The following is a 72,089-nucleotide window of genomic DNA, read 5'->3' on the forward strand; positions in this document are numbered from 1 at the left end:
GTTTCCTTTAGGAAGTTACTTTGAAAGGTTGGACCAGACTGGCTGTTGGACACATGAGCTCTTTTTTCTACTCCATCCTTTCTTTGTTTTTTTTTCTCTTTCTCAGAAACTGAGCTTCATTACCATACCTCTGGGAGCCATCATGGTGAGGGCCAGAGAGCTGGAAGGCTGTTTCTCATTCCACTGCTCACTGCAGTTTACCTCTCTGACTACATGCAGGTTTGATGTTTGCAGCTCATGTCGAAAAGAAGAAAATCATTCTGATGAAAGGTTTTGTTCTGATCAACACTGAAGAACTATCAGATGTATTATAATATCACTTAAACATTTCATTATCTGTTTCATTGACAGTGATTCCTGCAAGCAAAAATCCTCCATTCTTATTCTTATTCTCATTTATCCCATGTTATTTATGAAACTCGAATATGTAAAGTGACACAAACATATGTCTCTTTAAACAAACAGAAGAGAACTAATGATGAGGCCTGATTCATTTTGACCAGACAGTATAATCTTCATGGCATTTTACTGTCCTATTATATTTTTGAGGGCAAGTTGGAACTATTTCTCAACAGTTAGTTTATGATTTAATGCATATCGGAAAGAGAGTTATAATCTTTAAGTATCAGAACTTTTGAAAATTGTTCTGATCACTATGTTTTTTACTACATTTTAGAACAAGAAACTGGAATTTATCTGGTGTTTCAGAGAGCAGGACCAGACCATTACAACAGTGTCATGTTCTACTTATTGAAATCTATTTCTTTTATTTATTTATTTAATTTTTTTAGCTCTAATCAAATAGAGGTTAATCCAGTTCAGTTGAAAAATATTTTTGTAATCCCAAAAAGAAATGAATTGATGTATGACGACTGTAGAAGGACAGGGCAGCCTTACACCTCCATGACGTTTTAGTGGAAAACAGGAATCAGGTGTGTAAAGACACGGTTCAGTTCTTGTCTTGATCATTAATGGAGGACAACTCCTACAAAGAAGCTCTTGCTCAGCCTATAGCTTGCATCTGTAACTGGAGGTTGTATAACAAAATAAAACATGGGAGATGAGCGTTTTTGGTGAGGTAATGAACTGGATTCTAATAGAGCCACTAGGAAACTTTCTTTTGACTAATTCTGTGTGGATTCAGAGCAAACAACCATACAACCCTGTAGCAGTGGATTATCAAGCATTTCCTATTTTTGTTTCTGGTGCTTGAATTTGCTTGGCTCTCTGTAGCTGTGTTATTTATTTTATTTCTCACTCTACAATGTTTACAACTCCCTCTATGTCTTCCGCTCCCCCTGAAGTGGTGGTTGTTTTGAAGGATTGTGATTGGTGGCATGTTTAAAACAAAGCTCAGGTGAAATTCAGTAGGTTCATGAGGATGAACACTTTAACTTAAACTGATCAGGTGTGGACAACATTATTTATATGTGGATGAGGCTTAAATTAATGGCTGCAGCTCTAATAAACACCAATCACACACTGCAATGATGCTATAACACGCAGTAAAAGTGAATTAGCTGTGGTCTCACTCAACGTCCTCTTTGTTAATCTCCTCCCCCCACACATACACCACTCTTCCATTTGTCCTTTCATCTCTGTGCAAAATACGCAGATTTTATCGAAACTCCACAATCACCTCAGCAGTGTGTCACTGCTGTTTTCTGTCATTTTAGATTTTACACTGGCTATTTCATCCTCATTTTCCATCCCAGGAGTTTGGTCTTAGTAATCATGCAGCTGTCTGATAAGGCCTTGATAAGCCTGCTGCAGAAATCCCATAATAGATCAGAATTTTCTGGGCTGGTTTAGAGGTAATTACCAGATCTTACCTTTTAATTCTTCTGGCAGTTGCTGTGATCTGTGGAAATGAGGAGGAATGTACCATGAACCACTTTTAATTAGGTTTTAGATGACTTTCACATGAACTGTGAAATTGTGTTAATCAACAGAAAGGGCAGCACATAGATGGCTTCCAGACAGGGCTCTGCCTCACATTATTTCAAATATTAAGAAAACTCTTATGAATCCCTTTAAGTTTACAAATGCAAACACAAAGTTCATGGAGATCTGGTGGCTATACTAAGGAGATTTGGGATTAATAAAGTAACTTCAGGTTTTGCAGGCCACAAGGGTTGTTTGGTTCTAACAGGGCCACATTAATATTATTAAGCATATTCTGAAAAATGAAATTATGAGCAATAGCTGCCCTCTAAATGCCAATAAAGCTCACCCTGCCTCACAGTCTACAGATTATCAGATCTAAAGGTGATCATCTGTAGCAGTTTGGATTCATTTTGCTACATTTCACTACAAGTTTATTCATTTATTTACAAAAGTTATATTCAGCAGTCAGCATTTTTCTTAATTCACATGTCCTACGTTTTTATTTATTTTATTTTTATGAATATTCTCTGAATATCACTAATCACAAGTATGTGAAACAGCTGATTCTCATTTCAGTGTCTTGCAACAGACATGTGTTGCAAATCTGTTTATTAAAATGAAAGCAATAAGCAAGATTTTTTTCAGGCAAAATTATATCTAGAATTCTATTATTTAATGTGAAGCAGCTTTATTCAGTGTGTGTTTATTTTCTTTGTTTAAGAAACAAAGAAAATCTCTAAAAGCAAATAGAGCATGTTATACATTTCAATTTAAAATTATGTTTATATCTTTTAATGCACTAAAACAGGTTCAGGTTTCTGTTTTGTTTTTCCATTATTACTGTAGAAAATATGTAAACAGAATTGCATACTTTTCCAGACTGCAGGAACACATTTTCATGTCAGTGTTAAATCACTCTGAATAAATGTTTTCACACTGTTTATTACAAACAATCAAGAACTCTTTAAGCTAATGGTTTCATCATTACCAGCCTTTCTGGCATTGCTGTGCTGTGGAGAGTTTCAATTGCATTATTCTGAAGTCACTTTGTGTCATGCTACTTAAGAAAAAGCAACAACACACAGGTGTGCATGAGAACAAGAATCATCTGTATCTGATTTATTTTTTGTCTGATTACACGTGATGTGTGTTGAGTCCTCCTTGCTGCTTCATCTCACCTTCTGAAATCAGTTAGTCATTTTTCCTGTTAGCCAGGAAGATGATAGCCGCACTTGCTGTTGCGTTTTATTTAATCACATCGAAGAACCACAGAAATTAAACCTACAAAAACTGTTGCTCATAACAGTTGACAATTACTTCAGTTCTGCAACTGCTGCAACCTCAATCACAGTAAGGACTCCGATTGATTAGCATCACAGAGCTAGCCACTGAGCATGTCTGTGAAATCGGCTCCGCAGCATGCGCTGGATGCTTTGTCAATATCAGATGGTTGAAGAGCCCTGGGCCTGGCATCATAGCAGGCATCACAACTATCTCTGGCACCGCTCTTATTGAACTGTTTACCCTGAGAGGAACAACTGCTGACTGCATGGGCGTTTGATGCCCTCCATCTTTCTCTGTCATCCTGGCTTTTCCTCTGCGTCTAATCTTGCCAGGGCACCAGCTGCACCCAGAATGGCATCTCCTATGGCACACAACACTTCCTCTCAGAACTTCCCCTTTCCCCTTTGCTTCCCCACAAACACCCATCTTGCTGGGTCCCTGTGGCCTGGCTGCAGTTGTTGAAGCCAAGTTCACACGGCTGGAATGATTGCAATGACAGCTATGTTTTTCTGCTCATCTGCAGAGACTGGTTTTATCTGGTCTGCTTCACAGAGCCACTGCCAACCGCAGCGTTGACAGGTTGAAAGTCAAACAGGCTCATCAAGTGATTGACTGGATGAATCGCTGAAGGCTTATAACAAGACCTGCAGCATCAGAGGACAGCTCTAAATTTGCTCACTGAAGCCAACTGTCCCTTCAACTTGTGGTAAAATATCACAAATTACCACTCACCAAGTTATAACATCTACTTCCACCACAAAAAAGAAAAAATCTGTAGCTTTCAGTTGCAATAGATAAGACAATAAACCATCTAAAAAAAAAATGAAACCAGAATATAAGAAAGTCTAACATTTTCATTTAGGTATATGCTTTTTAATGTAAAACTTAACCTTTCATGATTGAGTTTTAGCACTGAAGCAGGCACCAATTAAACATACAGTAAGTTTGAAAGGTGCTGTATCATAGCTTTATATTTTGTCAGAATGTTATTTTTTTCATCTAAAATGGAGAGTTGCCTTCATACTTTCATGCCTGTTTGAGAAATTCTTGAATCTCCAGGCAATCATTCAGAGGTGTCTCGTGGCTTGTTCTCAGAAGACGGCGCCTATTTACCCAAAGCTCCTCCTTGGAGGTTCAGTCTAACCAAGGATCCCTCCAACCTCACCTCCCTGATTCAGCTCCTGCAAACTAGCAGCAGCAATTATCAAACACCTGCTGGAACTAAACATCTGCTGAACTCTACTCATACCAACTACAACACTCCTATCATTGAAGCAGGAGAGTTGGGAAGACTACGAGCTTTTTAAAGAGTCAGAGGCCCAATTATTTCAATGTGTCAAATTGCAAAGTCCAATTTCTTTTAGCAACTCAAGATAACATAGTTACATGATTCTACTCTAAAATGGCACAATGTGCCTGCAAATAACCTAACACTGCCTCTTTAAAATGTGTGTCTGAAGCTGGATGTTTAATAACTTATGTTACCTTTTTCCAGGTGGAAGCTGATGGAAGCTGGCTTCATGAGTGGTGGGCCTGAACACACAACTCTGGTGCTTTCATGAGAGTAGCAATGTTGTGAGAGGGAGGAGTCCAGGATGGAGAGCAGACAACCAGATCAGGGAGCAGAGCTGAAGCTAGACTTTAACCTCTCAGCGTTTTGAGGAGAGAGAAACAGGGGGGTTAGCGTCAGGACAACAGAAGGGAGAGAGGCCTGATTCAATCAGCATCACTTCTGGCATCATCTTTAGGTTGTAACAGCAGCTTGCATCCAAAACTTTGCACTCCTGCCTGTGTCATTCCTTTTCCTATACTCTCTAAATGAGTCCAGCATCTTTCAAAAGATGAAATCTTTCCTGTCTCATCAACTTGATTTAACTGAGCAACTATTTTCCATCCTCAGTTCCTCACTATCACCCATCTCTATACCAAGCGTTCTTCTCTGGTTCTCATACTTCCCACAGCAATTAAAACATGTTCTACCATAAACCAATTCTTTCTTTAAACTAGTGCCATTCAACAGGAAATCCCTCTATTTCTTGTTACATCAACTGTTTTTCACACTCACACTGTGTAACTCTACTCATTCCTCCTTTGCATGCTGCAATTCCTGCATACTTTAATTCTCCTTTCTAGAACATCAAACGTATCTCCTCTTTCTTTTATATATCTTAGCAACACATTCTTCCTGACAATTGAACCGAATCTCTGGTTTTGGTACAATCTCCCAAAAGTAAACCTTATGAAACCAAAGAAAATCTGCTTTTCTTTTGTTTCAAATTCCACCAGCACAGATTCCATTTCAGGTTTCACTTGACCTTCAGTCAGTCTTCTTGCTCCCTTAGCTTTTGAATTTCTTACCTTTAAGTTCTCAACGAGTTCTTTCATCTTTACATTTGACAGCACTCCTACACTGAGTTCTTTCTATTATTCATCTTTCTTCAACCCTTACAGATGTTTTGATCTTAAGTTTGTACACCCACAGGGTTCCACACTTTCCCATCTGATTTTATGTCAATAAGTTGATTTCCATCTCTTAGTAGCTTAAAATATTTGATTTTGTTTCACTCTGTTTCTGTGAACTTAAGTGAACTGATTTACTATACTCCATCTTCTTCTTCACTCATTCATTGATTTATTTTTTTGACATTTTCTTCCTCTTCTGTACCCTCACTTCTCTTTTTTCTCTTTCTTTCATTAGGTCCATGTGTCTCTCTAATGTCTTTGCTCACCACAGGAAAGACATTAGAGCAGGAGAAAAGATTCAGAAACTGTGTAGGTTTTGAAAGTAGATGTTCTTTATTTTCATTGTATGAAGCATAGTCAAATTGAATTCATCAATACTTCATTAATCCCAGAGAGAATATAAATAAGCCAGGTTCTTCAAACTGTTGATCAGATTTCTTTTTTTGTTTGCTCTTTTGGCTTGGCTTTAATCTCATTGTACATGTATATAGTGACACCACAGTAAGTTAACTTAATTCATTTTCATTCATTTGCCCAGAGGAGGTGATGCTTTGGAGATGTACAAATTCTAGTCATTTGTATGAAATAAATTCAACACTTTGTGCTTCCTGATGGAGAAGCTGCCAGACTGTTGAAACGTTGGAAGTGTAACTATGATTAAAATCACCAACTATTCCAAGAACCGTCCAGGCTGACATGTCTGCAGCGAAGCAGCACCTGAGCTGATGGCCTTATCTGCTGCAGCTGCTGTTGGAATGTGAGTAGTTGCAAAATAACACCGGCAAATTTATATTAAAATATGGAGAATATGTACATTTGTGATTTATGTTTCTTAATGTTTAACAAAAACACGTTTGATATAAATGAAATGTTTAAGGGATGAACTGGTCCCTTAGTCAGTATTTAATGTTAATGACAGATAAATATATTTGATTTCATTAATTTGTGTGGCAATGATAAATCAAAACTTTTTTATGAAAATAATATATAACAATAAACAATGCTGTAAAGGCCTACCCCTGCAGTGGCCTATTCTGCTGCTTGAAACCAAAACTACAGACAACTGCATGGATTTCATCTGAAAAAGAGCTGATTTTATAAAAATATATCGAAAGAATAATTCTTAATAAAATGAAAGCTGTTAGCTTGAACAGGGGTAGAAACCACACCAAACTGTTTGGAAGCATTCCAGTGACGGATGTGTGTGGTTGTCACTGGATTTACATGTGTAGCCATCTCTGACAAAATGCTCCAAAACATCAGAGTCACTGCTTTTTGTCTCTTGCTGACCAGAAGTTGTTTTTATGTCAACTTTGACTCCGAAGGATTTGATCGCTCCTGGAGCCTGTCAGAGGCTTCTCTGATCTGAACTGAGAGTTTCACAGCAAGAATCAATATTCTGCTGCCCCAGACACTAAAAGACAGGACTGAGGAAGAGGAGGAGCTTTGGAAGAGGAGGGGCATTGGAATCCTATAAAAACTGCAGCTTCATTCAATTTATTGAGAAATAGAAGAGCAGCAAAAAATAAAATAATTTAAGGTGAGAAAACAAATCGAAGACGTGTGTTGTGTGTTCTCTAAATATCTGTATTCTGAGTAAAGATGGATGCTCTTACTGTTTTAGCACAGCTAACATCTGTGAAGCATGGCCTCCTCTTTAGCTATTCTCTTCTTTGTCTCCCCTCCTTTTAAATTCCCTCTGTTATGTTTTTCTTTGTCTCTGGCTTTCCCCCTTTATCCCCACCTCTCACCACCATCTCTTCATTCCTGCTTTCAAATCGCCTACTAACATTCAGACTAAAGAAATGATGCAAACTCCTTTTCTTTCTTGAGCTTGATCCTTTGTGAAGTCAGCTTACTAGTGGCCCCAGGAAGTTTAGGAAACAGATTTGTTTTAATTACATCTGAGTCAAAACAAGAAGCCACACATTTGTTTTTTTTTTTATATCCATGTGCAAAAGCAACTCTGACAACAAGCTCAGCATACATCTCAGTTTGGAGTATTAAGTATTATTAAAGGCCTCCCATCAGCATCAGCTTCAAAGGATGTTTTTTACTTTATTGTAAAATCTAAGCAAGCTGCATTTACACTTCTGTGTTTTTGTACCTTTTCCTGTTTCTGTTATATAATCCAATATGTTTTATTGACAGAAGTGACTTTCTGGTAAGCCGTTTTAGCATTTTTTTTTTTTTTTAAAGGTAGGCCTACAGCAACAATCCATTTGTGACAATAAATGTTGAACAGAATGCAAAGGCAAAAATACTCATGATTACAGTTTGTATTATATCTAAATATCTTCATCAGAAAACCAAAACATCATAATGATTTTCAATCATTAATAAAATGCATTTGTGCTTCTTGGCCACCAGTTGGTGCTCATAGGATAATTACCAGATGTTCAAGTAAAAAGTATTTGCATCATAAAAAGTTAAACAAAAGTGTGTTTTTGATAACAAAACTTTTCTTTCTGTTTTTCTCTCACCATCCAGTGATGCATGTTAGGGAAGGGGTCACATGACTTTTAAAATGTTTCCTACATATCTAACTTCAGACTGACTGGTTCCAAACTGACCTGCATGGACAAAAGAACAATAACAGCAACGTGTCCCACAGCACTGTGGTGCCTGAAACATGAACTGTTACACTCTGTCCACATTGCAAATAAATCACACATTTGTAAAGCTGAGTAACGCTAATGATCAATGCTCGCCAGTAGCCATGGAAACCCCCTCTACTCCAAATTCCAACTAGTCACTGGGCGGGTGGTGTAACAGAGGTAGGTAGCGATGTATTTTCATATTTAAACCGGGCTGTAATGAAGTTGTATCAAGTTGTGCCGCTGAAACTGTCAAAAACAGAAAATAGTGACTCAGCTCAGTCGTTCTCTTCCAGCTACATCACACAAACTGCACGCTGTTTTCGTAGAAGAGTTTCTTTTAATTATTTCAAAATTTAAAGCATTTACTAGCTAACAGGATTTACTAGTTTAACCTCAGAAAATATTTTTTAACCATTTGAAAGAACCTTAAATATGCACTTCAGTCTTTCCCATTCTGAATTATTGTTAATGTAGGCAGGTATATGGAAAGAATAGTGTTCAAACATGTCCATTTTAAATTTTCAGAGTACATTAACTGTTGATGGCGACCATTTGAAATGAAGTTGAAAAATACTGAATGTACACAAAAACTCAGCTAACATTTTCACTGCATTTTCTTTGCTCTTTATCTTTTTGAGTCTATGATATATCTGAAATCTTATGCATAATTTTTCAAGTCTTTAGTTTTTAAACTAAATGTTTACCCACTCAGACTTAGAGACATAAACACTTGTTTGTTCTGAGAGATTTGGACAGCTGCTCAGATTCTTGACTGATGTCAACATGTTCTTCAGCTGCAAAATAAAATCAAACAATCATGGATATATAATTTTCCAGAGCATCATCTTTAATTTACCATCTGCCTACTTTGCTTGGCAGATGGTGTTACCTTTTCAAACAAACAAACAAAGAAAAACACTTTGGAGGACAGGCATCAGCTTTTATGAAAGAAACATACCTGGGTTGTTTCTGCATATAACTTTGCTGCTTGGAATTCTAAAATATAGTCATTTTTAGTGACTTTTACTTATTCTGTTAAGGCTTATTTGTTATATCCAGCATACACTTAAAAAATACTGACCTTTAAGCAGGTATTAAATGTGCTTTTATTCAAAATGCATCATTCTCAGGCACATTTTCTAGCTCCAAATTGGATGAACTTAAATGCTTAATGGATTTAATCATAGCAGGGATGTGGCCCAGGGAGGTCATCATTCTGTATAAAGGCATGCATAATTATTGGACAACTTCTTTTCCTTAAATAAGAAATTTAACTGACTCTGAAAAGTCCAAATTGACCAAAGGTCACGCAGAGCGATGCAGTATTCAAGAAACTGTTGATATTGGGGCGTGATCACAGATCCATCAAATGTTTTGATGCAAATACTCAACAGTCACAAGAAAGATTTTGAAAAAAAAAAATGACATGGAAATGCATAGTGCTCAGCTGACCTGAACCCAACTGAGAACATTAGATTTCCAATCAGAGTGGTGGCTGCTGCACAAGTTGGTCAACTGATGAAGAAACTTACAGACTCCATGGATGGAAACTGATGACTGCTGTTGGAAAGACAGGTGGCCATATTCACTGACTGAAATGTTCTTTTGAAATTTGCTGTAATTGTCATTTATTGTAATATATGTATTGTTCATTTAGTCATAATTACTGTTCTAGCTGGATGGAGCAGGCATCTAGAATGCGTCATCTAACCAGGGTGCGTTGCAGCATAACCATCATACTGATGTCCATGTGGCAATATTTTATTTGAATTTATAAAAACAGTAGTTTTACTGTGTTGTTTTTACTTTGAAATACATGTTTCTCAGTCTGTTGTTTCCACTAATCATGGATGGATTTAAGAAGCAATTGAACAAGCTATAAATTTGCTAATGAGTATATTTTTATGCAGCTTGACTCTTTGTGACATTGCGGTCAAGAAGTGGAAATGATCTTGATCTTGAATGATCTTGAAGGGTTCATCAGGGTTCAAAGCATCCTGGTGAAGGATATACACATGCTTTAGGACTTGTTGCTTAGAACAGGGGGATGTTGTGTATGTTTTCATCCAAACAGTGTGATAATGACTTCTGGTGGACTGCATGGACTACTTGCTGATTTGCTAACAGATAATATAAAGTTAAAATTGTATCAGAAAGTTGTACAATTTCTTCCTTCCATCACTCATTGCATGTTTCTCAGAAATCCACGTCTTTGCTGTCCAGCTGCTTATACTCTTCAAAGAGGATTGTTCTACAGCATAATGCACTGTGCAATGAATGTTTGAACTTCTCTGAGCCTACCACACTGTTCACGGCAGGTGTGTTGTTACAGGGCCAAGTATCTCCAGATCCACTGAAAAACTTCCAACCGTTTCATTAAGTGTCAGAGGAATCGTAGCATCTGTTTAATTACAGTGGAGGCTTGAATTGGGCTTTGAGGTTCCCAGCGCTGCTGGAGAGGTCTGTATGTCACACAGGCAGCTGTACAGGCAGACAGCACAGGCACATCCTCACCACTCCTCTGCTCTAATGGTGTAAACACCATCACTCTGATAAGAATATTTGAGTTTGTTTACATACAGGATCAAAAGCAAACTACAGCATGACCAAAACTCACAGGGGATATGACAACCTACTGGCTTCCAAGTTTGGGTGTTCAGTTTGTAGAATGTCTAGATCAGAGGTCCTCGAGCCTTTCACCACCCACCCATTTTCACAGTCAGTGTTTAATGGTAAAATTCAGAACATACAGGCCTTATTATCTGTCTGATTGGTCAAATTTCTGACACCAGTCAACACAATGTATACCTTTAAATGTTACCGGCACCTGATCTAGGGGAATCTGAGCCAGTATCAAGTGATGCACAGGCAAATGAATCCTGTGCAACCAAGATCTGTAGATCACAGAGGAAACACTTTGATACAATGTTACTCTGGCAAGAGCTCATTTATTCTGACACACATTTTCAATTAAAGAAAAACAACCAAATAAATAAATAAATAAAAATACAATCACAATGCAATTCAAACTCAGTCAACAACATGCATAGTTTCCACACATAAAATAAAACAAAATGCACATAAATGAAGAAAATCTAATCCTAAATTAACAAAACCAAACTGAACAAAACATTCAATCTACAACACACAGTAAACGCTGTTTGTCAGTTACAACTGTTTTCTTGTTGAAAAAGCCCAGTTCACGCAACACTATTAAACTTTACTCATTGATCTTTGTCAGTTATAACCGTTACGGTGATTACAAAGGAGGTCAAGCCTACAACACATAAATGCACTTTCATGAGAAATAAAAATACTACAACGCTACCAAAATACAAACACAACATTGACTAATCAAGCAATTTAAACAAATTCAAAATCCCAAGGCTTCAACAACAAAAACACAGTAGCCATGGAATCTGTTGATCTGTGAGCCATATGCTGACAGATCAACGCGAATAAAAAAACTGTGAAAATTACACATTAAAGTTATACAATAGACTACAAAACTAATCTTTATATATTTACAGAATATTTTAAATGGGCTTATAAAAGTTGCCTTTTATCCTACTTGTGGTCACAGAGGAAGCAACTTGATACAACATCTGAGCCATGCAGGGACCTAAAGACTCAACAGCCTAAAGAAGGCTGGTTCTGTTCTGGTTCTGCTCTGTACAGCTCTGTGGTTGACTGTGGAACCTCTGGAAATGACAATACAAAGAAGGATTCTTCATAAAATCAAGAAAATTATTGATAATCCTGAACATCCTCTTCATGAGACTGTGCAATGAAAGCCTGACTCTTACTCTGGATTCAAAGCCAGGTGTGTTTTCTATTCAAAATATTACTCAGATAAATGTAACTGAATGGGTAACTACTACCCATGTATGGAAGGCAACTTCACAGGCATATTGCATGACTTGGTCAGCAGGATTCAGGCAGCCCAGGTATGTCAGACTAAAACCGGTTTAACGGGAGCCTCGTCTCTCCAGTCTCAGTGCAGAAACCTGGAGGAAAAGCAAGTTCCCGATGGTGTCGGAGCCTCCATCTATCTGACCCTTATGTTGACTCTGGATAAAAACACACAACAAACACAAAACCCCTTCAGTGGCAACAGTCATGGGTGAAGGTCACATAACTGCTTTAATTCTATTGGCTCCATTTAGTAGAGCTTGGTTGGCCTGGGTTTTTTTCTGTTTGTCTATCCCAGAGGCAGACTTTCTGCTCTGTCCTTGGACCCTGTTCTCACACTTCACAGCCAGTATGAGTGGTTCAACCACACACACATCAACGCATAAGTACATTGTGTACACACACAGGTCTACAGATGGATCAGTCCTGGCCCTGGGGAGTGAGAAGTGTGAGCTAGCGGCATTTTTATCTAATAAAGCTCTAACAGCTCCTGTGTTTATTTCTGGTTGTGTTTAACACCTTCTGCTCACCCTCCATCAGCCCCCTGCCCACCGGGACACAAATGACACCAAAAACACTGAGCAAGCTCTGAAACACCTCGGCTGGCTGGTGTCACTATGAGTGAGTGTGTGTTGGTGTCCTGTCCCCCCAGGGATCAGATGAGTGTGGTTGGATTTTCTCTTTCACCAAAATTCCCCAAGTTAAGTTGGTGTTTTTCTGCCTCCACAGTGAAAGGGAGCAAAGAATGCTGCCCCACTTTCATTTTTTCAACCCAATGAGTGAGTATGGATGTGAGGTTAGCATGGTCTAGCAGAGCAAGTCCACCATTTAGTGGCCATTAGTTCTGGCATTTTTCAATAAAAATATTGGCAGGTCTTAAATCTTAGGCTACGTTCACACAACAGACAAAAGTGATTCATTTGTATCTCCTAAACTTCTTTAGAAAAAGAAGTTTAGGACTTAGGACAATAAAAAAAGATGGATAAAAATCCATCTTTTTTTATTGTAGTTATAATGGTTCAGTTCTGTTGTTTGGTACTAATTTTTCTTTCCGTCTTTGTTGTGGATATGGCCAAGTTTAACTGAAGACTTTAGTTTGAGTGCAGTTGTTAAGCCACTCAGCGCTCAGACACTTTTCTTGCTTCCTATGGGTGAATTTCATTCACAAAGTCAAGAGCACACATTTTCAATTTGAAAGAAGGATTCATTTCTTTATTCTTAAAACTTGTAATGCTTACATTCAAGAGTTTGGCTCTCTTTCAAATATTTTCTGTGCTCTCTCAAATCTTTGTGTTCAGATTTCTAATGCTTGTATCCTGCACAGACAGTCTGGGTTACTGTTTGGGTTTGGAGTTGAAGCATGTCTGTAGCCACCTCGATGGGTAAGGGTGGGTAGAGGGGGTGAAGGGTGATGTCAGGTGCTGGGTTGTTTTGGATTTAATTAATTGATTCCAGTTTCATTGTAATTCAGTTTTATTTAGTCTCTTTCTTGATTAGATCAGCTTTGTTTGTGTTTTACCCTTATTCACTTCATCTTAAGGAATATGTTTATTTCATTCTTGTGTCTAGTTATGCCATACTAATGCATAGGAAAAAAGTGTATTGGCTTGTGAAACATTAACATGACATTAGCCTTGTGCCTAAGATAAGCATTTAGCAAATTTTAGATTGTATATTCATCATACTGGATGGATTAAGTTAATTTAAACTGACATGCTGATGATATCACATGTGCTACTGATGACATTTCGCTAATATTGGGTTCATTTTGGCTAATGTTAGCATACTGAATGGAGTAATTCAAGACTTGAGACAATAATGTTTTGGGTCAGATGAGAATGCTGGACTCCAACTGACATGCACTCTTTGGCAGGCATCTTTTAAATTTCTTCTGAAAGTTCCTGGTTATTGCTTAGATTCATTTCTTAGTTTATTTTTTAACTCTATCTTGCCCGCTACTGCCACTCTCTCTCCTCAGTCTGCCTCCCTCACACCTGCAACCTACCAGCTTTTCACATGGTCTTTGGTTCCAGCATTCACCCTCACTGTATGTAAACACTTCTCCTGTCCTCACTCCTCGCCGGTTCCACTTTATACAAATATAAGTAATTAATTACTTCCTTAATTTAAGTTTTGAAATGTCTTTATATTTGTATTACATTTTCTGTTTTGCTTTCCTCACACTGTTGGTTTGTGTGACTATTCTTTTATTTATTGGTTGTTTTTTTTAATCTTTTTTTGTTTTGGTCATCATATAAAACTTTTTTTATTGTTATTCATGTATGCCTTGTCAAATTTTTTCTTTGAATTTTCAATGATGACAAAAAAAATAGATATATTTTTGTCAATTAAAACATTACAAGCAGCAATGAATTGTGGGTAATGTACTTAGCTTAATTCCACATGGATGCAAGCTCATCCACAGTGTGGATCCAGGGGCGGGGGTGACGGAGCACTGGGACAATCTAGGCACTCAGACTTTTCAGTTGAAGGACACAAGGGCAGAACAAAGGTGGACGTGTGAGTATTGGGACCAGCCATAGAATGAAAGCATTATACTAGAGTCCTGGTCTCAATACTTGTACTTCCAGCCTTGTGTCCTTCAACTGTGCGTTCATGCTGAAGGGTTTGAGTGCCAAGTGTGTTCCAGTTTTCCACCTCCATCTTTCTCCCCGCCCATTTTGGGTCATATTCATCTATTGATGCGGGCATCCATTTTCACATCAGTAAACAGCACTGCTGTGTAATCTATGTTTTCCTTCTGTGCCTGTGGGTCGCTGTGGGGTTGTAAACTGTTCTACACAAGACTGCACACCAAAAAATCCTAGACGGTAAAGCATTTGGTTGTTTAGCATTTTTTTAAATATATCGGTTCACAGATCTGAGAAAAAGAAAATTAAACTTTGAATTTGTATTGATAATTAGTCAATCCAGCATCTGAGCACTTGGATGCATCATAACAGCCGGGAAATCCCCTCTGGTCAGGAGGGACACAGCAGGACAATATTAATGTGTTGTTGCATGCATACCAAACCAACGGGACTATTCTTGATTTGTTTGGTATGAATACATCATAACACCCATAAATAACTACTTCCAAAGAGAAAAAAAGCTTGCATAGCTATGATCCCAATCAGTACCTCATTTTCTAAACCTGTTGTGAATGTAATGCTTTAGCACCTGTCTGGAATGGAAGACACACACAGGTTCAGGTTTTAAAGACAAAATATGTCCTCTGATAGTACAGGTTTCATAAGGATTCAGACTCCACTGAAAATGAGTGATAAATGACTGCTGTCCTTTTATTGTGTTTGAAACAGAAGAAAAGTGCTTTAGGAAAAGGTTGGAGCAGCTCTAAGACATGCTAAACCCAGGAATGAACAGGCTGCTTGTGGATTGACCATTCTGAGAAAATTACCTCCAGAGCCCACACACACACACACACCCTCATTGCAAATTCCTTCCACTGTGAGGCTTTAGCAAATCCAGATGTGTTTGTGGGCTGAAGACAAAGACAGGCTTTAAAAGCATTTCTTCAGTGTTCGAATTGGTTGAGTTATGACTCCTGTTGTGAGGAATATGATCAGCACTATTTTATGCAATTTTCTATAGTGACCATAAGTCCAGATGTAGATGATGAAAATATCCATATCTGTTTAAGGTGCAGCGTCAGGCAGACAACCAATCTAATGACCTTTGAAGTGATGCAAAATCAGAAAAATGAAGAAAACTTATTTCCAACAGGCCTGCAGCAGCTTCGTGAACAAAAAGCAGCACGCACAATCAGTTTGCCAAAGTGGATTTGGATTCTGCTTAGGGCTGCAGGACTTCAGCAGGACTTTTCATGTCTTCGTGGAAGGTTGTAACGACTCAGCAAAGCCAAGAGGTGGTCAGCCCTTCACTAAGTTTTGTGCTCATCAAGAACTACAGGAGGCGCGGAAAAGGGGGGAAGCTCATTGAAAGAGGGGAGAGAGGGAAAAAAATAGGTCACAGCTGTTCTCTATCTTCCCCCTCCACTCCAAACCCGCAGCCAAACGAACCCCATTCCACCTCCTCAGCAATCCAAATCGCATGTACATGCTTGGAGCAGACCTCCCGTTTCATGTTTATTTTAAATGTGCAGGGAAAAGAAAGAGGAGAAAAAAATACATTCCAGAGGAAACATGATCTGGTGGTCAGGAAGAAAAAAGATGGAAGAGAAGCAGGAGGCAGGAAGAAATCATTAGATTTTTATCAGTTCAGTCATGTCTGCAGTGCTGGGAAGGCTTTCAATTTGCTTTTGCTTTTGCTGAGTTCATGTAAAAGTTAGTCAGGTAACGAGAAAAAAAACCTCACTCATAGAAATTCTTTCTCTCTTTTATGCTAATGGACAAGTTTTATTTGATATAATGGAAAGTTTTAGACAAGACTGTTGAACTGTAGCTCACACTGTCTGAAAACCGCATGCAGCCTGAACAGTTTACTGAAGTCCTCTATAGTCACTGACCCACAGGACTAATAAAACTGCACAGAACTGCAGGTATCAGTGAAAGCCAAAATGTATTCAGTATCTCATTTTGACACTTCAATCATAACCCATCCATATATTTTTGGGTATCCAAAGTGCAGTAAATATGGATATTTTCTTCAGACAAATAAACTAAACTTCTTCAGTAAATAAGTGTAGTTTCAAGAACATTACTAATTCTCTGCTAACTCACACTCACACATTGACTTAGTATCTAGTAGCAGCAACAATAAGGCTATTTTTACAGAGGGTTCTATTTTTTTGTAGTTTTTGTTCAATATGTTTTGAAATTTTTCTTATGCTGTCACTAAATGTCCAATTCAATCCATGTAAAAAGCAGACTTTCAGATTTCTTTTTTTTTTCTGTTGCCATGGTGAATTACATTATCTAGGTTCCATCAACAAGGGCTTCTTCACGCTTACTCTTGGGTAATTTGACTTAGAATTGAGTCATAACACTTTCTGTAACTGAAAACCCTGAGTGTCGCAGAACAAGGTAAGTTCATTCAGAGTATTTGCCTTCGACTCAGAGTTTGTTAACCCTGATTTCTGAAACAGGGACCAGGTCCAGACAGTCATAAATCTAAAAAGAATGATTTCATCTTACATCGCATTTGTATTGTACATGACTTTGACACACTTGTCAACATCTCTTACATAAGAAGACAATTATTTCTATCACACCTGTCTTTCTGTTACAGCAGTCAGTTTGCTGATTAGATTGATAAAGTGATTTCAGCTGGACTCCTTCAGAGTCAAGAGCAAATCTGAAGCTTTCAGAGCTGCAATAAAATACTGACCAGCTTTAGAAAAATACACAAAAAACTTTTTGTGCTGTAAAATGAACATTTAAAACTTGTGGGAAAAAAATACATAAATCCACTTTACCATACTCAAACCAAAAAAAAATTGTTAAAAAAATGAAGATATTTTTGAGGATCTTTGCCAAGTTTCATCTTGGCTCTGGGAAACGTTCCAAGGAGCAAGGCTGATCCTAAAACGTCTCAGGTAGAAAAGGTCAAAAGAGTTATCATATCCCTGCAGCAAGCTGAGGATAGTTTCCTTAAAAAAGATAGATAGATAAAAAGTGGAGGTATGTGAGAATTATTTGCAAAATGAACTTTATTTGTTCCTCTTGTCCCCATTCCCTGCTGTCTCCTGATATGGCAAAAATGCCAAAGTACTAAATCCTCTGGTTTACATATCACATGCAAATTAACTTTAAGGATGTATTGTACTGCATTGGTTTGCACACAAGTTAGAATTGGACAAAATCCACAACATTTATATGGCCTCAAGAGGCGCCAGGGGATTGGAGGACAAGGAGAAAGAGGAGCTTAAAATTCAAATCCAGATTTATTTATCTGTGTCCCTATGGGCAATTAATGTTACAGCAAGTATAAAAACTAAAAGACAAGGTATCAAAATTAAAAAATAAAAAACAATAAAACATATCAAACTAGACATCCCATATAAATCATATAAATAATGAAAATGTATATCATCATCAAATGACAGTTGCTACAAAAGTGATGTATATAACAGAAATACATCAACAATCAAATGTGAGTCCCCCCTCCCTCATCCTGCATTAAAAAGAGAAATTGATGTAGGAACAAAAAAGAGCTTGTCTGAGCCAGAGACCAGAAGCCAGAAACTGGAACTCAGAATGTAAAGAGTGAGAGCTGTCAGCAGGAATGGCATTAGTTTTCCTCATGACCTGTTCTATAAGTGACCTCTTCTATAAAATCTTAGTAATATCCTAAGATCATCCCTCCCCATGATTACACTGGTTAGCTCCTTCAAATTAACCAACAACAATCAGCAAACATCTGGTGGAGCTGGACATCTACTGAGCTCACAGTGACATGAGAACATTGTTAAAGGGTCAATAAAGGAGCCATGTTGTGATGACTTCCTGAAGGCGTTTTTAAACAGACAGGTCCAATTTCAAGGTGTTAAGTTACAAAGTCTTATTTGGTAGACAGACAGACAGATTGATACCATAGCAATATGTCCGTATGTAAACATTCATCAGACACTGGAGACATACCAACAGTTTAACTTTGTCTAAGTTAAACTGCTGAGTCAGGGCCATCACAGTGATGGTTGTACCATCCAGCCTGGTGGACCTTCACTTTTTTTACTGCTGAACACATTTTAAACACATTTTGAAAATAAGAATTATACACTCCAGTTTCAGTACTGTTCAGATAGTTTTGATGCACAGGATGGTGTCAGCCTTCCCCTTTATATTTGTTTTTTTTTTTCCTTTATTTGGGTCTGTGCTGTGGGGATCATACACACTACTCAGTTTCTTTTCCTCCACACTAGCTATAGAACTGTAGAGTCACTCAGTTGACAGTAAGGTAACCAGGCTCTGTTACATCACTGCCTCTCCTCTCTGTGGCCTGTCACCTCATCTCATGAGGTTTTTCCCTCCTACTGCTCTGCTTGAAGGCAGCAGAAATCACTTTCTGCTGAGTCGCTAAAACCAATAGTCAGGATAGCACCAACGTCTCTACAAACTAAGCTTTCCTTCAGTGCTGTGGTGCCAAAACATGCTTGAATACACACCTGCACAAGTGCATTTCAACAGTTTTTCTAGACTTAAAATATCACTCCTGGGTTCTGGGGTTTATTTCCGGTACTGATGTCATTCTAAACCAAGAAAACAAGAAGCTGCTAACACCTTCCCTTCTGTTAAGCTTCCACTGCTAATTGAGCATATGCTTTCCCCCCACTGTACCTCATTAGAGGTAGAGAGAGGGAAGGAAGGTGGACAGAGATGCAGCAAACACAGAAGGAGGGAGAAGGGGAAGTGATTGAAAGTTGGAGAAAAATGAAGAGAAAATAACTGACAGCAGGAGATGAGAAGAGAGAGAGAGAGCTGGGATTCCCATCACGCTAAGTGTGCTCTAGTTATGAAGATAAACTTATTTTCTCTATTCCTCCTGAATGCCATGAATGTCAACAGTTTACACATGCAAACACAAACACAATGTACTAAGCCTTTCATTGAAAACAACATTTCAATAAACTTGTTTTTTTGTTGTTGTATTTCTTCAAAAAGACTGAATTTCAGTTTGACCATATCATAATTTTTTATGATAAAGCTGCATAAACTTGAATGCTAATTAAATATATCAGCTGATGTGTATTTATTTAATGAGGGAGGGCAGGGCCAAGGAAATCAACATCCTATATGGAGATGTGCATAATTATTAAGCAACTTCTTTTCCTCAGGCAAAATGGGCCAAAAAAATAAATCCAAGTGACTCTGAAAAATCCAAAATTGTAAAAAGTCTGATGCACCACTGTTGTAATTGCTAACATATTGGGTTATGATCACCGAACCATCAAATGTTTTGCAGCAAATAGTCAACAGGGTCTCAAAAAATGTGTTGAGGAAAAAAAGACGGAAATGAACTGTCAAAGATTTGAGAAGAATCTAGCAGCTGCTAGTAAACAGGTTCAGTATATTTGAGGACCCAGAGGGTTTGGGGTGTCGAGTTGTTTGTAGTGTTCATTTACATCCTGAAATGTCTGATTTTGAGAGAAGACGCTTATTGGGAGAAGGAAACAGCTTTAACTTATGTTTGGTGACCTTAGTGAAGGAAAGCCAAGAGGCTTCATGCTACATTAAGACTCTCGTCTCTGTGTTTGCATACACATAAAGACATAGGCCCTGCTTCAATTTGACTTTGTTTACAGAGCTCTCACTCTCAAAGCAACCACACAGTCAAATTGTATGGAAGCACAATTTCCCTGTTCAGAAACAGACTGCTGACTGTTCACTTAATGAATGTTTTCTGTCATTTTATGAAAAAAGAACCCTGTAGAGGCATTCTATTGGATGAAAACCTACCAGACATTTTTAATGACATTTTAAACTGAAAATCTGATGATTGTGCAAAGACATTAATCTGATAAGAAGACAACAAAAACAAATTGAAAACTGTAACTGGTGTAATTTTATGTAGCTCCACATTAAAGAAAGAAAACTTGCCTTTTTGCGTGTCAGATCTGATTTTCAGTTCTTCTGCTGTCTCATTCCTGTTTACAGACAGCTGCTTTCCATAGTTTTTGCATGTGCTCCTAATGATAACACATATTTGTTTTCCAAACAAAATGCAGGCAAATGCCAACAGAGGAGACGCCTTGTGAACTGCATGTTTTCTGCTAAGACACAGACTATTTACGAGTTATTTATCATCTTCCCAATCAAAAATGAAATGAAAAAGTTATTTATTTCAAACTTTAAATCATTCAGTATTTCTATACTAAACAACTGTTTTCAATTGTGAAAAATATTTTAGTCTTGTACAGAGGGTCCAATCAGATTGTTGGATATCTATCTATCTATCTATCTATCTATCTATCTATCTATCTATCTATCTATCTATCTATCTATCTATCTATCTATCTATCTATCTATCTATCTATCTATCTATCTATCTATCTATCTATCTATCTATCTATCTATCTATCTATCTATCTATCTATCTATCTATCTATCTATCTATCTATCTATCTATCTATCTATCTATCTATCTATCTATCTATCTATCTATCTATCTATCTATCTATCTATCTATCTATCTATCTATCTATCTATCTATCTATCTATCTATCTATCTATCTATCTATCTATCTATCTATCTATCTATCTATCTATCTATCTATCTATCTATCTATCTATCTATCTATCTATCTATCTATCTATCTATCTATCTATCTATCTATCTATCTATCTATCTATCTATCTATCTATCTATCTATCTATCTATCTATCTATCTATCTATCTATCTATCTATCTATCTATCTATCTATCTATCTATCTATCTATCTATCTATCTATCTATCTATCTATCTATCTATCTATCTATCTATCTATCTATCTATCTATCTATCTCTATCTATCTATCTATCTATCTATCTATCTATCTATCTATCTATCTATCTATCTATCTATCTATCTATCTATCTATCTATCTATCTATCTATCTATCTATCTATCTATCTATCTATCTATCTATCTATCTATCTATCTATCTATCTATCTATCTATCTATCTATCTATCTATCTATCTATCTATCTATCTATCTATCTATCTATCTATCTATCTATCTATCTATCTATCTATCTATCTATCTATCTATATCTATCTATCTATCTATCTATCTATCTATCTATCTATCTATCTATCTATCTATCTATCTATCTATCTATCTATCTATCTATCTATCTATCTATCTATCTATCTATCTATCTATCTATCTATCTATCTATCTATCTATCTATCTATCTATCTATCTATCTATCTATCTATCTATCTATCTATCTATCTATCTATCTATCTATCTATCTATCTATCTATCTATCTATCTATCTATCTATCTATCTATCTATCTATCTATCTATCTATCTATCTATCTATCTATCTATCTATCTATCTATCTATCTGATACTTTGTATTATTTTCTATTCTTTCCTGTTTGGTTTAATTTTGAGCAATTGTGATTGAATATCTTGACTCGGTCCAATCAGGATTTATCCAGTTGAAAGTACACCGAAGATTTAATGAACCTCAAAAAACTGAGCAGTGCAGCGAATTAGAATATTTGAGCTTTGCATCAACAATATCACGGCTGAATTTCTGTCAATATGTGATGTAAAACTTCTCATGATAATAGAGTAAGGACCTCGGTGTTTCAACAGGGATTCAGGTCTCATCAATTCTTTTAAAGTCCTTCTATCAAAGTGGAGCAGCATCTAAATGAGAGAAGTATGTATTGGACCTGACTGTTTTCTTTGCCGTTTGTCAGCATTGGAAGGCATTCTGCTGGTGTCTGCCGTGTCTGTCCGACAGAAGCCTGTCCCCATGGGTCTAATGAAAACCACAGGGCAGAGCTTGCAGCCAATCCAGGCTAAATGCTCCTGACAGCTCAGCGGCTCCAGGTCAACCAAGTCTCTTCCAAGAAACACATAGACACACATGTAAAGGTTCACATATATATTTACTCCCCCACACACATATATGGAGGCGTATTGCCTCAGGCCTGTCCCTGCTGTGTCAGACCTGGGATTCACCTCCCGCCATTCCTCCTGTGTTTAATCAATGTGCCTTTGGCAAGCGCTCATCTCTGGCCCTGACTATACATCCATTCTTCCTCGTCTCCGTATCCTCACTTGGCCCCAATCTGCACATCGACCCTAAAGTCATGTTCACTGTGCGCTTCTAAAACAGTTCTGTCACACTTTCATTTTTGTTTTTGCTCTCTCCTGTTTCAGTCATGTCAAAGTTATGAATGGAAGTTGATTTTTCCTGAATCAATTGTTTTTTTTGTGTGTGTTTTTTATGTTCAAAACTACAGTAATAATAATAATAATAATAATAATAATAATAATAATAATAATAATACATTTTTTTAAAAATCATCAGAAATAGATGGTGGTGGGACTGGAATGTGATGTAATAGATAGATCAAGTCAGATTTTTATTCTAATTTAATATAGAGAAATCTGATCTTACTAAATTGACATTTTTGTGACATTATCAGTTTATTTCTGTTAATATTTCTCACCAAAAAGGGGTTTTAGGAAAAAAATCTTACTTAATATATACTTAATATAAGATTTCTGTAAGTTGAATAACAAACTAAGGGTAAGTACATGTGATTTGAACATTACCTCTCCATCACTAGCTGATCCAGATTCTCAGGAAACCGATACAGATGTGAGAATAAGTCCTGCATTTTGATGCTCATGTTGCATCCATAGTTCAGAGAGTTGACTTTCTTGAGCAAAACCAATGTCATATTTGGATTTAGCTCATCAAAATTACCCTAAAATAGTCAAACAACCCAAGACAACTTTTGTCTGTTGACCAGTGTTAGTGACTTTGTCTGACTGGTGACATATTGGTGAAAGGGTAGAAAGCTTTGCAATTGACACCATGTCCTAAGACAGCAAGGGGTTATAAACAGTTTTGGTAAAATTAAGTCTAAACTGATTTTTTCTGTTTTTAGAAAGTAGGAAAGCTAGATCAAAAAAATTGGGCAAACAAATAAAAAATAAATAAATTAGCAGAAAAGAGACGTTTAGCAGTAATGTGGAAGAAAGAACAATATATTAAGTCTAAGTTGTTTTCTTTCTAAAGTATATGGAATTTATCTTCATAATCTTCAAGAACTTCTCAAACGCTTTAGAAAGCCTAGAAAGCCTGCTCTGAGTGTGTCTTGGAGAAATGCACAGCGTAATCTACTTTTTCTCTCTCCCCTCCCCCCGAAGCATAACAAAGAGCTCAGGAAGAGCATCTATGATGCTAATTTTGCAGAAATAAACATGCAACACAAAATTCAGACACTTTAAGAGAGCAGAAAAGATCAAGAAGAGTAATGATGTAAAAAGAAACGACGCTTAAGGGGCCTGCCAGAAGGGAACACAGTAATCCGTTAACAGAGTCTAAATATTCAGTGTGGAGAAGACAGGAAATTAGAACATGTTCATGCTAAAATATGAAAATAGGTTATATTAAAAGAAGAGAAGCCAATCCCATGTTTTAAAGCATTACCTGGTGATGTGGCAGGAGCTTGATCCTGCTCATCCTGTGAGAGAGAGAGATGACTTTTGTCTCGTTGGAAACATTGAAACCAGGAGAATGAGCACATCCAGAGGAATAGGTCACACTGCAAATATAAAAAAGGGTTTCAGATAGAGAGTGCAACAAACGGTAGGTGCATTTCTCAAAACAATTCATACGAACAGCAATTAGGCCTGGATTACCCACAAAAGTCAGTTCTTTTGTCAGAATTCTTAGTTCATCTCTCAAAATGAAATATGTGAGTCAATGAACTTGTCATTCCTTGTTTCATTGTGTTTGGATAAGACAGTCAAACTGATTAGTCATGTTGTCAATATAACAGTGCAGTCTGGAGGGATGTTCTGCTGTAAACCGTGGCTCAAGCTTTGATTTTAAGTATTGGAAAATGTAATTATGGGACATCAAGGGCAAGAAGCAAAATTGATCAAATTATTGTAGGTTTTTAGTACTTGAATTGCAGAATGTGACTTCACTTGTTTTTCTAAATGATTAAATAATCATTTAAATAATCATTTAAATAAATGATTCTTTTGAAGCAATTTATTTACATAGATTTAAGTAAAAACAACCTATTTTTTCTATGAGGAGCCAATTTTACAAAGTGTAATATCATTGGATGCTGATGTTAAATTTGGCTTTGCGACTTTGGTAAGGCCCAGACCCATCAGTGGATGGGAAAATTCACTAGGTCAGAACAAATGTGTTTACATCTCTCCTTTCACGCACTGACTCTTTTTCAGAAAAGCTAAAACCACTTCAGGCAAGCGAGGGTTAAAACTTCTTTGTGAAAACAAGAAAGTTATTTTGAATTTTACTGTTTCCATCAACATTTACTAATGTGATGCTTCAAAATGCATGCATGCAAAAAAAATAAAATAAAATAAAAAATCTCGATGGGAGAACGGCTACTGAATGTAACGCTCACTGAGGCTAGGCGCCTGACACAGCCAAATATAGCAATAGGCAATCAGAAGGGTTCGCCTGCGGAGCCCGTGCATGTGAACAAAACACCAACGGACAGGTTGTAATTGTATTCAAAAGCATATCCTTGCATATATTTAGGGAGGTATTCAATAATAATAATATATATTTGTATTTTCCTATGAGTATAAACAATAGTTACAACAAGAAGACAACAACAAAAATAAATCAATAATTAAATAAATAAATAAATCCCGATAACACCCAAGAGTTCTTTTTCTCATTCAAGTCCAGTACTTTACATGCAGAGTGATTAATGATCCACCAATCACAGTCCAACTAGGTCCTTTTGTTTTCCCTAGTCCATAATCCAGAGCTATAGGTCCAGAGAACTAAAGCAATTTGATCCAAGTTAGTCCTACCGCAAAGCTGCGGTGATCTGGTAGCTCACCATCCTGGGTTGAAACCGGGGGTGGAAAAAAAACCTGACCGTCGAGCAGTTGTCAGACTATACCCAATATAATCCTTCCTTAGAGCCCAATGTTTAAATATTGGGCATACAGTTCTTCACCGTCCTGCACTGTCCCAAAGGCAGAATCCAGTATATTTAGCAAAATTGCTGGTAATGTGTTGGGGCTCAAGCCTTTGACCAAGTCAGCTGCAGGTGATGACAAGCTTTCTGTAATTTTCCTGGTGATATGCAGCGCAGGAAAGCTGGGGTCAGCAAGCAGAGACTCAATCTGGGAACGCCAGGACTCAAAATCCGCTTCATTACTCGGCTTAGGAAGCCATCCAGAAAAAGTTCGAAGACGAAGTGAGGTTGAACCAGTCAAATCAGGATTTCTGACCACATGTTCAACAACAACTCGTTGTATTTGAGGTGGGTTGAGGTCATTGGTGGACAGTGTCACCCTTGAAGCTGGTTCCGGTTGCCTGCATCGGGGTCGTACTCCCTGCTCCGCAGAGGACTGAGCAGGAGGAAGTGAGGATAATGACCCTGATCTCAACCCTGTTTGCACTGGCTGTCGAGCAATGAATGTATCCTCTTCCTCTTTTACCTTTGTTCCACCCTCCTCATTGTCATCATTGTCGTCGTCATAATCATCATCATCATCATCATCATCATCATCATCTCTAATGCCAGCATCACCTCCAAAATTGTCATCGGCTCCTGCTGCATGCAAATGTTGGCCGATCTGGCTCATTACTATCTTTAATACATCTTCAAAACGATGGCCACTCTGATCAGCGATTTTATTAAGTTCAGCGACATAGTTGGGCTGATGGCTACTGCTGCTATCGATTGTGGCTGCGTACTCGAGCGCCAAAGCAGTGACACGGAACACAAGATCAGTGGTCGTTTGAGAGGAGTAAGTATAAGGCAAAAGCGGTTGCAACGCGGAAAAAGCAGTGGAATCCGCAAATTCAACGATCAGGTTTTTTAAAAAAGTGCTTGAGGAATCAGTTACCTACAGAGTGCGATTAAGCTTACCATAGCTACTCAAGCAATCAAGTATTTCTTCATCGGCCTTGGTATTAGTAGCGCCAGTAATCATCACTGACTGTGATACATTTATACCAGATTGCGCAACAAAATCCATGTTTATTTATTTTTCCTTTTCCTTCTATATTGTATATTTTACTCAAGCTTTTCTTCCTCAAAACTCAAATAAATATTCAAAATGTAACTAAGGAACCCAAAAAAATATTCACACTCACAGGCTCCTGGCTAGCTCACCAAGTGTAACGCTCACTGAGGCTAGGCGCCTGACTACAGCCAAATATAGCAATAGGCAATCAGAAGGGTTTGCCTGCGGAGTCCGTGAATGTGAATAAAACAACAACAGACAGGTTGTAAGTTTAAGTCATTGTATTCAAAAGCATATCCTTGCATATATTTAGAGAGGTATTCAATAATAATAATATATATTTGTATTTTCCTATGAGTATAAACAATAGTTACAACAAGAAGACAACAACAAAAATAAATCAATAATTAAATAAATAAATAAATCCTGATAACACCCAAGAGTTCTTTTTCTCATTCAAGTCCAGTACTTTACATGCAGAGTGATTAATGATCCACCAATCACAGTCCGACTAGGTCCTTTTGTTTTCCCTAGTCCATAATCCAGAGCTATAGGTCCAGAGAACTAAAGCAATTTGGTCCAAGTTAGTCCTACCGCAAAGCTGCGGTGATCTGGTAGCTCACCATCCTGGGTTGAAACCGGGGGTGAAAAAAAAGCCTGACCGTCGAGCAGTTGTCAGACTATACCCAATATAATCCTTCAGCTGTGTTAATTGGGCTCGATTTTGCAATATTTTTCAGCGATTTAGGAAAACGCCAACACCAGCAGCCAGCCACAGCAACAGCAGCAAAAGCAATTGAGCAGATCCGAGTCCAGTTCTGACCCCGAATTTAAAGCGTGCTGTCCGGTTTGACCCGCCAAAATAAAATACGGGTTTATTATTTTGTGCAGGTTACATGAAGGTAACCCAGGTTTCCCAGTGTATATCAGTCTGGTGGGCCATCAGGCTTTATTTGTTTGCTTATCATTGTTTCTTTATTTATGTCAGTTTTTTTTTTTTTTTTTCGGGGGTGCGGGGAGTGTTTTAATGTTTTTTTAACTGAAAGCTGCTGGATGACTGCCTGGTGCTCCTACCACTGGGGTTAGTGAGGTTCCTGGTGGAAACCCAAGGTAGTTATTTAAATTACCTGGGAGAAGCACATTTTCTGCAGATATCAAATATATGAAACTAGAGCTTTCTCACCTCAACTAATCTCTGAGATTCTGTTGATGAACACCACAAACATGAGCCAGTCCTGCTAGACTCCACAGTCCACTGGGAACCATATGGAAGTAAATATGTGCCATCAGGATTTGAATAAAAAATGCCTCTGAATTTTCAACGTAAAAAAATTCAGTGATAAAAAATTTGCTGTTAAAAATTCAACGTCTAAAAATTCGCTGTTAAAAATTCAGTCTAAAAATTCGCTGTAAAAAAAATTCAACGTCTAAAAATTCACTGTTAAAAATTCAACGTCTACAAATTCGCTGTAAAAAATTCAGCGTCTAAAAATGCGCTGTAAAAAATTCAACGTCTAAAAATTCGCTGTAAAAAATTCAACGTCTAAAAATTCGCTGTAAAAAATTCAGCGTCTAAAAATTCGCTGTCTCAAATTCAACGTCTAAAAATTCGCTGTTAAAAATGGAAAGGTTACTTCAGGTCACAGACATGCGCAATGGGCGTCAGATTCCAACACCCAGCCAATCACAAGACGCCACGTCATATAGAAGAAATACCAGCATCACGGAGGCTGGTGACTATGGAGGCGAACGCTAACCCAAAGGTGAGTTTAATGCTTTCATATTTCTGTAGTACATTTCATTCTGTAGTACATTTCATTTTGCGCCTGAGGCTTGATACATTATCTTAAAGCTCGATTTAAAACACGGGTTTGGTTTGGTCCGTTGTTAATCTTACAGCATGTAGCGCAGGCATATAACATCTCGCTACCTCCTAGCATCCAGCCCCTCCTAGCCTCCTAGCCTCCAGCCCCTCCCCCCTGTCCCTCACCCAACTTCCCCCGTTTTATTTAAAAATGAAAGAAACTTGGATCTTTAAAGAGAACTGATGAGTGGTTGTTTGTATCTTGTCTTGGATGAAACTGAGACAGGCGGTCTTAGTAAAGTCCAAATTTTTCAGGAGATGCTACCGCTCTCCACCATGGCCTAGCAAAGATACATACAGGCTTCAGATAGAAGACGCGCATCCCAGGCTGAACAGTGTCAATGAGGATAAATGAAAGCAACATTAGTTATTACATATTAACTAATGCAATAAGTTAATATGGCTGTCTTGTGTGCTTCAAGGAAGGGCTGTGAACACTTCCGACATTAACTATACCCACAACCCCATTCTGTTCAGCTACTGTACTGTTAATGTGACTTCATTTATGAATGAATTAATGAATTTATTGTCATTACGACATTATAAAAATACTAGTTACCTACCAAACTGTAGATTTACTTGTGTTTGATATAGTTTCTACAATTTTAACGGGAGAAGAGCGCAGTAAGATTGCCATCCTTTTTGTAAAGTACGGAAGGATTCACTTATGAACGAAGCAATAATTTTATTGTCATTATAACATCATCCAAAATACTGCTTTTCTTATCTGACGAGTATTGATATAGAATATTAATTGCTACAACACGTTGTCCTGTTACCTAGTAACACTATAAACAATCCCCTTTGTTTGCTCAGTTCATTTTAACTCATTTTGAAGAAAACATGCTTGTAAGTATGTCAGCTAACTAATTGTAGATTAAATATCATAATAATTGCGTCTGCTTTGTCATGTAAAACACTTTAAAATGTTTTGTATATTAAATATGCTACTGTAGCGTAGTTAATCCTGCGTTGTGTCTTTTTGAGGCAAGAAAAGCCAAACAACAGCTGAAGTGCAGATGATTTTAATGCACCTGCATTCAAATGGCAGAAAGTACAATCAGAACAGTGTACTTTTCAGTCCCGCACAGCGCCTTCTCCCACGGAATCCGAACAGAAAGAGCGCAAGTGCGTGTGACTTAAGTAAAGTAACACATTTACTTTATGAAATAAAAACAATTGCATTAATAAGTAACTGAGCCCAAACATGGGCATATTAACCTTAAACAGTACATTAATGAAAACCAAATAAAATACCATAAATAGTAATGAAACATCACATACCTGCATTCAAATGGCAGAAAATAGTATCAATCAGAACAGTGTACTTTTCAGTCCCGCACAGCGCCTGTTCAACCATGAACAATACTATCTTCAGCACATGCACATACGATTTGTTAGCAATGTTTCATGTAAAACAGCTAGCTAACTGTTAGCTACTAGCCTTAATTTAACAAAGGTTAATTTATACTACAAAAACAATACACATTATTTACAAAAAAAACTGTGATAAAACCATCACTTAATACACTAGCATACACTTATTAAACACAAAACGAAACTTCATACCTTCTCCCACGGAATCCGAACAGAAAGAGCGCGACCGAGAGTGTGGGAAAACCTTTCACAGCCTACAATGGTATGATCCACTAATTTATATTTTTAAACTCAAACTGATACTAGAAATAGTGACCCATGAACTAAATATGTTCAACAGCAACAATAATAATTCCCATTTCTATTTACAACACATGAAAGTTTAATAAAAATAATAATTTGGAGACAGGAAGTTACCCGCTGGATTACAATGGATCTGTCCTTTCAAAATAAAGCTGCCGGTGCTCAGAATTTCCCATCGGAACACCCTCCCACTTAACAATCTAGTGTAACAACATCACATCGCTACACTACACACAAAAAATGTCCCAGTCTAAGGAGAAATATTTTTGAAATTTACAGAGGAGGTGATAAAAGTGTTTGTTTTATTATATGCAATATTGTATTTGCATAAAATTTCGACAGAATTTTATTAATTGTACCTGAGTCGTCAATATTAGTCTATAGAAGACTCGGGTGCAATTAAAATTCCCACTATTGTGTATCTCCACAACATATTTTTGGTGACAAAGAATGTTTGAGCTTTGCTAAAATTTGTCATTTTTGTTGTATTAATTGGAAAATCTTTGTGTTTTCCAGGGTGTACAAATTCCAGAAATTGTATGGAAGGACAGCGGGTTTCCTCTTCACGAGTCAAAAACACACAGTACCAAACTCTAATTTGCAACTGACTGATGAACAAATGACAGCCTAAAGAAATGCAGTAAACCCAAAAGCCACATCATCTTCTGAATGTGACATTTTATGCTGCAGTTCAGTTTTGTGAGCAGTTTTTACTATGTGAAAGTTGTCTTCAAAATAAGACTTCCGCTTTTCAAAATGAATCATGCTTTGAATTTAATTATTTTTCACGTTACCTTTTTGTAATTATGTTAAATCAAGTTAAATTCTGTGTATAATTGTATAAATTGTGCTTAACATCTGACTGTATATAGGTAACTAATCATAATCAGGATTTTGTCTGTGATTAAATTCAAAGCATGACTTATTTTGAAGAGCGGAAATCTTCACATTTATAAAATGTAAAGGAAAATGCTGATTATGTTACCATAAATGTGAATTTTAGTGCTTTTATGGAAGTTGTTACAGAACTAAAGTGTTTGATTTGATTGTTTTTTTTCTTACCTCAAAAGGAAGCTGATAGGTACATTTGTCCATTGTTGTAGTACTTTAAATTTCTGGCATCATAAGAATCAGAAAGTTAGTCTTAGGTAATTTATTTTGTAATACTTCAAGCATAGATGAACTCATGTAAGTACATTCAATAAAATTTTGCATAAAAACAATTTCAGTTTCATATTTAAAACTGCCTGTACAAACAGTACGGACTCGGACAAATGAAGTATCTACTCTGAACATTGTTATTCTAATTCCTCTAGTTTTGTCAAAATCAGATATATGATTTTGACAATAATTGTATAATGCACCTGCATTCAAATGGCACCTGCATTCACATTTTATAAATGTGAAGATTTCCGCTCTTCAAAATAAGTCATGCTTTGAATTAAATCACAGACAAAATCCTGATTATGATTAGTTACCTATATACAGTCAGATGTTAAGCACAATTTATACAATTATACACAAGCCGCTCCTGGGTGAGGAGCGGCTTGTCAAAATCAGATATATGATTTTGACAAAACTAGAGGATTTGAGAGTACAAATAATATACATGATTATATGAGTATGCAGAGCCATGTCTTTTTCTATCTCTTAAGTCCATCTTCAACAGCCAGGGGTTCTCCGTTGCAGGTTTTTGGAGGAGATGGTCTGGACAGCGAGAAATGGCCTTTGAAGCATCGCATATGTTATACCAGTCTAAGAGAAAAAAACAAGTTCATGTAGTTACAGGAAAAAGTTCAAATTTCATATGGTAATTGTGCATCAAAAACAAATACCAAAGTAAATACCAAAGTAAGGTCAGGGCAAAAAAATAATTTTTAAAAAACGTGTTTAATACAAAGTAAGCGTTAAAACATGCCAAATTCCTTTGGAAGACAATTTCTGTGTAGCTGAAGTCAATGCTTAATGACTATCACTATTTGTATCCTAAATGGACATACATAAGCCTGGGGTGTCAAAGTCCAGTCCTGGAGGGCCGCTGCCCTGCAACTTTTAGATGAGCCTCTGCTGCACCACACCTGGATAAGGCTCTGGAGACCTGATCTACACAAGGAGGAGGTGATTAAACCATTTCATTCCAGCATTTTGTAGTGTGGCACATCTAAAAACTGCAAGACAGCGGCCCTGGAGGACTGGAGTTTGATTGTGACATTAGCACCAGCTATCAACCACTCACCATCACTGCCTGAAGAATATAATGTAAATGGCCCAAGCACTGTTTCAGACACTTCTTAGTTTTCACCCAAGACAAGATACAAACAACCCAGAAAGTCGCCACCCATCAGTTCTCTTTAAAGATCCAAGTTTCTTTCTTTTTTAAATAAAACAGGGGGAAGTTGGGTGAGGGACAGCGGGGAGGGGCTGGAGGCTAGGAGCGGCTCGATGCTAGGAGGTAGCGAGACGTTATATGCCTGCGCTACATGCTGTAAGATTAACAACGGACCAAACCAAACCCGTGCTTTAAATCGAGCTTTAAGATAATGTATCAAACCTCAGGCGCAAAATGAAATGTACTACAGAAATATGAAAGCATTAAACTCACCTTTGGGTTAGCGTTCGTCTCCATAGTCGCCAGTCTCCGTGATGCTGGTATTTCTTCTATATGACGTGGCGTCTTGTGATTGGCTGGGTGTTGGAATCTGACGTCCATTGCGCATGTCTGTGACCTGAAGTAACCTTTCCATTTTTTACAGCGAATTTTTAGACGTTGAATTTTTTACAGCGAATTTTTAGACGCTGAATTTTTTACAGCGAATTTTTAGACGTTGAATTTTTTACAGCGAATTTTTAGACGTTGAATTTTTTACAGCGAATTTTTAGACGCTGAATTTTTTACAGCGAATTTTTAGACGTTGAATTTTTTACAGCGAATTTTTAGACGCTGAATTTTTACAGCGAATTTTTAGACGTTGAATTTTTAACAGCGAATTTTTAGACGTTGAATTTTTTACAGCAAATTTTTAGACGCTGAATTTTTTACAGCGAATTTTTAGACGTTGAATTTTTTCAGCGAATTTTTAGACGTTGAATTTTTTACAGCGAATTTTTAGACGTTGAATTTTTAACAGCGAATTTTTAGACGTTGAATTTTTAACAGCGAATTTTTAGACGTTGAATTTTTTTTACAGTGAATTTTTAGACGTTGAATTTTTTTTACAGCAAATTTTTAGACGTTGAATTTTTAACAGCAAATTTTTTATCACTGAATCTTTTTACGTTGAAAATTCAGAGGCATTTTTTATTCAAATCCTGATGGCACATATTTACTTCCATAGAACCAGATCATCTATGTGCTGAGAATGCAGAGCTCCTGCTTTGGTAACATATGGACTGGATTCAGACCAACCTTGTTGTTAAAAAATCCTGTTAAACCTCAATCAACACACTGTTCTAGTGCAACCATGGCTCTTTTTTTCTGAGAAAGCCAAAAATGACAAATAGGTTCTAACTGGGTTGCAAGGGTTGATGAGATTTTAACCTGATTTGAATAACCCAGATCTGAGATGATATACTGCAGAGCACAGGGAAGTGATAGCCCAATCCGTCACTGAAGGGAAGGGAAGGGGGGTTAAAGAGGAGAGAATAGGGCAAGAGATGAAAGGAGGAAAAGGGATCAGGATGAGGAGGGCGGGGAGTCTGCAGAGGTGAGTGGCAAGGATGGAAAGCGAAGATGAAGAGAGAGGGAGGTGGAAGAAGGCCATAGTGGCTCAATCACTGAGAAGATTAAAGCCTCCTCCATACAGCGTTGGCCCCATTAATGTTTAACAAAATGTCTGAGCTTGGAAAAGATCATCTCCCTTTCCTCTGATCTCTTTCAACCTCACTCAGGGCCACACAAGGCAACACAGCAAAAAGACTCCCCAAATAAAATATTTACAAAAGGCAATCATTTGTTTATATGCCTGACATGAATAATTGGGTTTTATATTTTATTCATGCCATATTGTTTATTGCCTTCAATCTGAGGAGAACAGGCAAAGTTTTGAGCATCTACTGCGACAGCCAATTACCTAAGTGTGAACCTCTTTGCGCCGCAGTGTGTATGGGAGTGAGCCTTTTGTGGCTTGTCTCTCAAAGAAAACAAGGAGCTCTTGTTTCTCCTGCTGAAGGGGGAGCGGTGTCACCATTTGTCGTAATTGACACTGAGCCTCCATGAGAGATGGGGAGCGCCGCAGAGAGGAGGTGGAGAGGAGTGAGATTGAGGCGGGGGAGACAGGCCCAAAGACACGCAAGTGGAGGTAAAAACAGTGTGTAAAGCATGTTTACTGAGGTGTGTTGATCACAAGTGACTTCCAATTCCCAGACAGCACTGCTACACAGCAAGCATGAATATTTATGCAGCAGAGACGAGCTGCTGTTTACCCGACTGGGAGAGAAATCGAAAACTTACTCGTTCAGCAGTAATTACACATATAAATCCTCAACATAAACAGAGCAATGGAACATCTGCTTCCTATAAATCAATAATCAATGGGTTGTTATTTGGCAAGTCACTTGTAGCATTTATTTTGCTTTATTCCTTAGTCAATTTATGAATACAAATTGTTGTCATTTGGGATAAATACAATGTATATTGCAGTTATTAAAAAAATATTTTAAAGATTTGTACAAATAAAAACTGTAATTCTGAAATACACATTTCAATTACTTAGGGATAAAGTTATCCAAACCAACCTGTCTTTATGTAAAAAAGTCATTTGTAACTTTAACCTTTCAGCTGGTTTTGCCATCAATGATTTGCAATAATTGGCAGTGAGTCATCAGCCTCACTGTGGACCATTTTTGGCCTTCTTTAAAAAAAACTGATCATACTGAATATTAGAGTGGTTTTTAGTGAGAACAGACCTTGATTTGTCTTTAGTTTTTCCATCCAAAAGTGGATTTGCTTTACTCTAAAGCTGACTAGTCACTGCTGTCAGTTCAGAATAGGGAACCTGGCAACACACAGACTCATAAAACTCTGCAACATAAGAACAAAATACCACCTGGTCTGGTGAATGTTGATTTCACCAGACCAGGTGAAATCAACATGGTAGTTTATGGGATACAACTACCATAAATAGAACTCCATCATGACTTGGTGAGAACAACAAGAATACATAGATCCATTCTGCCTTCTATCAACAGTCCAGGATGCTGGAGGGAAGAAACACACAGATTTTGAAGGCAACAGCAGGCCCAAACTAAACCTAACGTAATACCAGCTAAATCATGTCCAGTATGTCCAGTTTAGAACTAAATGACATTTTTATTTTCTGACATTTGAGCTGTAGTTTCTCCCTGTGACTGGGAACTAACCACATCATCACTTTATCTCAGCTATCTCCTTCAATAGCGAACAGAAATGGTCTTCCACAAAGAGCATTTATCGACCAGTTCTAAGCTAACTCCTCATCTCATCATTAGGAGGCTGCATTGAATCTCTCCTACATTACACCTCACTGCACTCATTTAGAAGTTGCTTGATGACCTCTGGTTTGGTCTGTCTCGTGCCAGTCAGCCTTAACAGGCGTAAAGTTGATTAAGGTCAGGGGCTAGGTAGTTGTCTGCCATAGCCTTACAGTAAATATGCCTGATGGTAAATATAATGCCTCTGGCTGGCCTTTCATTCTGCTTCAGGCGCTGATGTGCTTTGTATTGATTGAACTTGCAGTAAGCAGAGAGCCTCTGTAAATCAAGTCTTGCATTTGACTGCTAACCAAATGCTGCCAAACCATGTTTGACACAGTAACACCTCTGTACCCTAATTGTATAAATGAAGTACATCATCATGTAGTACCTTGCTGGCAGTGTCCAGGCACTTAAGGAAGAACTTACAGTTAGGGCCAGAAATATTTGGACAGTAACACAATTTTTGTGAGTTGGGCTCTGCATGCCACCGCATTGGATTTGAAATGAAACCTCTACAACAGAATTCAAGTGCAGATTGTAACGTTTAATTTAAAGGGTTGAACAAAAATATCTGATAGAAAATGTAGGAATTGTACACATTTGTTTACAAACACTCCACATCTTAGGAGCTCAAAAGTAATTGGACATATAAACATAACCCAAACAAAAAAGTTTTTTGTCAGTATTTTGTTGCGAATCATTTGGAGGCAATCACTGCCTTAAGTCTGGAACCCATGGACATCACCAAACGCTGGGTTTCCTCCTTCTTAATGCTTTCCCAGGCCTTTACAGCCGCAGCCTTCAGGTCTTGCTTGTTAGTAGGTCTTTCCGTCTGAAGTCTGGATTTGAGCAAGTGAAATGCATGCTCAATTGGGTTAAGATCTGGTGATTGACTTGGCCATTGCAGAATATTCCACCTTTTTGCTCTCATGAACTCCTGGATAGCTTTGGCTGTATGCTTGGGGTCATTGTCCATCTGTACTGTGAAGCGCCGTCCGATCAACTTTGCAGCATTTGGCTGAATCTGGGCTGACAGTATATCCCGGTACACTTCAGAATTCATCCGGCTACTCTTGTCTGCTGTTATGTCATCAATAAACACAAGTGACCCAGTGCCATTGAAAGCCATGCATGCCCATGCCATCACGTTGCCTCCACCATGTTTTACAGAGGATGTGGTGTGCCTTGGATCATGTGCTGTTCCCTATCTTCTCCAAACTTTTTTCTTCCCATCATTCTGGTACAGGTTGATCTTTGTCTCATCTGTCCATAGAATACTTTTCCAGAACTGGGCTGGCTTCTTGAGGTGTTTTTGGGCAAATTTAACTCTGGCCTGTCTATTTTTGGAATTGATGAATGGTTTGCATCTACATGTGAACCCTTTGTATTTGCTTTCATGGAGTCTTCTCTTTACTGTTGACTTAGAGACAGATACACCTACTTCTCTGAGAGTGTTCTGGACCTCAGTTGATGTTGTGAACGGGTTCTTCTTCACCAAAGAAAGTGTGCGACGATCATCCACCACCGTTGTCTTCCGTGGACGCCCAGGCCTTTTTGAGTTCTCAAGCTCACCAGTCAATTCCTTTTTCCTCAGAATGTACCCGACTGTTGATTTTGCTACTCCAAGCATGTCTGCTATCTCTGTGATGGATTTTTCTTTTTTTTCAGGCTCAGGATGTTCTGCTTCACCTCAATTGAGAGCTCCTTTGACCGCATGTTGTCTGGTCACAGCAACAGCTTCCAAATGCAAAACCACACACCTGGAAACAACCCCAGACCTTTTAACTACTTACTTGATTACAGGTTAACGAGGGAAAGGCCTTTTGAGTTACTTGCAGCCTTTAGAGTCCATTGTCCAATTACTTTTGGTCCCTTGAAAAAGAGGAGGCTCTGCATTACAGAGCTATGATTCCTAAACCCTTTCTCCGATTTGGATGTGGAAACTCTCATATTGCAGCTGGGAGTGTGTACTTTCAGCCCATACTATATATAACTTGTATTTCTGAACATATTTTTGTCAACAGCTAAAATAACAAAACCTGTGTCACTGTCCAAATATTTCTGGCCCTAACTGTACCTTTATATTAGAGTGAAATCCTTGGGGTGTCTATGATCAAATATGGCAAGGGGTTTTCTGAACATTATTAAGTAAAATGTTCATGCAGCACCTTGCACAACAATCCATTTCTCTTCATCTGGGAAGAATCACAAACCTTGATGTATTTTGTCAAGATTTAACAAGAGAGACCAGCAGGAAGCAGTGAAAATGGAAAGAAAATGTGATATTGTCTATTCTTTTTATTTTATTTTATTTTTTTTTTGCTGATAAAAATTAAAAACATGTTTTCTCACCAGACAGGTCAGGGATAAAGTTATGGAGAAATTAGAATCTGTTTTCCAAGCTTTGAACATCTTACACAGCTTTTCTTATTTCATTGTCTGACATCAGAAGAGCATGACACATCCTCAAGCCTTTAACAGATCAATCTCCACCTAAACGGGCAGGGATAGCATTAATCAGAAAAGCAGCCAAAAGGCCCTAATTCTGGAGGAGCTGCAGAGATCTACAGCTCAGGCATAAAAAAACAAACATTGATCACAAATCTGAGTTTCATGGAACAGTGGCATCAGGAAAACCACTAGTGAGGCAAAGCTAAAAAAATATTGTGTTTGCAGTTTGCCATAAGTTAGAGGGGACAGAGCAGAAACATTGAAGAATGTGCTCTAGACAGAAGGGACTAAAAATAACTATTTATGGGACACAACTACCATAAATAGAACTCCAAAATTCAACAAACTGTCCCTGCTCCCAAACACGGTGGACTTCCATTCACCACAGACAGGGAGGTTACTCTGATTCGGCGGGAAGATGGGTAGAGGTAAATATGAGATAAAACTGCAAAGAAACCTGTTAGAGACAGCAGCAGGGTGCAGACTGGGGTGGAAGTTCACCGTCCAACCGTTCACCGTCCAACCCAGGACAACCACCCAAACATACAGCCAGAGCTACAATGGAATACTTTGGCTTATAGATTATGAATTGGCATAGTTAAAGTTTAGATATATAACCAAATTAAACAGATGTTTTCCATATAATGTGTTTAACTTTGGGCAATTTTGAAAAGAAGAAGTTGTTAAAACGATTTTATTTAGATGTGGAAAGCTGGAGAGACTCATCCCAGTAGACATAAAGACTTAAAGTGCCACAAATGACTTAGGAGCGTTTGATAAGGCATGCTTTCAATACTTTCCAGATTTAAAAAATCTAAACCGAGTGTGTGTCTTCCTTTTGCACAGATTTGTTTGGTCTATCACAAAATAGGGCAACATATGGATAGTTGAAGGAGTGTGAATAATTACGCAAGACTAAGTAAAATGTCAGTTCAGGATTAAAAGCTCTGTATTGCACACAGTGATATCCAACAGATGGCTTGACTTGCCAAAATTATGATTTTTGTCCATAAACTGGGCAAATTCTCCAAAACTGTTCAGTTAGTGGAGAAGTCAGCTTTAGAATGAGGTGGGAACTCAAGAGAAGAGAAAACCAGAGCAAATACCTGGAGTTTACCCTGCTGTTAATGGAGTGCGTAGGTTGACAGTGGCGAGGAATATGCTGTCTTAATCCCAGCACTGTGAAAAGGAGTGGGCGTAAGATGATCCTGCATGATAACAGAACGCCAAATTAAAAAAGACACGCAGTGTTACGCTCAGAGGGACTCCGCATCTCCTCCAGAACAAAAAGAAAACACTTAGGAGCTTGATCAAAGTAGGTTAATTGAAAATGTTCTGTCTTCCAGCCACCACTACCTCCGGATGAATCACCATGGTGCTCAAAGATGATATAGATGTTAAATATAGATGGAGACAAACAGCCTGTTGGCAGTGAATCCTCATCTAAACAGGCTGTAAAAAATAATCTTCAAATCATGTTGTTAGTGTGACTATCTGAGTGTTTGAACACACTGAAACTATTCTACGTCTGTTCAATACCCCCAGCTGTTCCCTCTGATGTATGGTTTAAAAGTGGCACAAGTCACACACAGACTAGTAGTGCCTGTTCAAACTATCACTTAAAACTTTACTGAATAATATTATACAAACCATTGGGATTAGAGATCTGTCAGTAAAAGTTCCTCTGAGAAGTTCTTATCATGTCTTTACTATTTCAAAAGGAAATAATATGATAGTGTAAAAATAACCTGCCTGCATCAAACTTGAAAATAACACAGATAGCAACAGCAGATGAGTCGGCAGAGGAAGTTTTCTTGAACTGCAAAGTGGAACAGATGCTCGCACCACTGCCTTGCAAGAAGGTTCTAGATTTCAGTACTGCGTGGAACACCAGGCTGTTTGGCTTCTTTACACAGAATTGGTAATTGGTGAAGCTAAGGATGATTTTAGGGAGGATTCAGATCTAGGGACTAAAATCACAACATTTGTTCCATTTTGAGTTGGTGGAGTTTATTTTCACACCTCACTGTATGGAACAGTGTAGTGTGAACCTGTTCCCCTCCTCCCCTGTGATGGCATTGCACCAAGAGCCACTAAATGAAACAACCCAAAACCTCTGAAGAAGACACAGAGCGCAATTTAATTCTTCTTGAAATGTAAACGACAATAAGTCAGATTTTAGCAGTTGGAAGTTTTCTCTTTTCTCCTTGGTAAAAGACCATGAGTCATTTCTCCTGCTAGGACCGGACACACATATTTATTTTGTCTGCATTTACCCAGAAAACTCAGAGGTGTAGTCTGCTTCTGGTTGTTGGAGTTTCTGGTCTGCTCGCCATTCACATATGGATTCAAACCACTTCAGAATGCACCTCAACCAAACCGAGACTGAGGGTTTCAAGCAGACCAGAGTTCACTTTTTCACTTCATCAGAGTTTGATTACACATTCACACCTCCAGAAACCAACCGGACCTCCCAAACAGTTTACTTTGATTAAAGTAAACTAAATAGAGCTGGTGTGAATGCACTTGAAATGACACCTGGGGCTGGAGAAGGACACCAGCAACCCTGAAAGGATAAAGTAGGTATAGAAAATGGAAGAAAGTAAATTTCCATAGATATCATTATGTGTGTTGTGACAAACATGAGTCATAAACATGACTGATTGATTATAGCATGGTAGTTTTTATATGAGAAAATAAAACTCAGAAATTTTGGCATACACTTTCAGTCACCCACTTTTACTCTAACACACATGACTAAATTATGGTGGGATCAATTTAAATTACTCTGCATTTCTGTGAGTTTTATACCAATGTACACTAGTCCCTGACCTAACTGTGCAATTTCAGTTTTATAATGCAGTCTAAAGATGGTTTGGAAGATTAGAGTGATCTGTGGCATCGCTTTATGGCAGAGAAGTGATTGGTTACATTAAAAATGGTTTCTATAATCACTATTTGATTTGGCAGAAGGAGATAGGAGGGTTGGTGACTAGAAAAAGGGACATCATGTAATCTGCTTGGAACAGGAGCAGATCCTTCGATGGGCCACTATAAAACACACACACGTAAGTTCACACAAATACAAATGCTCATAAATGATTCATGACGAGAGGAATTACCGCTCAGTTCTCCTTCTGTTTTCCCATAACCAACTGCTCTCTCGTGTTCTCTAATAACAACTACACACAAACACATACGCAGGGCCAGATGCAGGGAAAAGGTTCACTGCGCACAGATGCAGCCATATACATACACACACACGCATGCACACACACACACACACATTCCTCACAGCCATCTCTCACAGTTCATTTCATTCCAAGATAATTAAACACAGAGTCTGCTGTGTATGTGTGTGTTTGCTCGCTCTGCTCCGGCTTTCAGAGGAAAATGAGCCTCAGAGTTCTGCAGCTCCTTAATCCTAACTTTCCCTTGTTTTATGGTGTTTCATCAGCTCCCTGTTACAACACACATACTGACATAACATGATGAAATACCAAAATGCTCAAATTTTCCAAATTTTGCAATTAGGACACCGTTCAGCGTATTTCTGTTTTGGAGTTAACTACGGTTATTACCTTCCACTGAACACATTGCACCATGTGTTTAATGTGGTAGAACATGGTCGACATCTGCAGAGCAAAAAAGACAAATAATGGAGAACAGTTCAATTTCTGTCCAAAACACCACTGAGGATCATTTGGTAAATATTTAAGTTTTCTATCATGTGTGTGACATTCTCAGTTCTGTAAACCATGATTGTTTGAGGTTAACATGCTTCATTTTTGGAGTTTTGAAAATTGGAAATTTTATACATAAAATGTAGATTTTGCCTTTATTTTGTTTTTTAGATAATTTAGGTCCACAATCTTTGATTCTGTTTGAAGCAAAAGTTGTCAGTGGTTGCCTTGCCCAAAAATTAAACATCGAATATTAGATTTCATGTTGTTAATTTATGTCCAATTCAATCCAATCCAAAAATTCAAACATGACTAACATTTCCCTCAAATTTAGCACATTTCACTTTCACCCTCTTTTAGTTACATAATTTAAGAATTGTTGCATTAATACATCAGTTAGAAATTGAATAAATGTTGGAACTTCAGTCTTATTCAGCAAATAATAAGACTGTATTAAGACCTGGCCCAAAACAAATTCAGTAGATTGCTCCTACAGTCGGTAACCACAGTCCTGTGAAAAAATATTTTTCCTTTACACACTATTGTGTACAAGTGTAATCTGACAGTGTAATCTGACATTACACTGTCAGATTAAAACCATTTGCAGGTATTAAAAATACATTTCCTTAAAATCACATTTTTGCTTTTAGAAAAAAAAGTGATTTAATGTTATTGGCCGGAAGTAATGTTCTCATTTTACATGTCATGTTTTCATCAGAATTAATACCAATAAAACATACATCTGTGTTTTACTTGGTGATACAAATTCTGAAATAAATGTGATTTTAATAATCAATTGCAGGAGCAATATATGAATGTTTTGTAAGTTGATGCAAAATGTTATTTTGTGTTTATGTGAATTTTATTTTTTACTCTTCTATTTGAAAGGGATAAGCATCTGTAATTGTATTGTACTTAAGCTTATCACATGGTGCCTTTTGATTGGTTGTTGATTAATTAGTTTTGCTCATTGTAGAAGTCTGGCAACTTGAGAGTAACACAGTCTTTTGACCGTCACTTTCTATTTGTTTTGAATTTTTATTTCCTTTTTAGCTCAGTAAAGTCTGAGCGATGTCCGTCGGATTCAAGACCTCATTTTTTTAGAAGAAATGTGTTGCATACGAAAAAGCTTTAAGGGGCTAGACTAGTGAGAGCTTCACGCACTTACATCAATGTTGCAGTTGCTGTTAATCAAGGCCAGCACTAATAGGAAAGTTTTTAGTCTTGATTTAAAGGAACTCAGTGTTTGAGTGTCTTTGAAAGCTGAAATTCTGCTGTAAATGCAGAGCCGAACCAGATCCAGAATACCTGAGAGGGCTGGAAGGTTGAAACAACAGCAGATTTTTAACACATTAACGATTATTAAGTATCGGTACCAACGATCTTGAGTATTTTGGTGCTAAACTGTTCAGTGATTTATAAGTTTATTGTGCAAAGAAGGATTCTTCATAACGCAAAAAAAACATTATGGACAACCCTGAACATCCTGTTCATGAAACTGCTTCACAACAACAATCAGAGGCTTTTGATGATTTACTGTAATACAGACCACAACAGGAAATCCTTTGTGCCATCAGCAAACACAACTCTTTGAGGAAGACTGAATGAATTGCAACTTCTCTTTATTTTTCTGTAGGATGAGTAACATATTTTAAATTAAAATAAGCCACGTTTTAGAATGTTTTTGAGCCTAACCTTGTGGAAATATTAAATAATAAAATTGGTGTGGATGATAACGCACAGTACATGAACCTGTAGAACAGGGCTGGCACAAAGCCTCCATGGGGCACTAAGTGAAATTTGGAGCCCTCGAGTTCTGCTAACAATGTGGACTGGCTACAATCAGTAGTGTGATCATTAGATCATTCACACACCTACTATAAACTTATTGCATCTCTGGCAGTGCTGTTTACATCATGTACATGTATAATATAGAATACATTTATTGGCCAATTGATCTATCAGTTGATTTCTGGGCGCCGATTTCCTTAATTTTGGGGGATCGTGATCTGTCGATGCTGACATGTGAAGCCCTTCTTATCCCACATCTTTGTCAGCAAAGGTTTAAAAATCAGCCTCTTTCCTCTTCTGCTCTACAGTGAGAGGTTTTGACTGACAGACCAGCCCACCAGGTCAGGTCTGAACGTTTGCAGTTAACAACATTCACCCTATTTCTGCCAACTCAGTGACTTTCTTGCTATATTTAGCAACATTTCAGACAAAAAAATAAAGAAAGAAATTTTAAGAGCCAAAATCAAAGGTCAGGCTTTTTAATGATCGGTAACCAGGGATCATTAAAAAATTTCAATCGTGCAGCTCTACACACATATTGATGACATTTTATGATTAAATTAATTTCTCTTAAGCGTTACTGCAGTAGCTAAAAATCTAATTTAAACCAGGTGAGTTTTTCTCCCCTGAGAAAGTGGATTGATACTGGACCGATTCTAAACCTTCAAATAATTTTCACATAACTTAGAAATTGATGTACAAATAATGTCTGTTTTAGACACAAAATGATTTTGCTCAGCAGCAAACAACAAATCCCCAACAACAGCACAGAGCAGCTCATCAATGTAGCAGCCATGTAGCCTGATGTAAAAATATTTTGCTAGACAGTGTCAAACATTGAGAAGTTTTAATTATTGTTATCAAATCTTATCAAACACGCCATTCTGAAGCCAAAAATACCTCCGAAACATACAGAGCCAACCTGGAGAATCAACGACTTTAAAGATTAAACTCAGTTTCATACAAACACAAAGACCCTAGTATAAATGTTTGGCTGTTGAACTGGACCGCTCAAGATAATTTTCTATTAGCAGCTTTACAAATCTTTTACATTACATTACCAAGGCACATTCAAACAAACCTTTATCTTTTTCTTTCTTTTCTCCCACCTGAAGGATAAGTTCTTTTTTGAGACATTGTTTTGCTTATTTAACTTCTGACCGGAGCTTTGGACGTTTGGATGCTCTGCGCATTGCATTGCAGTTCATGTTACCAGTGAAGCATATGGTACATACCGCGGCCACCAGGGGACCCCAAGATCTTTTTCTTTTTTCTTTTTATCAATAAAATTATCTCTATATACATTATCAAATATATATCATTGTAAAAAAATACATCACTTCATTGTGTGTTTTTTTTATATTACAATGACATAGAAATTATAACAAAATATACATAAATCATCTCCACTGAGGGGGCCCCTTGGTAGCCCTGTGGACCTAAGTAACTGCTTAGTTTGCTTATGCCTTGGGCTGGCCCTGCTGTAGAAGTTGTCCCTGATCTTATTATGACTTAATCTAGTAGAATCTATAGAAGTTTCTGTTTCTCTCCAGATCTTGGTTTCAGTGAAAGTTAACTATGGACACTATTTTTTCTGAACAAGCTCAAAGTTTCATTCAAATCTCTGAATTATAAAACAATAACTGGATTTAAAATGGAATGCAATTAGTTTGCACACACCACAGCACTAATTTATGCAAAACATGTAGAGTCTCAGTTATTTGGAACCATAAAATCTAACTTTCATAACATTCTCCTAGTAAATACAAGAAAATGCTGGAGCTCAATATTTCAAAATCACAATTAAAGGCTCATTACTTTTAGATGATAAAATGAGTTGATAATGTACAGCACACATGTGGAAGATGTTTCCTAATGAAAACAGTAATAGAGCAGCCTACTGACAAACAAACCACAGGAGGAGAAATGTTTATTTTATTGCTGTGAAATAACAGAGCATGTCCCCCAGACCAAGAAGAAAATAGGACTCACTTCCAAAATAACAAACAGACAAAGAACACACAAGCTTGCTCCCTCAGACTGAACAAAAACACAGAGGATGTGCAGCACGCTCTGCACCTTTAGGGTGTTGTCAATGGGCAAAGGATGCTAATGAGCCAGGGCTCCTAGCATGCTCTGCGCTGTGAAAGCTACACATTTAAAGGCTAGGTGAACTCTGTGTGTTTCACACTGTTTGTTCTCCAACACACCCCTGGGGTCCAATATTCTTCTGACATTTGGAGAGAGTGTAGGCTCCACCGAGGCAGATCCATGCAGTGCACACACATTTCATACCCCCTCACTCCCAACACACACCCACATGAAACCCACACGCCTACACACACACACACACACACACACACACACACACACACACACACACACACACACACACACACACACACACACACACACACACGAACCCATACAACCCTCTCTGCAAGCCCAGGCTGGAGGTCTGCCTGCTGCCTCTGCACCCCAACAATCTGTGCCAGGAACATCATGATGTCGTCAGCATGACATCATTTTAAGGATCATCAAGTCTTTGCATTGATACAGAACTTTGAAATTTTCATATTTATATCAAGATTTGACAATTCTTTCTTTTATTCTAACATAATATAATTAATTAGACACAATAAACAGCTTTATGATGTATTAATGACACTCATTAGTCTTAAAGTTTATTTTTACACTCATTTGAAACACATTGGTTATGTAAAGAGATAAGTGAGTGTCTAATAATAAAATAATCTTTAAGAATTATAATACTTTACCTTTATACAGTAAACTGTTGTAATTTGCTTTACCTTTTAGTTGTGGTCAAAAATCTTTCTCAGTGACATAAATGAGTTCAGCAACTTTTGCGGCTGCAGTTTTTTTCAGTCTATTGTGTCATATATCACTTTTGACTTGTACTTATTTGGATATTTTAAAATATTTTAATACTTTTGTCTTGGTGTGAATGTACATCTTTCAATGTCTTGACTCTTTGTTGCTCTGACACCTAAACTTTACCTATCTGAGGTTATAAAGGATGTTCTATTCTATTCTATTCTATTCTATTCTATTCTATTCTATTCTATTCTATTCTATTCTATTCTATTCTATTAATTATTTTGATGTAAATTAAATTTAAATAACCTTAATGGCTGTGTTACTGTCTCAAGGAAACATTTGAGTCTTTCCAGTGGTCTGCTGGCATCATATGTTACTGTTCTCTCATCTGAAATCCTTCTAATTATCAGACAGATTGTAATAATAGAGGGACAGATGTGCTTGGAATCTCAGTCTCCTTCTGTTAGTTTCACTCTGGACACAGGTGGAAGATTCTCAATCACTGCACAGGACTCCTCAGCTAATCACAGCATTTCATATGCTGTGATTAGCAACACCAGAACAATAACATGCATCCATCATGAGCTGCTTGTCAGACAAACTCCTCGTTTCGTGGCATCAGTTCCCAGATGTTGTGGGTGGTTTGAAAGCTGAAACTCAACAAACAGAACTTTTTCTGGGCTAAAAAGTTATTTCAGCAGACAAAATTTATTTAATAGTTATAAATTTTGTTTAAGTGGACTTACATACATCAGTTTATTTTCCTGACAGAAAACAAGATTAAAGATTAATAGAAAATTTTGCATTTTATTGGTTGTCCTTGTTTTTTTGTAATTTTGTGATAACTATAGCTTGACAGTGACCTTCAATTAAAACATTTCCTGCACTTCATGCATATAATTTTAAAGAATTACCTCTACTTCAATTTTACTCACAGCTCTCAGTTATCATGTGCTGTAAAAACAGTGTCTCTTAGCATTTTATATTTTTTACAGAAATCTTCAGATTTTGTCCAGAATCTTCTGTTCTGGACTAAGTTTTCTTGCATGAAGTCAGGAGAGTCACAGATATCAAACAGGAAATGCATTCTGGTTCTTTTGGCCTGTGCGTCTTCCAGGACCTTCCAGGACATTTCTGCCCTTCAGAGAAGACCTCATCGTTTTTGCTGATCAGGTTTGCAAATATCAAGTTTGTAGATTTTCTTCTAGAACGTAACTCCAAAATAATTATAGAAAACTACTCTGTTTGCAGTGTTTTCTGTTGAGTACATCCAAATTCGTCAAAAGAAATGTAGCTTGGAAAACTGAAATATCTGGGCTGATTTCTAGTCGACCCAGATATTTCGCTTTTGGCTGCCACAGTCACAATTTATTTTCTTTGGCTGTGATTGGCTGAACCTCATAGAAAGACTGAAGATGTTAACTTCTGTGTTAGTGCTGAGGATGGGTGTATTCATGCATATTAAAATATACTGGTGTGGGACCAGTTATATTAGACTTAGACTTAGACTTAGACTCATACTTTATTGATCCCTTGGGAAGACTCCCTCAGGAAATTGAAGTTACCAGCAGCTTATAGGCAGAAAAGTGGCACACAGTGCGCAAAATACAAAAGAATACAACAAATACAAATTGAATACAAAGGTACACACTAAATGTAAGTAACAAAAACCCTAAATTAAGCAATAATAAGCAAGGAATAAGAAAATAAGCAAAATATAAATAAAAAATATAAATGCAACACAAGAAAAAATATAGGAATTTGGCAGATAGATTGACCAGTGATATGATATTGCACTATATGGTTTGGCCTGATAAGTATGGATATTTGCAGAAAAGTACAAGCAGTTATTAGTGGTGTCAGATGAACACTCAAGTATTTGCCAATTTCTGCTGGTCACAGGCAACATGGTTACCTAATCCCACAAATACTGTGGCTCCACTGTAGCTGATCTTGAAACTGATTTTTCCTTTGACCCAGTTGGAATTCTGATGAAACTGAAGTCCATTTGCTAAAGGCTGGACATAAAATTTTAGAAAGTATTTCATCATGGAACAAATACCATCCTATGCTCTCTACTACTCATACAATTATTGCTTAATTGGAAAAATCTTCTTAAATGTGAGCACATTCATTACACTGCTGCTGTCTTTATTCTGAATAAGTAGAGGTTTGCTGCAATGCATGTTTTCATGGAAGGCCTTCCTGCAGGTCTGCTATGCATCCTACTGGATTCCACCATCTGACAGACGTTTTGGACATTGTCAAAAGATTCTCCTATTCTTCCACTACTACTGTATTTGATCCTCCAATATGTGGCTGTCTGGTTTACATTGTCGCATGTGTTTTCTCTTTGCATGACTTAATCCTGGTTTGTCAGATGACATTTAGAGAAGAAAGCTGCTCATCAAGAAAGCCTATTGCCAACATCAGTAGATCTCATGGTGATGATGGATAAACGCACGGGGAAAAGATGATTGAAGGATGAAAGTTTTAGCAATCAAAATGGGAAGGAATAAAATGTGACACTGGCTGGAAGAGAAAACTGGGCCAGCTGAGTGTGGAAGGAGTTTAGGGATTGTCAATGCAATACATTCCTGTCTTACAGAAAATGGGGGAAAGCGATAAAGGGAAGTGGGGGCTTAAGGGACATCTCTGCAGCATGCAGTGACACAGAAGAAGCATCTACTGACCAGAGTGTGGAGGATGGGTGGAGAGAAAGAGGGCAAAGTTTGTGAAATCCTTGACTCCAGGGATTGGAAAGACGGGAAGAGTGATGGAAGAGAAGGAAAGCAGAGGACAGAGATTAGTTGTGAGGGCTAACCCAAGGGAGAGCGGAGTGGTTTGCCAGTGGAAATGCATCATGGGTATTTTATTGTGGTTGTGTGCTTTGGCTTGGAAAGTGAGAGACCATTTATAATTCAGGGTGACTAGTACCACCCGAGGCAGACACTCTCAATCTGGCTTAATTCTCTTTCTCTTTCGTCTATTCTTTTGCCTCCTCTCCCTCCTCCTCCTCCTCGTGTTTTCCTAGTTTTTCTCTCCCAGAAGCGTCTCGCTGTCGCTCTCCGTCTCATTGTTATCCTGCATTTTCTCGCCTCCTTTTCTCAAAAGCCATTTCTCTAGCACTTGCTCTGCCTTTTCCCTGTAGTTTTAGCTCCCTAAATAAAACAAGCCATGCAGGAAGATGGCTTTTTTTTGTTTGTTCATCGTTGGTCACTGCAAAAACATGAAGGCCATTGAAGAATTCCAGATCAAAAAACAAGAAAGAGGAATTTTGCTAAAGGAGTGCAGAGTCTCGTCACAGAAATGACTCAAATTCTGGCCGCACCATTAAATCAGACATATACAACTTTATATTAATGACATTAAACTTTACACTGATCTACTTTTATTGTAGAGATGGATAATGTTTCACTAAAGTGTAAAGTTAAATTTAGTAACATAAATGGTTGACCATCAATTGAAGCAACTCAGAATACAACACACATATTTATGAATCAAGAAGTCAATTGTTTCTTTTAGAAAAAAATAAGAAAGAGTAAGAAATGAGAAAAAAATATGTTCTTATCATTCTCATCTATCAAAAAAAAGAAGCAGCAAAGGCATGTAAAATGTCTGGAGTACCATTATCTGATTAGAGGTCTAACTGTATCTAATAATCTGTTTGTGTGGATGGTTGCTTGTTCTGTGTGTCTGTCAATGCAATACATTCTTACAACCCAGGGTGTAACCTGCCTTCTCGCCTAGCATATGCACCAGCTTGTGTCCTTTCAAGAACAAGAGTGTTTCAGCAGTGAATGGATGACGTGTCCAGATGTTTTACCCGATTTCATGTTGTCAGACTTATTCTGTCTCACAGAAACTTATTGCTGTAGCATGATAATTATATTGTATAAAGGTGATCATTTCATCCAGAAGGTGGTGATAGTATGCCTTTTGTACATACATAATGAAGACTTGTACAGTTCCTTCATGATAGGTCTACAACATGGAGTGATACTGATGCTGCTGTGCTTCAGTAGAATGCAAACTCTGAGCAAGATCCTAAACAGAATGGACCGCAGAGGGAGAAATCAGTCCGATCCTCTAGATGTGCTGACCTTCCTCATTGACCAGCTGGAGAGTCATGGGAGTCATCAGTTTCACCACCAAGAATATGCAGGGAATCAATAAGACGTTTAAAATTTCTTGAGAGGAGAGGAGCCACAGCTAAATACCTCCAACGAATAAGGCAAGTCCTGAGAAGCCAGCTCAATGGCAAGAACAAAATCCGTGCGATAAACAGCTATGCCCTGCCAGTAATCAGATACCCTGCTGGAATAATTAGCTGGCCAAAGGAGGAGATAAAAGCCATAGATATTAAGACTAGAAAGCTACTAACCATGCATGGAGGGTTCCATCCCAAATCCAGCACCCTGAGACTGTACACGAGCCGCAAGGAAGGAGGCAGAGGACTAATGAGTGTGAGAACCACTGTCCAGGACGAAACAACTAAGATCCATAAAAACATCAGGGACAAAGCCTCAACAGACAATGTGCTCAGTGAATGTCTCAGACAACAGGGAACGGAGGTTGAGGTGCCAGAGATACCATCATGGGAGGACAAGCCCCTACATGGGATGTACCACCAGCAAATAACCCAAGTGGCTGATATCAGTAAATCCTACCAATGGCTGGAAAAAGCTGGACTCAAGGACAGCACAGAGGCCCTCATCCTAGCCGCCCAGGAACAGGCCCTAAACACCAGAGCAATAGAGGCCCAGATCTACCACACCAGACAAGACCCAAGGTGTAGGTTGTGCAAGGAGGCCCCTCAGACAGTCCAGCACATAACACAGGGTGCAAGATACTGGCAGGGAAAGCGTACATGGAACGACATAACCAAGTGGCAGGCATAGTGTACAGAAACATCTGTGCAGAATATGGACTGGAAACCCTGAGATCAAAGTGGGAAACACCCCCAAAGGTGGTGGAGAACGCCAGAGCTAAGATCCTGTGGGACTTCCAGATCCAGACAGACAAAATGGTAATGGCGAACCAACCAGACATTGTCGTAGTGGATAAACAACAGAGGAAAGCCGTTGTGGTAGATGTAGCAATACCAAGCGATTGCAACATCAGGAAAAAGGAGCACGAGAAACTGGAGAAATACCAGGGCCTCAGGGAAGAACTGGAGAGGGCCTGGAAGGTGAAGACCACAGTGGTGCCTGTGGTCATCGGGCCCTCGGGGCAGTAACCCCCAAACTGGAGCAGTGGCTCCAACAGATCCCAGGAACAACATCAGACATCTCAGTCCAGAAGTGTGCAGTCCTTGGCACAGCCAAGATACTGCACAGAACCCTCAAGCTCCCAGGCCTCTGGTAGAGGACCCGAGCTCAGAGGATAAGAACCACCCGCGGTGGGTGAGAAGGGAATTTTTTTTTAATATATATATATATATATATATATATTCCAAATGTTCCAATAAATGACATGTCATTTTACAGGCAACATTTAGAGGAAAAAATGAAATCACTCAGTACAGAGTGAAAAAAAAAGTAATATCTTATACTTTGTGATTACATCCTCTGGCTTTTCTGACTGCTTGACTTCTTCAAAACATGAATTAGTCAACAATACACTTCATCACCATCCCAGGATTGCAGCTGACAGATCATTTTCCATTTATATTTATATGTATCAATGGGATGAGCCTAAAGAACTGGCTAATGAAGATTAGGAGTACATAACTTAACTTTGTTCACATCCAGTCCTCCATGGTCTAATATCTGGTGGTGATGTCCTGCATTATGAACAAGTCCTTTGTTTCATGTTCAGATGAGGCAAAAGGCCTTCAATGACACATTGTTGATGTGGAGTTCTGTTGGAGGCTGTGTGGATGTGGCTCAATGTGGGATTTAATTGCAAGTTGGTAAACATAATACTTCTGAATGGTGAGCATGTTGGTGCAGATTAGTGAGTGGGTAATGAAAACCCAGCTGGTTCTTTAACACAAAGTGCCTACCAGAATGGTATAATGGGTGAAAAGGAGACATCTATTGGCAAATAATGTCTTGCCCCTTTTTGTAATGTTGAACAACTCACTTAACTTTCTCATCACAAACCTAAACACATTCCGGTTAGCGCAGCTTACTGTATAACTAAGGCTTAATCATCCAAACTGCATTTTTAATATTAACATTTAGTAACTGCCTCAGTACTCCCTCTAAATTAGAAATAAAACTTGGTTGTCAGTGTAAGTTCCTGGAGCCACTGACAGAAATATTCAATAAAATCAAGCATTGTTCATGTATGGGATGTGTTGTAGGTGAGACAGCTAATTTCATTAATTCGCACATTAAGGAAATGCAAAACAGATGAATATGGAAAACTACAATTGCAGCACAAATATATTTCTATTAGCATATTTCTAAATGTGGAACCTTTCCTCAGGATACTATGACCAATGAAGAGTGAGCAACTTCAGACTTAAATGAGAAAATAACGAACTACAGAAAGAGGGGTAGACTGCTTTGAATCCTGCAGAAGAATAAGGACTCATAAGAGATATTTTTATGTGGCTATGTTGAATACATTACATGTTGTGAAAGAGCCTACTGTACAGAGTATGTAGAGTAAATAAATAACTCTCATTTGCTTTTATTCACAAAGAAGTTCAAAGGTAAATACATCACTATTTCTTTTTAAGTTATAATCAAATTCAGATAACTGACAATTATCTGAACTTGTCATTAATGCATGTATCCAGTTGGATTATTGAATATTCTTAGGGTGAATTCAAACCAACCCTGTTCATTTCACTTTAATCAAAATATAGTTTCTTTAGGGCATGGGTGTCAACATCCAGTCCTCGAGGGCCACTGTCCTGCAGTTGTTTGATGTGCCACAGGTACAAAGAACAGGAATGAAATGGCTTTGTTACCTCCTCCTTGTGTAGATCAGTTCTCCAGAGCCTTGCTAATCACCTGATTATTCTATTTAGGTGTGGTGCAGCAGAGGCACATTTAAAAGTTGCAGGACACCGGCCCTCGAGGACTGGATGTTGACACCCTGGTTTAAGGAGATGTGAAAAATTGACAAAGGTGTTATCATGCAATGAGTAATGTTACTCTGTTATCCATATGGATGTTCCTTTTACAGATACCACATACCTCAGCATTATTAAAGGCCATTCACACCATTTGGATACTGCAGTCCATGGTGACAGTGTATTTTTACTCAACCGCATTGCAATAATTGCTCAAGAAAGATCTGAGGATTACAACATTAGTGATTTGACTTGGCCTACTGATGTCAAATCAATATGTTGTGTTGGATGTGCAGGACAACCAACATACAGCAATTCAAAGATCTGTTCCAAAACTCTTGCGTCAGATGGACTGCAAAAGACCCTCAGGAGTCTATTCCCTTGGGGGCCAAAACTTTTTTAATCAAGAGGTCATAAAGGTATGTATTGAGTACAATAGATAAGCAGTCGGTCAAAAAATGTTGATTTATCTGAACGGCTGTTTTTCCATGATGATGAGTAATTATTTGAAATCATATGTTGAAAATCAGGGCTGCACAGTGGTGCAGTTTGTAGCTCTGAGTTTGAATTCCATCTCTCCAGGTATTCTAACTTCACCCCACAGTCCAGAAACATGACTGAAAGGTCAATTGTTTTTTTCTTTTTCTTTTTATTGTATTTGGCTGGCCTATTTTAAAGGCTGTTTTAATGTACTCATGTAGAGAAATTTGAAGTGTCTGTAAAGAAATAAATTATATTTCAAATTCATCAGTCTCTAAAACTTATTCACAGTAATGTGTGCATGATAATTTGTGCTGTATGTTTTTGTGTTACCCTGGGATGGACTGGTGACCTCTCACCAGTGCAGCCCATTCTCACCAATATACCAACACAAAATAGTGAAATTTAAAATGCGTATTTTAAACATCCAGGCTTCCAGTGCCACAGACATGACACAGGATTATCACCATGACCCTGAACTTGAACCACAGCAGGTTTGGGAATGTTGAGTTCACAGCCTGATGTAATAGCAGTATTTAAAAAAAAAAAGAATGCAGTCACTGTATAATGAAATGATCCCGTCAAATTCTCACATTTGAGAAATTTAAAAACAGAAGGTTGATGTCATTTGCTTCAAATAGTACGTAAAACATATTCATATTGCTTCATAGCAGATACTTAGTCAGCTCTCATAACATACATTAAGTTGCATTTGATGTGGAATTTGGCCACATATGCTTTGATGCTTGTATAAAAGCTCCAGAGAGAAAACATTTGTGATGCCTCCTTCTATGAAAAGATTTCTTAGTGCAAAGAGAATCACTGTTGACAGAGACAAAGAGTGATGGCTTTGCATCATATTTTATCCCCTCTCTCCAAAATGTAATAACAGTTTTGGTGCAAAAATAATAAAAAATACTTGCAATTGCTCATTGTCAGGAATATTTTGAAAGAAGGATTGTGCTAATATCACAAATAAACCCAGAGGGAAACCCAATTACAACATTAGGTTGACAATTCTGTCTGAATAATGGGTTATCCTTTTCTCTTGGTGGAGTGGGGGTTTTTTGTTGATGCCTATGCTGCTGATATGTAGACGTTCTCAGATTTTATAAGATGTATATTTCAGATGCTGTCACATTATGCCAATCCTGGTCTATGTGAGAACTGAAGCTGAACTTTAGCTTCACTGATGGTTAGCTTTAGCTCACACTGACACAGTGAAGTTATCAGACTCAGTTACTGTGTTTTTGTTCTGTCTATGCATCTTATTTTCTTTGTGGCATTGTGAGCTTGTTCAGATGACAGCGTGCTGAAAATGTATTTTACAGTGCTGGATGGCCTCAGGATCATCACAAGAAAAGACTGAGAGACGTTCTTTGTTGGATGATTGTAGCATAGCTTTTTGAGAAATAAAAGAGCCATATGCCATTTCCAGTCTCTTCATGCCCACTCTCTCTTTCTCTGTTTTCTTGTCTTTTCAAAGGGTGTTGATGTAGAGTGCTGCAATGCACAGTAGAAAGTCTGTCCACAATGCTCCTCTTCCTTGTGAACTCTCGACCTAATGGGTGTCTCTATCCTAAGTAAACATTTCCCTGGATCCATGTAACCCTGCACTATTCCATCACTGCAATTTTGCTGTTGCAATGGTGGAATAGCAAAAATAGATGCAATTGACCAGCATCTATTCTGTAATGTATCACTGATCAGTGGAATTATTTGTTATAAGCAGGACGTCCTTTTCCAATTTGTTTTCTGGAACCCCCAGTTTGCAAATGAGCCAGGCTCTGGTTCTGCTGGACAGGTCATCGGTCCATCCACACGTAAGGAGAATGTAGACAGATCATTCAACCTGACAGTCTTGTTTTTGGGCTGTGGGAGGAAACCAGAGTACCTGGAGAGAACCCACACATGCACAGGGAGAATATACCATCTCCATGCAGAAAGGCCCCGGGTCAGGAATTGAACCAAGAACCTTCCTGCTGCAAGGCAACAGTGCCACTGTGCAGACCTCCTGCTGGGATTAATCAGATAGCAACTATTTAAACTCATTTGAAAGTTAAATTGATTTTAATTCAGAGTTTGATAGAACTAATTGGAAATTAAATGTGACTGATTGCCTTTTTTTTTCTTAAACTTATTTAAGAAAAAAAAAATCTTAAACACAGTGACATTATCAGACTCAGTTGCTGTTTCTGTTCTGTTTCTGCCTTTTATTTTCTTTTTTGGTAAGAAAATAAAAGGCAGAGAACCCACACATGAATAATACTAATTCACATCTGCTGTGAATTGGTACTGTTGGTGAATTGAATGTATTGAATATCTTCCACAAGGACAGAAATGCTTGGAAAGAGGAGGAAATCTAGGTTGGGATATTGTTCAACAACTGTTCATAAAATAATAATAATAATAAGAATAAGAATAAGAATAAGAATAATAATAATAATAAAATAATAATAATAATAATAATAATAATAATAATAATAATAATAATAATAATAATAATAATAATAATAAATACAGAAATCTGAGATTGCTGTTCAAGTAACTGTACAAAGTGAATGCACCCTCTTAGAAAAGTATTCTTAAAGATTTTCTGGAGGAAAGGAAAACATATCAACTCAGCTATGAAGTACTCTGCAAGGCAACAGTGACATTCCCAAATATGAATTGACCTTCCAACCAAGAAAGAACCAGGTGCTCAGTGAACATATTGAAGCTGAACTGAAGATCTTCCCTATGAACAGGACTCCTATGTTTGTTGTGTTATCAAGAATAACACAACAACAAATCTCTATTGGGGGAGTCATGATGAGGTTGGACCAGCTAGCAACACTTTACCATCTAGGCATGTACCATCACTGTCAGCGGTACTGGTCCATTGTGCACCACAGATGAACAGGTGGATGAAAAATGGAAACAGTTGAATTTTTCAATGGGAACGAAAACCTCAAACAATTATTGAAGCTGGTTTTGAAATGGATAAAATATGCAAACAAAACCAATCTGAGGAAGACTTCCCAAAGTCCTGAGCTGGCCTGGTCTTACAAAAGAAACACTGCAAAATCAAATTTGTGCACCTGATTCATATTTTTAAAACAAATATTTTTTTATGTTTTCCTCATGAAAAATAACATTACTATTGTCTTTGCCCTTTCCTTGTTCTTTCTTCTCTTTTTACCCTCCACCTTCCCCTCCCTTCCACTTCAACCCATTCACCCTGATGTCTGTTCTTCATCCTCCTTGTCCTCTATGTCTCATTGTCCTATTTCCGGGACTGAGATCATCACAGACAATTAGAGAAGATGTCTTTTCCACCAAAGGCCATAGGAGATGAGGAGAAGCGTGTCGGGGATGTGAGATGCGATGAAACAGCGGGAGTCCTGCTGTGCTCTTCTAACTAAATGCCAACACGCTCATTCAGTTTCCCCTCTCTGCTTTTGTTTTTAGATTTGCGTCATCTTCATTGCAGATCTGTCTGGCTCATACAGGGGAATGATGTATTCAGTTGTCGGGAGGTATTTAGTCTATTGTCTTTGTGAGCCTCAAGACCAGCTGAATGCTCAACTAAATGCTTCTTTGTCTGAAGAAAAGCTGAAAACACAGCTGACAAAAAAAGCGTTTTTGTCAACTTTTGTTCCCATATTACATCAAGAAGAAAGCAAAAACAATACAGTAAAGCTTGTGCCCTGCTTTCTTTACTTTCCTGTGTCTTGATTTATGAATGGATGGACTTATCCGGACGGCATTGTCCTCCAGCCACCTCACACACAAGCTTGTCTCAGGATGAATGTAGGCCACCGACATGCAGCGCTATTAAGCTCAAAAGAGGAGGATGAACGATTAAAAAGACAGGAAGAGTTTTCTCCTCTCGCCTTAAATTACCAAAACCCACCATCCGTACGCCGTCTCCTAGCCGCCCACCATTAGCATACTAATTAGGTCAAACGTCTGCCTCCTTGGAGGACTGAGAGGGCGACTGTCTGTCCTTTGTTTCTCCTCTCTTCATTTTGTATCCCTCTAAATGCTAACGGGTGAAAAAAAACTCTTGGAGATAGAGGGAAAAAAAAAGTGGGATAATGACCCTGTTGGTTTTGTTGTTATCCTTCTTGATATCAGTTACCAATTAATTAGTTGCAAGGCCTGTAAATTAATTGATTGGAACTATTTTTAAACAAAATATGATATATTGACAAAATAAGCAACACTTTCAATTCAGAAAGTCTTTTTGCTGCTGAATTATTAAATAACTAAACATAAGAGCTCAACAGATATTTTGTTAAACAATCAGGATCTACTGATCATTCATGGAACTTCTTCACAAATGTGACTTTTTTTGCCTAAAACACTCTGTGCTGGCCTCCTTAAGTTGAGCTCAGCAGTTGGATTCTCTTTATTTGTTTTAAATGTGATGGCTCTGGTGCAGCTTTTTGTCACTCAGCACTGCAGAATAAAAACATTTCTCTCACACGGGATGGCCCCTCGATGCCGAACAAAGTGTTGCCATGGTGAGTATTGATTGTTAGCATTATGAAGGTTAGAGTTGTGGACATGCAGTGGAATGGGTCTACTCTGCTCGACTCTGACCAAGGGTATAAAACCCATATCATTATTTCCATAAACAGGAACATTTCTAAAGACCAATCTTTGGGGGGTTTGGTGAAGTTACAGTGAAATGCAACTTAAGATATGGTTGAAAAGGTTTTTACACCATATTCAAGCTGCAGGACCAAAAATGACTATTAATGCACATCAAACCTGTGTTTCTCAGTTAGGAACCTATTGAGAAATAAAACTAAAATGCAAATGTTGCTTCTTTGCGAGTTTTGTTCAGTCTCACTGATCTAATTTCTGCTACATCTTTACAAAAATTTAAGATTCTAAATAAAAAAAAAGCTTTAATGAGTAACTGCTCTTAATAAAATTCCTCCTAAACAATGATTTGTTGAAATGGCTTCTAATACAAGTTGTGGGCTGTTTAAATGATAACTTGTTAAGTTGCTTTATTTTTAAGCCTTTTTTAGTTTCGTCATGTCCTGATGACAAAAAACCAGCAGGTAGGTAGAAATGAATCTCTGGGGGTATGATAGCGTAAACGTAACATCACCAGGGTTTATATAGAAAAGTATTCAGATTTTTACTTTGTGGTTTTAAAGGCTCTGCATTGAAGACAGTGAGAAATAAAGGCATAGCTTTCTTTTTGTCTGTCTGTTCTCTCTTCTGTTCTCGTCTCCCAGAACCTGAGCTGGGTCCACTTGCTCAGACCCTCCCTCCTGTTTCAAACTCTTCTAAAGGTAAAGAGTTTAATATGAATGAGATGTTTTCTACCTTTGATAAAAATAAAAATAAAAAAGCTTGTGTCCATGAAAGCAGTGTAGCAGTTTTGCTTATGAGGCAGCTTATCTTGATTGATATTATTTAAATCCAAATGTTTCTTTAATTATTTTTTGGGGGGGGGTGGACAATTCTTGACTTTTCCAAGATTGGGGCGTCTCCTCCTGGATTTTACAGCATGGCTCTGACTATGGCTGACCGGGTGCCGATGGTACTATAGAACTCAAAAGAGGCTCACTGCATAAGTCTCCAGCAACACAGAAAAAGGTTTTCCACTTGTTGTTTTTTGAATTAAAAAGTTGCTAGAGGTTTATGGGACTAACTAAATATAGCAAACATCTCTTTTTCCTTCCTAAGCACAGCCCTATCTGCCCCGTCCTCTCATCTCCACTCGGCGTTATCCCTCGGCATGTCTTGGCTCCGCCCAATTTGACGGAATTTTTCAAAATGTTTAAGGAGTTGGGTTTAGTTTTCTCAGGGGTCTTAGTTACACCTTAATACTGTGGTTTGTGAACTTAGAGATCCTGATGGATGCATTCATGGGAGTCTGTCTCTCTTTTGGGATACAATTTAGGGTGAGAGAATATACCTAAATCACACCTACCGATGAGGTTCAGACTGTGCAACTTACTGCCAACTGAACTACTTTTTTAGCTGCCAGAAATCGCATGTTAAACCCTTGAGTCGACCATTGATGTGCTAATTACAGTGTGAAGAATGCACAGGTGCTGCAAAGTACCAGTGGGAGGAAAATGTGTGAAGTGTGTGTATGTATGAAAAGTGAACCAGCAGAGAGCAAAGAACACCAGACAGAATACACACTGAGGAAGAACAACAGGGATTGAGAACAAGATGTGTGGCAAATTTAACACAGCAACTAACCTGGAATAAAATAAAAAGAAAACTTTAAATGATAAAATCTAATAAAAATACTGATTTCAAGTAATTAATAAATCTTCAACAGCAATGGAAAAATGAACAGATAAAATAAAAACAATGTATATTTTTGTTGTTGAGACCATGAATCTATTTTGTCAGTAGATTAGCAGCAAAATTTGTTTTTAAATTAAAAAGTTGTTTATTTTGTTGGTTTTGGTGAATAATCCACTGTCCATTGAATGCAGAAAATCCTGCATGTTGTCAGTTATTTGATTTTAGGATGCATGCTGAAGCTTATATTACCTGAGAACAAGACAGATACATAAAACCAAACACTTCTTCTTCTTTGCCCTTTACTGCTGTGACATTTCCCAGTATTGCTCAGTCTATTACAGTGTTATTGCAGATGTTGTCTTTCACCAGGCAGTTCTCTTTACGTCAACTGAAAACTTGTCAGATTAGAGTGGCTGGAAGATAACAAGGAGAATCAAATTGACATTAACATTCCACAGCCTCATTTAGGAAAATAGAAGCATGGTAAGAAGAGGGGGAAACTCTTCTGAGATGCAATCCTTCCAGAGCGCTCTTGTTTAATTGAATTAATGTTAACGAAGTGCTGATGCAATTACAAGAAAGAGACCTTCTTTATCCTGAGAGTCACGTTAGTTTCAGCCTGGTCCAGATCATAAAATTCTCATTCACTTCTGCTCAACTGTTTTCAGCTGCACATACAGAATGTTCTCTATGCAGCGTCACTCCATGTGTTGCTTGTTGTCTTCCATAACCTCAATCGCTTTTTGTCCAGCAGTCATGAAAGTGTACCAAGCTCTCCTAGAGTAGAGTGCTTGTATTTGTGCAGGCCATTTTAAGATGCAGTTGATTATTTGCCTATTTTAGTGTGCAAGGAGCGGCAGTGGTGCTCCAGGGGCTCTTTATCATCCCACCCACTTCCTGGATTAAAGCTGGTATAATCATAAGTATGAATATTCATAAGGCCTGAGACCTGGGGGAAAGAGAGAGAGAGACTGACGGGCAAAAATCTACAGACAAGCTGAGTAACAAACAACATGCAGAAGTTAAACTCGGGGGAAAGCACTGTGCACACATGGTGACTAAAAACATCCTGATAGCTTTACATAATGCTCCCTGTAACTACTTAATGTCTGAAGACATTAGACAGCATGCTGCATATTGTCGATTACATGGCTGTTAAAGCTAAGATTCTCGCTAATCTTGTCAAACTGTAACTTCAGCACAATTTTGTCACAAGCTATTTTTCACAAGGTTGTCCTTTTGAAGAAAGATTCATGCAAATGTATTTTCATTTTCTTCTGTAAGAAACGTTAATGAGAAACATACAAGAGAAAAAAAAACAATTGGCATCACTGCATCATTACTGCTAAATATGAGACAAAGTACTAAAATGATGAAGTACGACCCAATAGCTATATTGATCCTCACCTATAAAGGACTTCATGGTCAGATGCAGACTTGCCAGGAGAGGACTGCTGAATCTGTAGTATGTACACTACATTAATATGGGTGTGGTCGGCTTGTTGGATATTTAAAATTAGATCAGATACAGTGGGTATATTGTTGGTCTATATGTGCTATTTAGAGAAAGGTTTGCTTCAGATTACATATAGATGGTGTTTCCTTTCACAGACTGAACATGCCCCAGTGCATCAGACTGAAATAACACCAGCTCAGCCCACTGGAAATATAATACAGGCACTCACAAGGTCTAATGTAAATTTTTTATACAGATTGCTAAATGTGCATTTATTAATATTCATTCTGCTCACCTCTCTGAGACGTCAGAATTTGCTTATACAATCATCATTACTGCTAACTGCAAGTATATAACTGGCGATGCCAGTATCCATGTTCTGTAAGATGATGATTGATCAGTCTATTGACTAGTTTTTATTTGACCAAATTATGGACTATAATTTGACCAGGATTTTTTGTAGTCTGAAAAAGTACAAATATGTTTGGAATTTGCAATTTAAAATTTTACAGGTTTTCAAAATAAAAACTACAAACTCCATTGTGTTTTGCTGGGATTATAACTGTCAGCCAAACATAATGCTGTTTGGGTGACAGCATTATGTCAGCCAAACATGTTTCTATCAAAACCTGTAGAGATTCTGTGAACCTAAAGTCTGGACTTCTATAAGAGATGACATATAAACATGTTGTAATGTTTTGCTAAATTATTCCAGTCAGTTATATTCCTTTGGGTGAGAGTGTTGCACTATTAATAAATGCATAACATACTATGTAATAATATTTTACTTACAGCTTACTCTGTTAATGTTAGTTTTATAGACATTTACATATTTTTATTATTGTGTAAACCTACATGCCCCATGACCTGTCACTTTTCGGCTTTAGTGAATTTCCCCACTGTGGCATAATAAAGGACAATTCTATTCTATTCTATTCTATTCTATTCTATTCTATTCTATTCTATTCTATTCTATTCTATTCTATTCTGTGTTCTAAGTTTTATAAACATTTATTTTGAAAGGAACTTATCTTTCCCAGGTTCTTGGACCACATATTTAACAGGCCAATTATTGTATAAGATATTTATTGTTACAGTCATGTTCATATACCAATGCCTCTTAAATTGACAGAACATTCAAAACACTCTGTAATGCTCATGTGGAAATCTATTACTTATACTCTATGCAATTCCAGTCTTTTTCTACCAAGTAAAACTCTGTATTTTAATAGAATCCCCTCTCAGTCTTTGTAAACACTGCATGACGTTTAATAAAGTTTCCATCTGTACAGTCTCTCTCTATTCTCTCCACATTATGTTCAGACTGAGCCCATCTCCCTTCACCAACATGCTGTACTGTAAATCTGTCCTTTGTCATAGAGGTATTTTTAGTAAACATTTCAGGATGCAGCATTGCCCAATAAACAGAAATGGAAATGGAAATCCTCAAAGGACTTCTTGAGCCTTTTCCACAATGTTGCAACCTATTCTTAGACCTTCAGACAGAATCTAAAGTCATTTGCAACAGGTGAAATTCCCAATCCTAAAGCTTAAAGGCCAAGCATATCTTGTGTCCAAGGTCTGCTTTTCCTAGCAGCTGCAGATCCACGCATCTCTATCTTAACGTTTATTTGATCCTCTCCAACCAGCAGGAAGCTTACTGTGTTAACAGCTGCAGGTGGAGGCTCTTGAGAAACAAATTTCCCCTGAGGCTTAGCTGGAATTTGGGGCTACACTCCGCCTCAGTGTTTTTCTCCATCTTGTTTCTTTAATGCCACAGCTGTCTGCTTGACATAAGCATACTTTCCGTAGCGAAAGGTAAACACAGTTTCACAGTTCAGCAGGGAGAAGAGGAATTTTCTGCGTTTTAAATTCTGTCTCCCAGTGTGTCATAGATTTATAGAAAGTCAGGGAGGGTTTGCATGTCGGTGACAGGGGGCTGTGTGGATATTTATATATCTACTCTATGAGTCACAGCAGGGGAATCACATTAGCCATGGCTGTACTGTCACCATTGGACTCTTCAACGGGATTCTCGCTCTCCTCGGTTCTCCTCTACCTCGCTCTCTCCAGTTCTGTATTTAAAACTTACCAGATCCCTTTTTTTTTTTTATCCGTACAGGTCCTGGGAGAAGTCATGAAATATTTTCAGCTCCAGATGTCTCTAAATAAGTGTTATAGCAAGGAGTATCGGCTAATGGTGTGTCATATCCTGCCAAGGCTAGGAAGCCTGTGTAAGCACTTGAGGGGGCTGGGGTTTTGTAGGGGGCCGTTTGGGGACTGGCTGATGATAGCAGTGGAGCAGTAATAACCCACAAGCACTAAGAAATAGCTTCGGTGATTATGTGGGCTCTGTTGCACCGCTGGTTGCTCATGATGTAGAGGACCCAACTACTGGCAGACTGTGAGCAGAGTGCTGGAAAGACTGATATGGATGAGTTTTCATCAAAAACTCCAAAGTTCTGAAACTCTGTCCTGTCTGTCAGACCTGAGTAAGACTGCATCCTCCTCAGATGGATGTTCACAATTAGTCATGTGGATGACATACACCTTAATATCTTTTAAAAAACGTTGTGTTCATTAACTCAGTTTGCAACATTTGATTCATGCCGTTCAGTTTGTGCAATTGTCAAAAGAGAAAATATGTAAATGATTCATTTTGATGTGAACTTTTAGATTAAACTAGATGAAACATTTTTAAAGTGTAAACATTGGTTACTTGTCAGTTTCATCAGCTTATTTCTTTACAAAAAGATGTACAACTTTTTTAAAAATTTTGTGCAAAACTTACAACAGTTTTGCTTTTATCTTCTCAGAGAAGAAAAGTGCAAAACATTTTCAGTGACAATATATTCAACGTTCATGAAGGCTTCATTCTACTTTCTCTTTTTTATGCAGCTTCTCTGCTTTAAGGCTAAGTTGTCACACTTTTAAATTTCCACTGTATTGGAAACTGTTTTAAGCTATAAATCAGTACTAATTGTCTTCTATTATCTGGAATGCAAAAACATGGGTTAAGAGCTGAACAGTATCCCAATATTCTATTTGTTTCTACAGCTTCCACCATGCAGATATCAGTCAGAGTTTTTCCATGTTAGTTTATGCAAAGGAAAATCAATATTGTTTCTTTCCATTTGAGTGTCTCCTCTCAACCCCGGGATAACTCCAATACTAATATCCCGGGCTGTTTAGCAGAACACAAACTGATCCCTGACTGATGATGGCTTTCTGAGCTGCTGGTCACAGAGCTTGTTGTGCTTTATTATCTGCTTGGTTTGGTCCACTGGAAGGCAGCTGATAGTCAGACCCAACTGCTCTGCAATTCTCTCTGCTTCTGCTTCTGCCTGACTCAGAGAAGGCAACACAAATGTTTGCTATAATAAGAATCCATATAAGGGTTGGAATTTAATGCCTGTTTATTTGAAAAAGTGGTATTATACTCAAAACTAAGCTAGTTTCCATTTAAATCAGACCATTTTTGTTGCCATCTTGTCACTCGTTCACAACGCCGCTGGTCACAGTCTCTGATATTGTCACTTTCTTAAACCAGGTCTGGAGGGTCTGATTCTGGAAATTGGAGGTGCTACATACCTCCAAGTGGGAAGCAAACATGGCAAAAAAAGAAAAAAAATAGCAGCAGCACAGTATTGTATTGTGTGTGCTGCTACCATTCAATTACTTAACCTGTTCAGTTTAAGAACTTCTGATATGGAATATATGTGTTACATGAGCACTCAGTTCATCTGAAAATGATTACTGTTTTCTAAGTGTTTTCTAAAATGGAAGCTAAAAGTCAAAAGCAGGTGCAGGTTTTGACAACAGGCTAAAATGACAACTACAGCAGATTCAATGTGTCTTGGTGGTGCCATCAAATATGAAACTTTTCCCCAATCATAATCTGAAAATACCGTCACTTTTCAGACAATAGTCTCGTGGAAAAATAGCCTAAAATGGCTATGCTTAACTTCCATAATCTTTCTTTTGAGGAGCTGGCTGCTCATTGCCTGCAAAGCCAAGTTTGGTTCCATAAAAGAAGGCAGGATGGATGCAGAGCCAGAAGCTCTGGGTTCAAAGGGTTGCTGTACTCTCGTCTATCCCAGGGTCCAATCACTTTTGTGTTACATCAAATGAAGAATCTACATCACCCTTTATGCATGACAGTGTGTATGTGTGCAAGGTGTCTGCACTGTGTATCTCTTGGTTTCTCCATGAAGCATGGAGGACTTCTCTAGTGAGTAAACTCAGACTTTCTCCAAATAATTGCTGGAAGCAAATAACGGGTTCTCCAGTAACTCCAGGAGGACATTAGGGAACAAAATAAAAAAGAGATTGAATGGATTAATGAATGACCAATTGGAAGTTTTTGTTTTCAATCTTAATATCCACTACATCTTGTCAATATCGGTACAAATTAAAAAAACACAAAAAATCAAATTTTAAACTCATACATCACCCATTCAAGGTTACCACATTTGTGTTTAACCTACCTAACAGCTGGGGATATTCAGTCAATAATGGGAACTCATATTTACCTGGGACTCTGCAGACAGAAGACTCTGAAAGCTGTTGGATAAATATTAATATTTTCATGTACAGGAAATATTTTATTTTAGGGTATCGACAGATTTGCTTGTTTATGACAACAATGATGATCCCCCATCAAGTTCATGCTGTGCAGTTATTTATGGTGTTTGTTGGGAAGGAATTGTGAGAAACTCTCTTGTAGGAAGTGTAACCTTTTTAATTATGATGGCTTATCATGTTACAGAAGCTTTGTCTGGTGGTCTGTGGGCATTCAGGGTGACAGTGAACTCATACAGTCTCATGATTCATGGCTACTTACCAAACCACCTTGCAAGCTTATGGCTAATCTCAAATGAGAATGAGGTTGTTTGTAAAGATGATCTCCAGACTGTTAAAATGAACAATGTTCTCTGAGCTTCTTGAAAATGGAAACGATTATAAGGAACGTATTCCAAGAGGCAAAGAAGGGAGCTCAAATCTGTGGAGACGGGGATGAGCAGGTAGAGAGGGTGCCAGGATTTTATTTATTTATTTATTTTGAATAGACAAAAATGAAGGCAAGAAAGAAGGAAAAATAAAAAACTTAAATTAAATTAAACCAAATTATTATGCCCAATTGAAATACAATTTTATATTATCTGTTTGAAATGGAGCAGGTAGAAGATACAAGATCTTAAGATTTCCTGCCCCTTCCATTCTCATCTTATAAACAAAACAAGTTTTGAAGGAAGTGTCAGTTCATTTCCCCCTACTATGATAACAACAGTGCCTGAAGAACAAAGTCAGTCAGATAATCTCTCAGGATAATCTCTTCTATTAATTAGATCTTTCAATGACTTTTAGGGAATAAAAAATATGTAGAAAAAACTTTTGGACAGCTTTTGGACAGGATCTTTTTTTCTCTCTCTCTGTTTCTCTGGAAAGATCAACAACCAAAGACATGTGATCCTACCTCACATTTCAGTCATTTTTAAGCAGGTCAGTATTTAGATTTTGTGGGAATTTTTGTGGTTTAAATTAGTTAGGCAATGAGCAGAGAGGGAGGAAAAGGAAGACCTGCTCAAAGGTTCCCAGGGCAGGAATTGAACTGCAGACTGCTGTATGGACAATAAACAGTGTCAGTGTTTTAAGGAAACCACACAACCACTCTGCCACAACTATTTACTCTTTTATATATCACTAAAGCACATTCATATGTGGGTGGATAAACCACCCATATGTGAACCCAGATTAACAAAGGAGTTTGTCTCTTTTTTTTCTAAATGTGACTTTACTGTATTTTCTGACAAAGACCCAGTGATCAGTAACAACATACAGGTAAAAAGGACTCAAAAGTTTAGAAAATTGTCTTTAGGCCGCCTGACTACTCACCTCCAGATAATAATCAGTTGTGTCCGAGAAAACAAATAAATCTTTGCCATTTTTGCTTTATACATTATTTGATGCTACTTCATGTTAACACATCAAGACAGACATCAAGAATCTATTGGCTGCGAAGGTAAAAACCTTCGGGTGCAACACTCGGTCAGCAGACAAGGTTCATGCATAATTGAATCCAGGTAAATCTGGCCTTTGCTTCTTTATAGCACAGAAGATATTCAGTGTAACAGCAAGATCACATGCGCAATCATAAATATTCACCACTGATTAAAAGATTAGAAAATTAATCTCTCAAGTCCTCCAAGCACTGATCCTAAACCCTAAGGAGTAAACAAACTCCTGCTTAGCCCTGATCAATAAAATCCCCAGTGACAATGAGAAGGGAGCTAACAAGGACTGACAAAACACTGATTGCTCATGCTCATTGAGTGTTCTGTGCATAATTATATTAGTGAATTCTAAAAGAACCTTCAAAAAATGGTGCTTATATTTTCGAGCCACAGTAAGAAAAACATGAAGCTCCAACCTGCAACGTGAACATTTCACAACATGGGTGAACTGATGTCTGGGATTCTTGACGATCTGCAAGTTGCTCTGTACCTCATGAGGGCACTGTATGGTCCTTCAATGCTCGTGTCATGTGGTTGTGTATGCTTCTTTTGAACCTGTGTGTGTGTCTTAGCTTTGTGTGTTTAGTCTCCTGTCAGAGGACTGTCTGTGTTGAGTCATAGGTCATTAAGATGCTTGGCTGGCTTTGATGCTGACGGCCTCATAAATGGATGAGAAACGCCTGTCCTTCACTGTGACTGCTCAGTATCTTGTAATGCATAACATGATGTGACACACACTCTCCCTCTTAAAAACACACACATGCGCACATCTGACAGAGAAGAGAAAAACAACACCACTCGCTCTCACCAGTGACAACTACAGAAGTAACTGTTTACTTCTCATGCAAATCCACTTAATGTGCCACTTTCAGTCTTTGATTGAATGTTGGATTAAGAGGCAAGGGGAAGAAAGAAGAACCAGAGAGTCAGACATGAAGGTGAAGGTGAATCTGGTCAACAAAACTGTTGTTCTGGACATTCATTAGACGAGTGATGCTGTTTCATGTTAACGCATCAAGACAGGTGGAGGCATTGGTCACACAGCACTGCAGAATGATGTCCTGGACAATCCAGGGCTTACTGATGTCCAGAGTGGGAGAAAACCTAACAGGAGAGAATGAATTAGTGAATGAATGGGTGAATGAATTAATATACTTTAAGTATGTGTTGGACTGTGTGTTTCTGGACTGTTTTGCTATTGAAACCTCCTTCATTCATCTTACCTGGGTCTCTCTGCCTCACCAACTCTATAAATTCATGCCATAAATAAATGAAGCAGTTCTGAATGGCATGGATGCAATGAAGTCTAAACTCCCAGACTGCATTTGTAGGTTTATCTGTCCAATTACTGTCAAACAATATAAACACATTTACGGATAGAAAGACAGATACAGAACATATGTATTTATTTCTAGGGCTTTATATTTTTATCGTGATTGAAAAAGATAACTATGCTTTTTCCATGAATTGAACATGACTTCACCATGTTTCATTTATTCCCCCTGACAGTTTGGTGCTGCTGTGTCAACAGGCCAATCCTCACAAAGCTTCAAGAAACACTGAGTGGTTTTTCACCAAAACATTTCCTGCTACCTGCTCGTTCTGCTCTTTAACATGTGACACAAACTTTTGAATTAGAGTTTTATGATCACAGTTGATGGCAACAGCCAGAGTTGCCACCAAACACTGTGCAGCAGTCTGCAGGAGGACCAGGAGACCCTGGTGGGCAGGTACACAACTGCAAGACGTCCCACTGGATTTCTAATTGAACAAGAGGCAGTGTCGAGCAGACTCTCCCAACCGGTCTTCATCAACAATTGCAGTTGTTGAGTTTGTGCTGCTTTCTAAGTGCTGATCTTCAGTCACGGTTCGGTACTTGGTATGCCATGTGACATGTGCTCCATGACGACGGAGATGCGGTTAACCACCAAACATGACGGAGAGGACGGGCAGCCCAATTTTCTTGGGTTGACTTCTGAATAAAAATCTCCTTGTTTTTCTCCACTGCAACTCAGTTTAATATATTTTACACAAAAAATACATGAACAGAGTCTGTAATGTCTGAGAGCCAGCCCCATATGAGAAACAGAGCCCATGAAAAGAGAGATTAAGAAGAAACAGGCTGGTGAGGTGTGAACTGCTGGTGTGTGGATACTGGGAAAAGTTGACTGTTACCTTGACAGGCAAATGAGAGAAAAAAGAGGCAGAAGTTGGAGGAGAGCAATGAAAATTACTACAGAGAGAAGAGAAAGAGATGCTTGACTGCTTGCGTCTTTGTGCCTAGCCCCGTAGCCCTCAGGCAGACGGGATGATGGGCACATGAATCAGATGCTGTCTGACTGAAAAATGGTTTTAAAAAAAGAAAGAAAGCAAAATGGCCCCCTGATTGTCTCTCACAAGGCCTGCACTCTGCAATGAATGAGAGGAAGAGCAGCAAAGGGCTCAGAGAGAGGAGAAGAAAGATAGTCAACCCAAATGACAAAGCAGAGGAGATCAAAACGCATCTTTGTGACTGGGCAGGGAGGTGACAAGAAGAAAGAAAAGGGGATGAGGGAGAATGGAGAGAGAGAAGAGGGAGAGATGAACAAAAACACTAGCAAGGGATCTGAGTAACAAGAGGAGAATTATAGAGAAATGAAGAGGAATTACAACAGAGAGCTGATGATGTCTTTGAACAGACAGAATCTCTTCAACGTGACTTAGAAAAAGAAAAATTGGTGAGAAGGAGAAGTAAGAAAAAGAAAGCAGGAGAAATGAACAAAAGAAAGAAGAAATGGAAGGACTGCTGCAGTAGTTTTTTTAATTCATTTATTTAAAACATAACTCTTATTTTCTTCTTTCCCAAAGTCTTTGGAGAAAGTATTCATGTTTTATATTTCACTCCAACTTATGTTATTTTAACAGATCAAAGTTCTGCCCAGAACTTAACAGTCTGCTGATTAAAAAGTTGGTTTCTGTTTTGAGTCTTGTCCCCAAAATATTAAAATCCATCATCACCAGGAGTCTTTACTGGGTCAGAAATGAAAGACCATCAGATCTGATTCAGGCTCCCACACCACCTCAGTTGTCACACCTGGACTCAGGTAGAAGTGATGTTTCGTTAGAGGCATTTTTTCCTGATTCAGTCTGCAACATCTGCAGGCTCAAGAGCCATTCCTGCCATCAATCCTGATAAATGTAAATTGTTGAAATGGAAAACAAGCACAAAGTTTCCAATCTAATGAGAAGAAAATTTTTCTAAAAACACATGTCATACAATTGGTGACATTCTGCTGTGGAAAAGATTTAGAAACTGCTGAAAACTGCATTTGTTATTATATTGATTAGTAACATGTTTTTTTTTAATATGAAGTCCAAGTTATTAAAAAAAATGTTAGTCTTGTCATCTTAACTCAATGTTAAGATGGTCAAGCATACAAATCAACTATAACAACCTCATTCAAGTACACGTTACAGTTTGGAATGTCACCCAACGCGACTCGCCAAGCTGGAAGGTGGCTGATGAATTCCACATTCCAAAGACCGGTTCTATGTTGAGCAAGAAAAGACCCAGCATCACAAAAGCTGAAATATCTAAGGCTCTGGAGATGCGGGGGGCCTGCTGGTAGCCTTTCAGTAGGTCTAAATTTGTTTAATATAAAGCTTGTCCAATGTTGTCAATGCAGTCTTCCATACATGGTAATGGAAATAAGTCTGGTATTGTGATTGTACTTACCTTGCAAAAATCAGTGCAAAACCAAGGGGAACCATCAGACTTTAGAGTTTAGAGACAAGAGGAACTCCAGAAACTTTTACTTGGTCTGACCAGATTATGTTCAAGAAGGTACTCTACTGTTTTTTGATTAGTTCTCTTTTTAGTGGAGGGCAACTATAGGAGTGGCGTTGTCAACATCAGTATCATGCAGCATTTGACCTACAGGGGATGTCACAAAACAGAGTAACAGGTGTAACAAATCTGAATCACATTTGGCACATCCTGCCTCAGTAAGGTAAGCCTTCAAGTCACTGAGAATCACTGTATTTGGGCAGTTCTGTCTCATTTCAGAGTTACCCAACTCTAATCTGAGGAGATGTAATGATATATGTGGAAGCTGGTCCACTCCACAGGAAGCCAAGTCCACAACCGACTGAGCCAAAATACTCTTAGTGCAGCTACTAACCTTCTTCCAGAGATCTCAGAACATCAACAGACATCAATTATGCTGAAACATCTGCCCCCGCACATTTTTGCTTCCAGATCCCTGAGATGGAACCATACATATGGAAAAAGGAACATAATACATAAATAAGTACAGGGATTCCACAATCAAATC

General features: G+C 38.0%; 1 long non-coding RNA gene across 1 annotated transcript; it reads right to left on the reverse strand.

The window, feature by feature from the left end:
- Window positions 1-11,275: 11,275 nt before the first annotated feature.
- LOC129353862 (uncharacterized) lies at window positions 11,276-30,041 on the reverse strand. Its single transcript, XR_008605094.1, has 3 exons — window positions 29,920-30,041; window positions 24,232-24,346; window positions 11,276-12,304 (listed from the first exon to the last, which is right to left on the reverse strand). It is a non-coding gene; the product is annotated as an uncharacterized LOC129353862 (long non-coding RNA).
- Window positions 30,042-72,089: the final 42,048 nt, after the last annotated feature.

The sequence above is a fragment of the Poeciliopsis prolifica genome, unplaced genomic scaffold (assembly GCF_027474105.1).
Source record: "Poeciliopsis prolifica strain line A6 unplaced genomic scaffold, Auburn_PproV2 SCAFFOLD098, whole genome shotgun sequence".
Classification (NCBI taxonomy): domain Eukaryota; kingdom Metazoa; phylum Chordata; class Actinopteri; order Cyprinodontiformes; family Poeciliidae; genus Poeciliopsis; species Poeciliopsis prolifica.